The sequence below is a fragment of the Eleutherodactylus coqui genome, chromosome 5 (assembly GCF_035609145.1).
Source record: "Eleutherodactylus coqui strain aEleCoq1 chromosome 5, aEleCoq1.hap1, whole genome shotgun sequence".
Lineage (NCBI taxonomy): Eukaryota > Metazoa > Chordata > Amphibia > Anura > Eleutherodactylidae > Eleutherodactylus > Eleutherodactylus coqui.
Window position 1 is genome coordinate 72,772,728 of NC_089841.1, and position 72,089 is coordinate 72,844,816.

Here is a 72,089-nt window from a genome sequence, read left to right on the forward strand (position 1 = left end):
TTACAGGTACATTCATGACAGCAGTTACAGGCAGAAGCTCAGAGGTTGGGAGGAAAAATAAATACCTGTATTGTGAATGGGTACCTGGTTTGTATGAAGTGGGATGTTGGGGGTTGTGCGCTCTCTCTTTCTCTGGAATGGACTCACTCCTATTACATCCACTCTACATGCACTATGGGTAGTCGTTTCTTTTCCTCTATCTTCACCGACACAGAAGCTGATGGTGCTCCCATGCGGCTCTGTGTTAGCGCCGAGCAGTAGGTAAGATGGAACCCTGCTCCAATACAGAAGGAAGAAGACTGAACTGAACCGACTCCCTTCCCGCTCTCAGACACTCACTTTTATAACCTCACTTGTACCACATGACACAGTAGGATAGATACATTCAGCAGCAGAGCTGACAGGCAATGATTTTAAGGGAGTTAACCCCTCAGATGCCACAGCTGTGCAACATACATGCAGAAAATGACATGACAGCTTTGCACAGTGCATCCACATAAGACAATACATGTAGGACAATTATGGAGGGGACCAGGATGTTGTTCTGGGACACTACACAAGATTCCTAAGGGTTCAGTTATTGGCTGCTCAGTTCATTCTCTGAAAAGGTCTTGTAGGCATCACTTCTAGAGGAGAGACTTGTCAGTTAGAGGTCCTCCCCCATCAGTAGTGCTGCTAGCATGGTTCGCCAATATTGAATAGAGGTGTCTCCTCCAAAAGTGTTGAGTTGGTGGTTACAGCACCCCTGAACTCCACTTTGTATCTGTTCTTTTAACTACCCTCAGGTATCTTATAGATGTCCATATGTAATTGCCATGACAGAGACACTTTAGCAGCATATCGCAATAAGAACATAAGCAGACATAACACTATTTGGGAAATATTGCTGCATTTATTGAAAGCATAGTGATTCAACAATCAGTTACCCATTTGACAAAGTAATTACCCCTTTGTAAATAAAGAATAGAATATTAATTCTGGACAATTATGAAAAGACGATACAAGTCATGCTTCTGATGTTTCATGCTGATGGATGACCGACATTGACCCATTTAAGTGTAGCTTTTATTATCTAAAAATGTTACCATGCTATCTCAATCCAATTAATAGAGACTTTAAGGGCTCACGTATGTGTCCCACATATTATGTGCATATTTTTCACATGTGTAAAATGTACAGTACACAGCAAATATGCATGTATATACATATTTGGTTTGCATGTTAAATTCACATAATACACATCAAAATAGAATATGCTGCATTTTCTTTCATGTTTTTTCATTACTTGTGTGAAAAAAATTACAGGTGTGAGTGGCCCAAATAGAGCTACATATTACGCACTACATATTACGCGGGACACATATGCCCGTGTGAGCCCTTAAGCTGCAAATAAATAGTTGAGACAGTAGGCTACAGAGGTGCAGCTATAGATACAGTCATACCTGGGGCCCCGGTGTCTGAGCAAGCCCAAAGGCCTTTCTGCTATATAGCAAGACTCCAGTGATCTAAATGGCACATGGTAGACGGGGGCTGGTACAGAGGAGCCCTGGAGCTTCACGTTACATCTCTGGTTAGCTAAAACATTTTAAGGTCAGACCAATATTGGGTGAAATTTTGGCTGGAACAATCACAACTCGGTGGTCTACATGTCTGGAAAAGATGGATCAGACAGGTTGGATTTTTTGAAAGCTCCTTACTGGCCAAAAACAAGCAAGACAGTGAAAATAAACATGAAAATGTGTAAAAGGAGAAGAAAACTAATGGAAATATGAGGTAGTGATTGGGAAAAATATTCCTAATAAAGAGTCAAGCGACGTGTACGGAGAAGTCAGTCGGCTGTTGGTCATCCACAAAAGGGTAACTTGTGTGATAACTATTTAATGATATTTATGTCTCACTTTCTAGAGAAGGAGCAGTGATAGATATTATAGTTTTATGGTTATTATATACAGCAAAATATGGCAGAAAGAAGAGCCAGCAAAGCGCTATCACTAGTAATGGAAGAGTTAAAGGCATCTTCTGCTGTCAACAAATGAAGGATTATTTAATACTGCTGAGTATTAATATGTTGAAATGTGCTTTTTCTCTATGTAGAGGGATGAGGATATATAAATATATATATCTAATCTGCATATTTCATACTTCTAAATTGTTTTCACATAATCATATATCCGGCTGGCGGCTTTATGCTGCTACGACTGTGAATGAGTAAATATTAGAGAGGGATATCCTTTATTTTGTCACATTAAAGTAGAAAAGAAAAAAAAGTGTTTACACACGGAGACATTGCGCTAGTATTGACTGCCCGGCTATCATAGCGCAAACTATACTTACATCTAGGCTTTAAGGGGATTTTTATTCTAACGGACCATTATTTAGTACTGAGCATGCTCTGGCTGATGAATATTGGGAGTGCCTCTGCATTGTGGGGACTTTTATCCTATCAGCCCGTTTTGATCTACTGAGCATGACCGGCTGATGAGCTCAGGGAATACCTGAATGTTATGTGTTCTTCTACTGGCTGCCACAAAGTTTCTCATGTTGGTCTTTTTATTGATGCCTGTGTATTATCCCCAGAGCCACAATTGGTTAATCCCTCTGTCTCTCACACAGCTTATTGGTGTTGGGGATGATACTGATCCCGCCTCTTACTGATATATATGTCTGTAATAGCCGGGCGCTGCATCTACAGCTCCATGTACCTCTGAGGACGCCCGTTGTCTGGGGACCCGGGGGAGGTCTACTTCTATGTTTAAGTTTCATATCTATGCTGCAGGCATTTATTGCCTCACTACTGAATGTGGTGCTTTCAGTATATTAGTACCACTGATAGCAGTCAGTGACTAGTGTCATGTATGCACTAGTTTATATGATCATAGGGTTTCTATGGCTGTGTAAATAAGCCATCCTGTTGGAGTCGGTGGAGTGAGCGCTGGCTCCACTGTTCCTAATAAGGAGTATATATATACACCTAATGTATTTAGTGAGGCAGGTAGTTTATATGTTCAGACTCTTTGGGTCTGTATAATCATTTTTCTTGCTGCTACAGCACATCTGTTTTTTCTATATTTCTTTGGCCACCTGCAGGTGGCCAGGTCAGACCCCGCTGCGAGAACTCTTGCAGCGGGATGCGAGCCGTGCCCCTGCAGTGACCCCCGCGGCTCACCTTCCCTGGCGTGTCCTCCGCTCTGTGCCGGCTGTCGCACAGCCGCACATGCGCAGAAGAGAGCCGGCGCGTCACCAGTGACATTTCTGTGCGGGCCTCTGCAAGACTCACACAGAAATAGGACATGCTGCGATTTGTTTTCCGAGCGAGTTTTCACGCAGTCAAATCGCGGCTGTCTGCGTAGGATTGAATCATCTAATGCAATCTTATGGCAGCTGGCGGGGGTGGAAATTCTGTGGGAAATCCCGCCGTGGAATTTCCACCTGTGTGCATTTGGCCCCTGAGGTGAAATTTTATATGTAATCAATGAAAGTTTACTTTTAAGGGGATCCACTCAGGGTTGTTGCTTTTGGCAAATATATTGGTTTACGGATTGACTGCAGTGGGACCCTGTTGGACCCCGAGCCTTTCTTTTTCTTTGTCTATAACAAATGTAGGATTATTTTTTGCATCATTAAAAAGCTATAAAATTTTCCAATTTATTTCTATATCAATTCCTCACAGGTTTCAAAATCTCTGCTTGCTGTCCTTCAATAGAAGTGTAGAGGCCCAGAGTTTGGGGGGTCCCCTCCAGCACAGAAATAGAACATGCCGTGATTTGTTTTCCGCGTGTGATTTCACACGGACAAATCGTGGCCATCTGCCTAGGAATGCGTTTTTTTAATGCAATCCTATGGCAGCTTCCACGAGCGGATATTCTGCGGGAAATTCAGCTGCGGAATTTCCGCCCGTGTGCAGGGGGCCTTAGTTGGGTGCATCAGGTGTCAGGAGAAGTTTGTTGAGAATTGGAGGTTGAAGAGAGAGGAGGTCGAGTAATGGAGACGGAGGAGAGATTAGCTGTTGCTCCTGCTGGAGTTCGGCCGTGTCAAAATTTCTCCTTATGAGAAACTTGCTATTTCGGGGTTTTGGAACCCAGGACATGCAATGAACGTGTGGGTGTGAGAGCGAAAGAACCGCATGTTCCTATACAGAACTGCACTTTATGCGAGAGCAGTGAGTAACCACCTGATGATAACCACCAATGTGAACGTGTTTTGGAATCTGTCCAGTTGAGAGAGTTTCATCCAAGAGAGAGAAATCCAACAGATAACTGTGACCGAGGATACACATGCCTTGGGAAACCCGAACTGCACGAGAATAAGAAAAGAGGTGAGAGATGTTAGCCTACTAATAATCTACTACTGTTAAAGTTACTATGTACAAGTTGTTTCCTTGTTATATCGAAGAAGAGACGTTTAAGTAAAAGAACAAGACTGCACGTTCCCGGTTCTTGTTGAAAAATTACTTTCTGTACTTTATTCAAGCTGGGTAATCCGCCGCTAATTTAGGAACGTTGGTGTCATGGTGACAAAACAGGAATTTAAGGTAACTTAGGTTACTAAATGTGATCTCCCCCAGTTAGTAACGAGGTCGGGTTCTTAGCCAGCCATTTGGAGGGGACAGTAGAGCCTCCATGACAGGTTGCTATTTTGTTACCCCGCTGTCCCCTCGGCTGAGGGCCTGCTCATCGGACGCTGCAAAAGCTTCTTTCATTGTTACTCCTGAGGATACAATTCTATCTATGGTCATGTAATAGACACATAGGTGCGCAGCCGCTTATGAGGTTATCTCATGGGAGAAAACAATAAAACTTCTTATTTAATGATAGCAAGCAGAGATCTTGAAAACTGTGCACAACTGATACAGAAAGCATGTAGGAAAATGTATAAGTCTTCATTATAAAAGAATAGCATGTTTGCTGACACTGGCTTTTATAAGTGATATAAAAACACCTATTGATTCCTCGGATCACTCTTATTTGCATATATAGATATTTGCTTAATATAGCATGAAATGAAGATATAAGAAGCAGGAAGAGTATACATGCTTTGGGACTATGATCGTGTGGTTGTGTTTATCCATTGTACATATTCCTTAGTTAGACGAGTATACACAGTTACTCCATTAGCCTTATTACAAGGATCACTCCCATAAGAAACGATTCCTCTGAAGACGCCATCACATATCAGGGGGCCGCCTGAATCGCCCTGTTTAAAGAAAAATAATTTATTCATGACTTGTTAAATATCCAGCATCATTTCTGCCACAATAACTGTATATTAGTAATAACATTATTTCTATTTTCCCTTCTGTAGGCTCCATCTATAACTCTTGTTTCTTCTGGACTCATCTCCACAGAAAGAAAATATAAACACATTAGAGCAGATTTATGATTTCTCTATAATTTCAACTTTGCTGAGCCTAACACCAAAAAAGAGAAGGGACGGTGGGCAATGCCATCAGCACATTTGTAGCGGTTGCAGGAACTGACTGGGTTGGAGCCTCAGGAGTGGCAGCCGCAGAACTGGAGAGTAGTTAAGGGAGAGCCAGGAGTCAGCAATTGCTGTACTCATACTGACCCACAGAATACAGACAACCAAACTTTTTTTTACTGCCCCATGAAAGCTGCAAAAATATCCCACCGCCCTAAAACGAAGAAAAAAGTGCAATTTAGTTCTTTTTCACACTTTCACTTTGAAATTTTTAAAATTCTTCCAATACATTTTATCGTTCCAGTGAAAAATACAACTTATACTGAAAAAGACAAGCCCTTATGTGGACGTGTCACATGAAAAATAAGAAAGTTTTGATTTTTTGAACCCTTGATCATGGAAGGGTTAATCTGTCTAAAACCTTATGCCACTCAAACTCATTCTTCTTTTCCAGACACTCTTGAAAAGTGAGGCTCAACATCTGTTCTTTTTTGGTGCCAAGCAAAAGCAAATTACTCCAAACAGATTTGCCACAAAAGAAGGTGCAATTTACATCCACATTCTGGTGCAACACCAATAGTAATGGCAGGCTCACACAAGCGTAATTTCATTGTGTGTTTTTACAGGATGTACGTGTGGAAAATACACGGTGAACGTAGTTAATGAAAGTACATTGACTTTCATTGATCCATTCACATTTGCGTTTATACGCAACATCGCTAAGCGACAGCGGGAAATCTTTTAATAAAAGAAACAAGTCGACTGTGCCTGACAGCATGCGTGAAATACGCTGTCATGCGCAATGCAATATCGCTGCCATACGTGGCGACATGCCTGCTCACTGCCAGCTCACACAGTGGTAGAACCCTGCGTTATACATGCCGTGTTTTTCCAAACACTCGTGTGAACCTGGTCAAAATGTGCCCATTGTGTCTTATGATCTGCAGATTAAACAAATATTTGCTGTTCTCCAAAATATCCAAATAAACCATCTCTGGAGACTTACGACACAGGCGTTTTGTCCTTCAGATCCAATAGTGGTGCACATCTTGCGTTCGACTTTCTTCTTCATATCTATACGTTCTGAACATTGTGTCCTGTTTATTGTCTGGACTTTAGCTTCCATTAAAACGCCAGCAGGTTCGTTATTCCCAGTCCATCCCCATCCCGCTGTTTCACAGGTTGTGTTTGCCTTTACATCTCCATACTTCTTCGGTAAAGAAAGAAGGCCTACTTTTTCTCCTATTTGTGCGTCACGTGGCAGCTGCAATACAGATTAATAAAATGCTTTAAGGAACATTTCAACTTGCAAGCTTCTATCGGGGTCTTTCAAGCTGACTAAAGTGGTGGTGACTAAAGGAAAGGGAGATGTCATCTGGTGACCGAGGACCCAAACCAGTCTATAGTATTGTAAAGCCAATTGGACAATATTATGGAGTCTATTAGCCATAACCTCGGGGTTGCCTCTTGGCATGACCTGGTTACAGATTGATAACCTTTAGAAATTTAGGAGATTAATAAAAATAATCTTTATTTATATAGCACCAACATATTCCGCAGCGCTTACAGGACAGGGGAAATAAAAAACAAGACCACGGTTACATGAAGTAATCAATTGATGGTGAGGGTCCTGCTCCAACGAGCTTACATAATACAAATAGTGAGATGGTACAGAAGGTAAAGGAGCTGGAAATGTGCACGGTATGGCGAGATGGAGAGTAAGGGGCGCTATACACATAGACAGTAGTCAAATTGGGCCTTATAGTGGCTGAATCGGTATGACTGCAGGTGCCAGTTGATTGCAGCTAGCAGGGATTGCAATTAGTAGGACAGGGAGCATGTTATCAGGTGGAGTACAGAAGGCTTTGGTTTAGGAAATTTGGTATGCCTCCCTGAAGAGGTGCGTTTTTAGAGCACACCTGAACTTTTGGGTGTCAGTGATTGCCCGGATAGCTTTTGGTAGCGTGTTCCAGTGGACTGGTGCTGCTCTGAAAAAGTCTTGGAGGCGGGAATGAGAGGGCCACTTAGTCTGATTTCTTTAGCAGAGCATTGTACCCAGGCTGGGTAGTGGATTGAGATGAGGGCAGTAATGTAAGGCAGCACGGTGGTGTTTCAAGCTTTGTGGATGAGGGTGGTGAGTTTAAATTGTATTCTGTATTTGACGGGCAGCCAGTGCTGTGACCGGCACAAGTCAGAGACGTCCGAGTAGCGGCTGGACAGGAAGATGAGCCTGGCTGCCCCATTCAGGATGGATTGGAAGGGGGAGAGCAGCAAGTTGCAGTAATTGAGCCAAGAGTGGATAAGGGCAACTGTGAGCGTTTTTAGTGTGTCCACAGTGAAAAAAGGGCAGATTCTTGCAATGTTTTTAAGGTGCAGCTGACATGTTTGGGCGAGAAACTAGATATAGGGGGTAAAGGAGAGATCCGAATCGAATATGACCCCAAGGAAGCGGGCATGCTGTCTCATTATCGTTAGAGATGACCGAGCACGCTCGGTTAAGGCAGTTACTTGAGAGAGCATCGCTCTTCCCAAGCAACTGCATACTCATCCGAGCAGATTCTGGGGGTTGGCGGGGTGTAGCGGGGGGTGGGGTGGTGGGGAGAGAAAGAGATTGGTTCATCGAGCACTGCATGATTAGCTAGCTGAGCAACGGTCGAAGAACCAATCACAGCCATCGCGTTGTAGAGGCGGGATTTATCAATTGGCTAAGCCACAGCATTAATTGGCCAATTCATAAATCCTACCTCCACAACGTGATGGCTGTGATTGGTTCTTCGACCGCTGCTCAGCCAATCAATTCAGCCATCGCATTGGCAAGTGACTGAGGACTGAAAGAAGCGCATCGGAGCGCAGGAAAGCAACGGAAGGGACCTAGACCAAGCCTGCCAGGTAATATATGCCTTTTTTTTAATATAATGCAGCTACAGCTTATTTTTGTGGTAGGACTTATATATCAAGCCTCACTGAAAATCCTGGAAAATCAGGGTAAGGCTTCTCTTTAGGGTAGGTTTTATTTTTGGGTAAAAAGGGCATCTATCTATCTCTCCAATATCTCTCATTCAATGCAAAGATGAAATAATACAGCAGATCATTACCTTCATGAGTTGAATGTCGTTGTCCAAAGTTATATTGTTATATTCCGGATGCTTTATATACTGAGTAACATTAAATATCTGTCTTCCATTTTCGTTTTCATTTTCATTACTTGAATGAGCTCCAAGAATAACCTTTATCTTATATCCAGACGGGCTCCACCTAAAAATAGTACATGAAAAAAATTATCAAATTTTCTGGAGAAAATACTGTTATTCTGCCATGGATGTATATGAGAGATGGCTCTAATCTGGATGAGATAATATATATATATATATATAAGGGACAGCGCTCCAGCCTTTCCAACATAGAAGTATCCAATAAGAGAAACAGGACTTACCCGGTGTCAGTGGTGTGACCCAGGTGGTCTCCTCAGGGTTATCAGCTGTCACTAACAGCCGTCCTGCCTCTGATTGATTGCGGAGACAGGAGGCTTAAAGCGCCGCCGTAACGTTACATACAGCTAAACTTTAAGCCCGGGACCAGGCGCTGTAAATTTACAGTGCCTTGTCCTAAAGGGGTTAAAAAAGTGAAAGTTCATCTTTATCACTGATAACAACATCCAGATAGAAAGCCGGATGGAAGCATAGACTTTAATAAGTCAGACCACTATGGTCTTCGTTTGACCAGGTTTTCAGTAGTTTCCATCAGATTAGGAGGATAGAAAAGTGCAGTTGATTATGCTATTCTGGCCTCTAAAAATACTGCAAATAAACAGAAACCTGATCAAACAGACACCACAGTGGTCTGACTTATTAAAGTCTATGGTTCCATCAAAGGTTCAGTCTGGTGCTGTATTTATGTCCTGTTCTTAGTTCTCGTGCTGTAGTTATGTACTGAGCTTGGCTATAGTGTTGTATGTGTGTACTTAGCTTGGTTCTGGTGCTGTATTTATGTCCTGTTCTTAATTCTTTACTGTAGTTATGTACTGGGCTTGGCTATAGTGTTGTATGTGTATACTTAGCTTGGTTCTGGTGCTGTATTTATGCTCTGTTCTTAGTTCTTTACTGTAGTTATGTACTGAGCTAGGCTATGGGATTGTATGTATGTACTAAGCTTGGTTCTGGGGCTATATTTATATCCTCAGCTCAGTTCTGGTACTATGCTTATGTACTGCGCTTGGTTTTACTAGTTTAGTTGTAGTAGTCTGCTGTCCATTTTAGCAAAAATAAATAGGCCACAGTGTTATGTATGATTCTCTAGAATAGAGAATATCTCTATCCGAAAGTCAACAAGTACCACAGTTATATTTAGTGTATAGAGCTTATCATACTCCCTTAAATTGGTTTAACATGGGTATTAGTTTAAACTTAGACTGCCTGAAATGTAATGTGGATGATTTAATGCATTTGGTCATTCCCCCCAACAGCAGATAATAGAGGTTACATCTTTGGAAAGGTGAATATATGAAAAAAAAAAGACTGTTCGACCAAGTTTGAGGAAATTTGAAGAAGATGGTCTGATATATATATATATATATATATATATATATATATATATATATATACACTACCGTTCAAAAGTTTGGGGTCACATTGAAATGTCCTTATTTTTGAAGGAAAAGCACTGTACTTTTCAATGAAGATAACTTTAAACTAGTCCTAACTTTAAACAAATGCGCTCTATACATTGCTAATGTGGTAAATGACTATTCTAGCTGCAAATGCCTGGTTTTTTGTGCAAAATCTACAAAGGTGAATAGAGGCCCATTTCCAGCAACTATCACTCCAGTGTTCTAATGGTACAATGTGTTTGCTCATTGGCTCAGAAGGCTAATTGATGATTAGAAAACCCTTGTGCAATCATGTTCACACATCTGAAAACAGTCTAGCTCGTTACAGAAGCTACAAAACTGACCTTCCTGTGAGCAGATTGAGTTTCTGGAGCATCACATTTGTGGGGTCAATTAAACGCTCAAAATGGCCAGAAAAAGAGAACTTTCATCTGAAACTCGACAGTCTATTCTTGTTCTTAGAAATGAAGGCTATTCCATGCGAGAAATTGCTAAGAAATTGAAGATTTCCTACAACGGTGTGTACTACTCCCTTCAGAGGACAGCACAAACAGGCTCTAACCAGAGTAGAAAAAGAAGTGGGAGGCCGCGTTGCACAACTAAGCAAGAAGATAAGGACATTAGAGTCTCTAGTTTGAGAAACAGACGCCTCACAGGTACCCAACTGGCATCTTCATTAAATAGTACCCGCAAAACACCAGTGTCAACATCTACAGTGAAGAGGCGGCTGCGGGATTTTGGGCTTCAGGGCAGAGTGGCAAAGAAAAAGCCATATCTGAGACTGGCCAATAAAAGAAAAAGATTAAGATGGGCAAAAGAACACAGACATTGGACAGAGGAAGACTGGAAAAAAGTGTTGTGGACGGATGAATCCAAGTTTGAGGTGTTTGGATCACAAAGAAGAACGTTTGTGAGACGCAGAACAAATGAAAAGATGCTGGAAGAATGCCTGACGCCATCTGTTAAGCATGGTGGAGGTAATGTGATGGTCTGGGGTTGCTTTGGTGCTGGTAAGGTGGGAGATTTGTACAGGGTAAAAGGGATTCTGAATAAGGAAGGCTATCACTCCATTTTGCAACGCCATGCCATACCCAGTGGACAGCGCTTGATTGGAACCAATTTCATCCTACAACAGGACAATGACCCTAAACACACCTCCAAATTGTGCAAGAACTATTTACAGCAGAAGCAGGCAGCTGGTATTCTATCGGTAATGGAGTGGCCAGCGCAGTCACCAGATCTGAACCCCATTGAGCTGTTGTGGGAGCAGCTTGACCGTATGGTACGCCAGAAGTGCCCATCCAACCAATCCAACTTGTGGGAGATGCTTCTAGAAGCGTGGGGTGCAATTTCACAAGCTTACCTCAACAAATTAACAGCTAGAATGTCAAAGGTGTGCAATGCTGTAATTGCTGCAAAAGGAGGATTCTTTGACGAAAGCAAAGTTTGATGTAAAAACAATGTTATTTCAAATACAAATCATTATTTCTAACCTTGTCAATGTCTTGACTCTATTTTCTATTCATTTCACAACGCATGGTGGTGAATAAGTGTGACTTTTCATGGAAAACACAAAATTGTTTGGGTGACCCCAAACTTTTGAACGGTAGTGTATATATATATATATATAAAATGGGTAGTTCAGATCAAATGCAGGTTGTATTGAGGTATAGTAGAAGAGTTGATGGGATTTGGAGGAGTGAGGGAGAGAGGTGAGAAGGTGGAGAAGAGTAAGGTTTTTTTTTCTTTGAGGTGTCTACATTTTTTATTTTGTTGTGGATGGGGGAAATGCTGAAATATTTTAATATAGTTATCATTAATTGTATTGTTTGGGTGAGGTAATGATATGTACATTATGTTCATTGATTGGCTACAGCAGCCTGTGATGTCCTGTAAACAGGTTGCTGTAGCCTGCAAACATCACATCACAGGAAAGACCCAAAGCATCTGGTGCTGCAGATGTGGCGATCCGGAAGAGGGGAGTATAAAGTGGATTATTATGTTTTAGCATGGGGGACTTTTTTTTTTATAATGATCTCAGATGGCCCTTTAACAGCAAAAATATGTAAATGACTGTATGGAATATTGTGCAGCAGATGATACAGAATGGTGGTCCCTGTAGGTTTAAGACCATTTCCCCCCTTGTGTGATGTCATCTTCACATTCTCTTCTGCTTGAGTCAGGGACAGTAACATTTTCATATACTTACACTTCACAATGGGCTGCAGTTACCACCCAGTTTGATTTGATCAAACTTCCTCCACATATCATTTGATGTGTGCTATTTTTCACAATGATTAAAGCCATGTAGGGTCTGGAGTTCGCACGGGCTTCATGTCCATTTATGATCTTCATACTTGCCCCTGTGTGATGGTAGACATGTATTATGCAAGGATACATGGCCCTAAAAAAAAATGCTCCTCCTGCATTTCCATTTAAATAAAGTATTTATACTGTGTTTTGTCTCAATATACACTTGGGGACATGACTATGACATGACTATTGGGGTTTGCAGTTGTACCAGGACCCAGGGGCACAGGTACAACTGCACCATGTAAAGAGAGCTCTAAAAATGACACAAGGTAGTTGGGAAGCACAATCACAGATTTTGAATTGTAGCCGAGGGCTGAGCATTTAATCGATCTAACTTAAGTAATTCGCCATTTCAGTTAAAGGGGTTTTCCTGGGACTTTACTACCCTGTTTCCCTGAAAATAAGACATACCCTGAAAATAAGACATAGCATGATTTTCCAGAATTTTTGAGGATGCAAAATGATTTTTCAGGCTTTTTGAGGATGCTTGAAATACAAGCCCTACTCCAAAATTAAGCCCTGCCAACAATTAATTAAAAAAGTCAAGTTAAATATTGTCCAGGCAGCTATACATGTAAAAAAGTTAAACCTTTTTGAACAAAAATTATTATAAGACACTGTCTTATTTTCGGGGAAACATGGTATTAAAGGGGTTGTCCCGCGAAAGCAAGTGGGTCTATACACTTCTGTATGGCCATATTAATGCACTTTGTAAGGTACATTGTGCATTAATTATGAGCCATACAGAAGTTATTAGAAGTTATTCACTTACCTGTTCCATGGCTAGCGTCCTCGTCTCCATGGTGCTGTCTAATTTTCAGCGTCTAATCGCCAGATTAGACGCGCTTGCGCAGTCCGGGTCTTCTTTTCTGAATGGGGTCGCTTGTGCCGGAGAGCGGCTCCGTGTAGCTCCGCCCCTTCACGTGCCGATTCCAGCCAATCAGGAGGCTGGAATCGGCAATGGACCGCACAGAAGAGCTGCGGTCCACCGAGGGAGAAGATCCCGGCGGCCATCTTCAACCGGTAAGTAAGAAGTCACCGGAGCGCGGGGATTCAGGTAAGCGCTGTGCAGACTTTTTTTTAGGTCCCTGCATTGGGTTTGTCTCGCGCCGAACGGGGGGCTGTTGAAAAAAAAAAAAAAAACGTTTTGGCGCGGGACAACCCCTTTAATGACCTCTTCTCTGTCTGTAGTGCAGCTGCCCAGGTTGCTATTATAGGCACAGCTCCCATTGAATTCAATGCCTGCATTACCAAAATATGATGTTAAACCATCAGTCTCATGGAATGCTATTTAATGTCTCGATTTCTTGAAATGGCTGGAATTGTGACAATACACTTTTTAATCTTTTTTTAGTGTCATAAACATATTGCATACTGCAATACATTGACGGCCAGGATAGGACCTCACTGTGTGCTGCCTCTTCTAAGGAATTTTACAGTGTGACCAAAAAATGAAATGATGCCATCTTGGGGGGTGTCTTGATTTTAATGAGTGCACACTGCGACAAAAATTAGATAATTTTATTTTGCTGGTCAGTACAATTACGATAATACCACATTTATATAGTTTAGTGGTTTTTTTGCTGTACTACTTTTAAAATATTTTTGTCAAGAAAGAAAATTATTTTTTACCGCCAAAGTTTCTGACTACCATAACTTTTTTTTATTTTCAAATGAATGTAGTTGTGAGAGGGCTTAGTTTTTTGCGGACATCTTGTAGTTTCTATTGCAGTACATACAACTTTTTGATTGCTTTTTATTAATTTTTTTTCTTAGAGACAGTATGACCAAAAAGTCTAATTTTTGTGTTGTGTATTTTTTTTACAACGTTCACCATGCATGATAAATAATTACCGTATATACTCGAGTATTAGCCCACTTGAGTATAAGCCGAGTCGATAAGTTTTACCACAAAAAACTGGGAAAACTTATTGAATCGAGTATAAGCCGAGCTATACCCAAGCATATACTGGGTAAAAAAATACCTCCATACTCACCTCCGAGCCAGCGTCTGTGTCTATGCGGCAACCTGTGTGAATTCTCCCCGCTGTCACCCCCTCTGTCATCTCTGTCAGTGCTGTGTAAGTAAGCGCTGTGTTTGGATTAGGCGCCAGCCAATCACAGCTGGCACTTGATCCAATCACAGCGCTTACTTACACAGCGCTGACGGCGGGGGATTTGAAAGCCAAGCAGGGAGATGACAGCGGGGAAAATTCTAAAGCAGCTTGCAATTGGCTGTGAATGAGCGAGTGCTGGCTATGATTGGCTGGCGCTCGATCCAATCACAGCGTTGATGGTGGGGGATGACAGAGCCAAGCAGAGAGGACGGCGGAGGATGACAGTGGGGAGACTTCCAGCAGCTTGCTGCATTGCTGCTGGGAACACAAGAATTCAAGCAGCTTTCTGGATTCTTTACTCCCCGCGGAGATGAAGAAATCCTCTGCCACAGTTGTGACAGCTATGGCAGGGGATTCTTTACTCCCCGCAGGGAGTCCCCTTGGCACTGATCACTGTGACAGTGCTGTCACAGTGTTCAGTGACAAGGGGACTCCCTGTTGGGAATATTTACATGGTGGCGGCGGAGAGGTGAGTATATATATATATATATATATATATATATATATATATATAATTTGATTTTATTAGATTTTTTTACATAAACAAGGATGATTTTCAGGGAAGGGCTTATATTTAAAGCCCTTCCACGAAAATCACTGCAGGGGTTGCCGGCAGCCCATTGCTTTTAATGGGGCTGCCGGCAGCAGCCGCGGCCCCATTGAAGGCAATGGGCATGGTCCTGCATTCACTCGTGTTTGTGCACGTACGTGGGTGCGCGGTTTTGTGCGCACCTATGTATGGCACACTCATACGCTCGTGTGAATGCACCTTCAGTGCTTAATATGTGAATGTTAGAAATACGATATATTGCAATAATGAATTATTGCAGTATACTGTAGAAACAATCAAATAGTCGCAAGTTCAAGTCCCCTAAAGGGGCTGTGATACATGTACATTTTATATCAAATAGCATTTTTTAAAAATAAACCAAAAAGTAAAAAAAAAACAAAAAAAACATTTTCTCACAAAATAATATAAGAAATATTAAAGTATAATCATTAGAAGTGTTTCTGAATAAGCTCAAATTACCTAAGTATTGAATTATTAGTCTCACATAGTGAATGCTATTAAGAAATAAATATGTATATTATATGACTATATAATATTACTCAGTTAACAGGTCATTTTTTTTATCGCACTATGTATGCAACAAAAAAGATGCCCACCTCCCCCTGAAAAATGGCATTTTTCACCCCACTTAATTTTTTCTTTATTTTTCCAATACATTATATGGAAACTCGTCCATCAAAAAAACAAGCCCTTGTACAGCTATGTCAATAAAAACAATATAGCTCTTGGAACTCAGGGATTAAACAAAATCTAAAACGGCAGTATTATGGAGGTACCTCCCATCCCAGTTGCTATACAAGAAGCAATGCATAGAACATTTCATTATATTTCACAGATTCTGTATGAATCCAACAAATAAATCCTCTGACATAGGAGGCGTACTAAGGTACAGTGTGGCCCTGTAGATGTCCACAGGTGCAAATTAAGGCTTCATAGAACTTGGATCTTGTCCTTATGAAGCAAAGTTCCTAATTATAAAGGATGCGGCAACCTCTCTACATCATCAGTCATATGGCTCTTACCTTCAGAGGTCAGCAGACAAGCTGCGAAGAGAAACAGACTGTACAAAGGTTTCATGACTGGTAGATGCATAGGATGGTCTAAGTGCATGTATCAGGCTGCGGGTCTTCATATACTGTAATGTACAAGATTTATCTATACAATCTACCACAGAGCCGCTGATTTAACTAGAGATGAAAATACACTTTGCACTCGCGTGCATGCTGGTTTCAGGGATTAAGATTTTTAAATTTTGTTCTAAAAGTCTCCATGAAACTCACATATCTGAACGGCAAATAAAGACACCCGAAGAGTTGTAAAATAACCGAATAAGTTAATAACCCCACAGATAAACATATAAGGTCATTTAGACATACAATGTAGAGGGTCCTTCAAACTGTAAAGATCTACTCTGGGGAAGTTGTCACAATAAATCCAACAAAAGAGTTCAAAAGGATTCCTAGATGCCTTCCTTGGGTGTCATACCTATTAGAAGTTGTAGTTGCCAGATTACTAGAGATGGGTCGTTTATGCAGGGATTTATTCCAATTGCTGGAATTGAACTAATTGTGGAAAATTAACTTCTGTCTCATGAATTTATTTTACTTCTTCTGGATAAATGTTGCTACATAATAGACTGCAATAGATGTATGCCTTTTTTATCCTATATTACATTCAGCCAATATAATTTCACTCCTTATCATAAGAACTTGCTTGTAGGCACCAAAACCACCTGCAAAGTCCAAACCGAGACAAACTATTATATATAATTTGTAGATATTTACACTCAATGAGCCCCCCCAACCACTTCAAGAACAACTACAAGGATACTCTATCTGCAAAGCTATGACACAAAACAGTGTAGGACCAACATGCAACCATCAACTACAGTCAACAGCCAAGAAATGGGAACACTACTGGAATAGGGTTCCTTAGATCCACCAGAGCACACAATCCTGAGGACTAGCATTCTCCCTCCATCTACACATAGCATGTGCTTGTTTATTAAAATAGCTTCATAATCTTTATTGCTATCATTGTACACACAGGACATATTATCAGTAAGATCTAAGAAACAGTTCATCAGATTAGACCCTAGGGACAACAGATGAGCTCCAAAGTCATCTTCAAATGGGAATGTCGCCTGTTGTCACAAGTTGTCTTATTCTATGGGTTTACAGTGATACAAATTATTCCATCGATAGGGCTAGTCTTTAGCGGGGGTACCTGTAGTGAGTACTGGTACCATTTTGGGGAACATACGACGTTTTGCTAGCTTTTTATTCAGTTTTTTTCTTGGACATGGAGAGACTCAAAAAAACCACAATTCTGCCATTATGTATTTTTTTCTGACAGAGTTAACCATGCAGGATTAATAATGTGATATTTTGATGAATTGGACCTTTATGAATGTAGCAAAGCCAATTTTTAGATTTCTTGATTTTTTTTTATTCTCTAGATGCAACGACTGTGAAAAGATTTTTTTCAACTTTTAATATTTTTTATTTTTATACTTAAAACAATTTTTATTTTACCTTTTATTTTGCTGATTTTTACTCTTTTTTATTAGTTCCCATAAGGGACTTGAACTTACGATAGTTTGATCGCTTAAAAAAGCATAACACAATACTATCATAGAATCAGAGTTGGAAGGGGCCTCTATAGTCATCGGGTTCAACCCCCTGCTAAATCATCCCAGACAGATATCTGTCCAGCCTTTGTTTTGAAGACTTCCATTGAAGGAGAACTTACCACCTCCCGTGGTAACCTGTTCCACTCATTGATCACCCTCATTATCAAAATGTTTTTGTGTAAGCAATTACGCCCGTGTGAAGGAGTCCTAAGACTCTGACAACTGCTGTTCTAGAACATGTCACAAGTGCAGCGTGTTTTGCTTTAACCACAATCAGAGTTTGTAAGATCACGCTATGCAGCCGTTATCTCTGCCTGTATCTCCCAGTGATCTGATAGCATCAATTTCTACAAAATAACCAGTTTATTTATATATGCTCCTGCTTCTTAGGCCAGATTAAGGGTTTTTACAGGTGACATTTTAAATGTAGCGTATATGTTAAATGTACATGAAAAAGAGGTATAAAACTTAAAGTCCATAGGTCACCGTACATGGCAGACTCAGAGGCTATCTTCAAGCCTCTGGGTGCCATGGCAACCCATAGGAATCCCATGTTTGCATTGCGGTGATCTGATGAGTGACAGAGGGAGCCCCGTCCCTCTTTGAGCCTTTTACGTGCCATAGTTTCATTGATTGTGGAATGTAAAAGGTTAAACAGCGAGGATCAGAGGTTTCTCCAGTCCCCACTATTAGAGCAGGTGCCAAGCTGTTACTAGACAGCCCATTCCTACTGGCAAGGGTCTCACGGGTTATTTTTATGTAGTGCAGTACAGAGATGCTTCATCAGAATAAAGCCCATTAGTGAACGCCATCAAATGTCGTAGGCAACCACTAAGGGGTTAAATATACATGTACTTTTTTAGCATATTCATATGTTTTGCCGAATGTTTTCATAAGTTTGTGTCCATTTTTACATTGAAAATAACAATTTTTGAAACAGGGGTTTTATTGTTCAAAAGTGGAAACTTTGTTATAGTCGTAATCCTACTAACCCACAGGAAAAAAAATGTCATTTGTGCTGCATGATTAAGGCCTCATGTCCACGGGGAAAATCAGGCCCGCCGCGGATTCTCCATGCAGAATCCGTAGCGGGTCCCTCCTGCCCCGCGGACATGAAAATAAGAATAAACTCACCTGTCCTGCACGCTGCGGGTCTCCCATCCGTCGCGGCCGGATCCTCTTTCTTCGGCCCGGCGGATGTGCTCGGCACGCCGGCAGCGTGCCGCGTGCATGCGCCGGGCACATCTGCCGGGCCGAAGAAAGAAGATCCGGCCACGACGGAGGGGAGACCCGTAGCGTCCAGGACAGGTGAGTTTTAATTCCCGTAAGGGTGTTACGCGGATCCGGACCCCGCGGATCCCGCGGGAGACCCGCACCAAAATGGAGCATGTCGCGTTTTTTTTCCGCACGCGGATCCGCGGCTGAAGGGAAAAATGACCTCCGCAGGTATTTAACTAACTGCAGGTGTCCAATGCATCCCTATGGGGTGCGGATCCGCGTGTGGGAAAAACGCTGTGGATTTTAAAATGTTAATTATGCAGTAGACATGAGGCCTAAGGCCTCATGTCCACTTGAAAAATACAATCCGTGCAGAATCTGCCGCGGATTTCCGCGGTGGATTACGCGCGGATTTGCTGTAAATGGTATTTTTTTTTTTGCATGCACATATCCGCACACATTGCTATCAATGTGATAGCAATGTTGACGATCCGCTCGGAATCCGCTGCAGAATGGAGCATGCCGCGTTTTTTCTCCCGCGCATGAAAAACGCAATTCTTTTAAAATGCCATCCGCGGGTGCAAAAATCAATTTAATGGACCGCGGATGGCCAATGATTCCCTATGGGCAAAATCCGCTGCAGAATCCGCAATTCCATTTAGCTAGTGGACATGAGGCCTTACACTGTAAAAAAAAAAACACTAGCAGAGTTGATGTGTTTTTTTTCCCTGCCCTCCAAAAAAATGTAATAAAAGTTTTTCAAAATATTATTTGTATCCAAAATAGTACCAATAAGAACTACATGTTGCCACACAAAGAACAAGCCCTCATATGGCCATGTTCACAGAAAAATAAAATAGTTACAGCTTTTGTAAACTACAAATGAAAATTCCCCAAAAATCATTGCGTTCTTATGGTCAAAATAAGCCATGTCCTTAAGGCTGCCTGTCCATGGGCGATGATGCGTGGGTGATCACACTCTGTGAAGTTTTCCATAGGGTTGCTATGGAAAGCGCAGCAACAGCGTCCATGTGTGTAGAATCATGGCGATTCTCTGCTCGCGGGATTTAATTCGCGGCATGCTGTGATTGCCGCAATTCTCCGCAGTGAGCCTATCAGATAGGCTCACCTCGGAGACCTGCCAGCGCTCCCACCTCCTTTCCGACTCCAAGTCTGGCAGTCAGAATAATCCCTGGATCACCGACCCTTCTGTAGTAATCAGTGAATATAACATGTAATATTATTACACTCAAAGATATCCAGGCCCCTCCTGAACTTTTAGTGAGTTCACCATGACCACGTCTTCAGGCAGAGAGTCCCGTAGTCTCACTGCTCTAATAGTAGAGAATCCTCTTCTATGTTGGTGTAGACACCTTTTTTCCTCCAGTCGTAGAGGATGCCTCTTGTTACCCAGTCCTGGGTATAAATAGATGATGGGAGAAATCTCTGTATTGACTCCTGATATACATAGTTATTAGGTCACCCTTCAGCCATCTTTTTATAAACTAAATAACCACAATTTTGATAATCTCTCTGGGTATTGTAGTCCATCCATTCCATTTACTAATATACTTGCCCACCTTTGTACCCGCTCAAGCTCTGATATATCCTTCTTGAGTACCGCTGCCCAAAACTGTACACAATATTATATGTGTCGTCTGACCAGTGATTTGTAAAAACTTCTTTTGATGCACCTAATGATCCTATTTGCCTTAGTCCTTTTCCATGTCAGTTTCGTCCACATTTAATGTGTATTGGGAACATGTATTACCCCGCCCAGGTGTTAAACCTCACTTTTCTGCCCAAACCCCAATTTATACAGATCCATTTGCAGCCACAATGTGACCTTTCTTGTGTTAAAGGGGTGGTCTCGCGAAACCAAGTGGGGTTATACACTTCCGTATGGCCATATTAATGCACTTTGTAATATACATCGTGCATTAAATATGAGCCATACAGAAGTTATTCCACTTACCTGCTCCGTTGCTAGCATCCTCGTCTCCATGGTTCCGTCTAAATTCACTGGCAGCTTGCTTTTTTAGACGCGCTTGCGCAGTCCGGTCTTCTCCTTTCAGCACGAGCCGCTTCAGTGTGCTCCCCGCTACAGCTCTTCTGCGCATGCGCAGACGAGCTGTCACTGCTCGGGAGCGCGCTGGAGCGGCCATTCTGTACCTTCCTCTGTTAGAGGAAGGTGCAGAGCTGCCGAGCTGTCCGGAGAAGCCGCCCAGCTGTCCCGCCGTCCAGCTGTCCTGGTAAGTGATGGGCCGGGGGGGCTGCCGCTGCGCCGGGCTGCGCCGGGGGGGGGGGCTGCCGCTGCGATGGGGGGGGCTGTCGCTGCGCCGGGGGAACTAGCGCTGGGCCGGTGGGGGCTGTCGCTGCGCCGGGGGAACTAGCGCTGGGCCAGGGGGGGGGGCTGTCGCTGCGCCGGGGGAACTAGCGCTGGGCCGGGGGGGGCTGTCGCTGCGCCGGGGGAACTAGCGCTGGGCCGGGGGGGCTGCTGCTGTGATGGGGGGGGGCTGCGCCGGTTACCTTCTGCCTTGCGGTGGGTGACTGGTCGGCCGTGTTCACTCCAGGGGTCCGGTCGGCGGCTGCGGGGCGTCGTGTTGTCATGGAGACACAGCTGGCAGCGTCTCGGGAGCGCGCACGTCGGGCTGCAGCGAGCGAAGGGAAAAGAGCCGGCGGCCATCTTGGGGAAACTTTTATAAGTTGCTGAAACGCTGGAACGGTAAGTACAAACCAGCTAGAAATGTCATTTACAGGGGGGCTTAGTAATGTGTACTTAATGGGGGGGACTGGGCAAAAAAAAAAATTCACTGCTTCCTCGAGACATCTCCTTTAATTTCTTTACAAAATTTTGTATCATTTGCAAACATTTATATTTTAATCCTCCACAATGTCGTTAATAAATATATTAAAAAGAATAGGGCCCAATACTGACCCCCTGTGATACTCCACTAGTAATAGTGACCCAATCAGAGAATCTGCTATTAATACCCACCCTCTGCTTTCTATTACTAAGTCAGTTACATACCCACTTACACACAATCTCACCCAGACCAAGTATTCTCATTTTACATACCATCATTTTATGAGGCACAATATCAAACGCTTTATATAGATATGAGATCCAATGACTCTCCCCGGTCCAGTTTACAACTTACCTCCTTGTAGAAGCTTACCAGATTGGTTCAACTGGAATGTCCCTTCATAAGCTCATAGAGTTATACAGCTATTTTCATTGAGGTTCTCCATGATAGCATCTCTTAGAATCCCTTCAAACATTTTACCTACAATAGAGGTTATACTTACTGGCCTGTAGTTTCCAGGTTCGCTTTTTGAATATTGTCACCATTCCAGGTGAGCAGACTCCATCACTATAGAGACCTTAAATAAAAGAAATAACGGTCTGACTATCGCATTGCTTAATTCCCTTAGATTCCATGTGTGCATGCTATCAAGTCCCAGTGATTTGTGATTTGAATCTTTTTAAGGCAACATTGCACTTCTTCCTGTGTTAGGGCGAGCACCCACTGGCGTTTTTTTACCTGCGTTTTGCGTTTTGCGTTTTTCCTGCACAGGCATAGAGATAAAGTGTGCTCATGTCCACTGGCGTTTTTAAAATCGCCCCGTCCCGCAAAATCGCATCGCAGCTGTCCTTACACTCTGGCTCCTTTTTTTAATGTAACTTCTCCCATGGTTTTCAATGCTCCCGGAAAAAACGCAACGCAATTCGCACGCGCCGCGTGGCGTTTTTGCAGACAACATTACTGAAGACTGTGGAAGGACGGGCATTCTTCACAGGTGCTGTAGGGTGTGTTGGTATAGAAACGCTATGCAACGTTTTAGGATGAGACATTCTCCGCGTTTTGCGTAAAAAAAACGCAGCGAAAAACGCGCGAAAAACGCAAACGCGCAGATGCGAAATCGCTGCGTTTTTCACGCACTAACAACGCAAACGCCAGTGGGTGCTCGCCCTTAGACTGGTGACATTTAATGGAGAGTTTACTTTACCACTCTGCATTTCATCTGACATTTAATTTTCCTGAATGAATACACTGGTAAAAAAAAACTATTCAACAGATTTGCTTTCCGCTCATGACTCCCTACTATTTTTGACTCATTACTTTTTAAAGGGCCAACAGTTTCAGTTTTAGTCTTTTTGCACTTCTTTTAGCGTTACCTTCTTATTTTGTAGTTTAAATGCTTTCCTTTGGTTGTCTATTGCCTTTACATCTTTATTGAACCACATTGTTTTCTCATACTCCTAACCCTTTTATTCCTCTAAGGTATGAACTGCTCACAGTGAAAATTTGGGCTACTTTAAAAAATTTTCCATTTATTGTCTGTACTTTCCCTTTTGTGGAGGCTACAGCTAAGGGCATCTTTAAGCTGATCAAACTTTCCCTTTCTAAAGTTTAGTATTTTCTAGCCCCCTGACAAAACTCCTTATTGAAAGACAAATTGGTATTTATTATATTATGCTCACTATTTCTCAGATGCCCCCTGACCTGCACCCCTGTTATTCTGTCAGGTCTATTAAAGTCCAAAATGGCCGTTACTCCAGTTGGGTCCTATACAAGTTGGAAAAGGTAATTATCTATAGTAATTGACAAAAACTAATTTCCTTTATGGGATCCACAGGTTTCAGTTTGCAAGTCTTCCATAATAATGAGGTATCTGTGAGGAAAAACATATATGTTAAACTTATGGAAACATACAGCTTTATGTTTGCACAAATAACCAATCATCAAAATAAAATTAGAAACAATGCATCAGTCAGTTTGGTCAGGGGATTCCCCTTTCTAACTTCTATAAGGAGCAGGAAAATAGAATCCTCGAATGCAGATGTGAACATAGTTTAATACAGTTCTCTCACTGCATACTCGCTGAGTTCATCCGGACGTCGGCAGTGAAGATCACGTGCAGGTTCCAGAGATTTTTTCGTAGGTCCTCAACTGATTTGGGTTCAGCATCCAGGTGGGAAGCAGCTTCTTTAATTATGCTGGAACAATCATCATCTCTCTTCAGACTGCTGTCAGGATCAAGCATCACTGGAGTTCTCATCAGGATGGAGACTTTCCTCAGAGAGACTATTTTTAAGGGAGTGGAGTGGCTGAGACACTGCTTGTAAGAACCCCTTCATCAGAGTCTGCATCAGACGTTCAGGGGCCAGCGGAAGTTGATGATTAGGATTAGAGATGAGCGAGCACCAAAATGCTCGGGTGCTCGTTACTCGGGACGAAAATTTCGCGATGCTCGAGGGTTCGTTTCGAGTAACGAACCCCATTGAAGTCAATGGGCAACCCGAGCATTTTTGTATATCGCCGATGCTCGCTAAGGTTTCCATTTGTGAAAATCTGGGCAATTCAAGAAAGTGATGGGAACGGCACAGCAACGGATAGGGCAGGCGAGGGGCTACATGTTGGGCTGCATCTCAAGTTCCCAGGTCCCACTATTAAGCCACAATAGCGGCAAGAGTGGGCCCTCCCCCCTCCCAACAATTTTTACTTCTGAAAAGCCCTCATTAGCAATGCATACCTTAGCTAAGAACCACACTACCTCCAACAAAGCACAATCACTGCCTGCATGACACTCCGCTGCCACTTCTCCTGGGTTACATGCTGCCCAACCCCCCCCCCCCCCTCAGGACCCAGTGTCCACAGCGCACACCAAATTGTCCCTGCGCAGCCTTCAGCTGCCCTCATGCCACACCACCCTCATGTCTATTTATAAGTGCGTCTGCCATGAGGAGGAACCGCAGGCACACACTGCAGAGGGCTGGCACGGCTAGGCAGCGACCCTCTTTAAAAGGGGCGGGGTGATAGCCCACAATGCTGTACAGAAGCAATGAGAAATATAATCCTGTGCCACCGCCATCAGTAGCTGCACACGTGGGCATAGCAATGGGGAACCTATGTGCCACACACTATTCATTCTGTCAAGGTGTCTGCATGCCCCAGTCAGACCGCGGTTTTTTATAAATAGTCACAGGCAGGTACAATTGGGAATCCCCAACTCCGCAATGGGAATTCCGTGTGCACCCACAGCATGGGTGGCTCCCTGGAACCCACCGGCTGTACATAAATGTATCCCATTGCAGTGCCCTGGACAGCAGAGCTAACGTCAGATTAAATGCAGGTGGGCTTCGGCCCACACTGCATGCCCCAACCTTACCGAACTTTTTAATTCATAGACACAGGCAGGTACAACTCCCTATTGTGAAGTCCCTGTGGACCGACAGCATGGGTGGCTCCCTGGAACCCACCGGCGGTACATAAATTTATCCCATTGCATTGCCCCTCACAGCTGAGGTAATGTCATCTTTAATGCAGGTGGGCTTCGGCCCACACTGCATGCCCCAGTCAGACTGGGGTTCTTTAGAAGTGGACACATGTAGTTACAACTCCGTGTGGACCGACAGCATGGGTGGGTGCCAGGAAGCCACCGGCGGTACATAAATATATCCCATTGCAGTGCCCAGCACAGCTGATGTAATGTCAGCTGTAATGCAGGTGGGCAAAAAATTAATTGGATTACACTGTAGGCGAGGGCCCCAAAAAAATTGGTGTACCAACAGTACTAATGTACCTCAGAAAAATTGCCCATGCCCAACCAAGAGGGCAGGTGAAACCCATTAATCGCTTTGGTTAATGTGGCTTAAGTGGTAACTAGGCCTGGAGGCAGCCCAGTTAAAATAAAAATTGGTTCAGGTGCAAGTTTCAACGCTTTAATGAGCATTGAAACGTATAAAAATTGTTTAGAAAAATTATATGACTGAGCCTTGTGGGCCTAAGAAAAATTGCCCGTTCGGCGTGATTACGTGAGGTTTCAGGAGGAGGAGCAGGAGGAGGAGGATGAATAGAATACACAGATTGATGAAGCAAAAAGGTCCCCGGTTTTGATGGTGATAGAGAACGATGCTTCCATCCGCGGGTGCAGCCTACGTATTGCTTAGGTATCGCTGCTGTCCGCTGGTGGAGAAGAGAAGTCTGGGGAAATCCAGGCTTTGTTCATCTTGATGAGTGTAAGCCTGTCGGCACTGTTGGTTGACAGGCGGGTACGCTTATCCGTGATGATTCCCCCAGCCGCACTAAACACCCTCTCTGACCAGACGCTAGCCGCAGGACAAGCAAGCACCTCCAGGGCATACAGTGCGAGTTCAGGCCACGTGTCCAGCTTCGACACCCAGTAGTTGTAGGGGGCAGAGGCGTCACCGAGGACGGTCGTGCGATCGGCTACGTACTCCCTCACCATCCTTTTACAGTGCTCCCGCCAACTCAGCCTTGACTGGGGAGCGGTGACACAGTCTTGCTGGGGAGCCATAAAGCTGGCAAAGGCCTTGGAGAATGTTCCCCTGCCTGCGCTGTACATGCTGCCTGATCTCTGCGCCTCCCCTGCTACCTGGCCCTCGGAACTGCGCCTTCTGCCACTAGCGCTGTCGGATGGGAATGTTACCATCAGTTTGTCCGCCAGGGTCCTGTGGTATATCATCACTCTCGAACCCCTTTCCTCTTTGGGTATGAGAGTGGAAAGGTTCTCCTTATACCGTGGGTCGAGCAGTGTGTACACCCAGTAATCCGTAGTGGCCAGAATGCGTGTAACGCGAGGGTCTCGAGAAAGGCATCCTAACATGAAGTCAGCCATGTGTGCCAGGGTACCTGTACGCAACACATGGCTGTCCTCACTAGGAAGATCACTTTCAGATCCTCCTCCTCCTTCGGCCATACACGCTGAAAGGATGACAGCCCAGCAGCATGGGTACCCTCAGCAGTGGGCCAAGCTGTCTCTTCCCCCTCCTCCTCATGCTCCCCCCCTCCTCCTCCTCCTGAACGCGCTGAGATATAGACATGAGGGTGCTCTGACTATCCAGCGACATACTGTCTTCCCCCACCTCCGTTTCCGAGTGCAAAGCGTCTGCCTTTATGCTTTGCAGGGAACTTCTCAAGAGGCATAGCAGAGGAATGGTGATGCTAATGATTGCAGCATCCCCGCTCACCATCTGGGTAGACTCCTCAAAGTTTCCAAGGACCTGGCAGATGGCTGCCAACCAGGCCCACTCTTCTGTAAAGAATTGAGGAGGCTGACTCCCACTACGCCGCCCATGTTGGAGTTGGTATTCCACTATAGCTCTACGCTGCTCATAGAGTCTGGCCAACATGTGGAGCGTAGAGTTCCACCGTGTGGGCACGTCGCACAGCAGTCGGTGCAGTGGCAGATTAAACCGATGTTGCAGGGTCCGCAGGGTGGCAGCGTCCATCTTGGAGTTGCGGAAATGTGCGCTGACCCAGCGCACCTTTCCGAGCAGGTCTGACAAGTGTGGGTAGCTTTTCAGAAAGCGCTGAACCACCAAATTAAAGACATGGGCCAGGCATGGCACGTGCGTGAGGCTGCCGAGCTGCCGAGCCGCCACCAGGTTACGACCGTTGTCACACACGACCATGCCCGGTTGGAGGCTCAGCGGCGCAAGCCAGCGGTCGGTCTGCTCTGTCAGACCCTGCAGCAGTTCGTGGGCCATGTGCCTCCTATCTCCTAAGCTGAGTAGTTTCAGCACGGCCTGCTGACGCTTGCCCACCGCTGTGCTGCCACGCCGCGCGACAGCGACGTGCTGCTGCTGACACATCTTGATTGCGAGACAGAGGTTGCGTTGGAGGAGGAGGAGGAGGGCGATTTAGTGGAGGAAGCATACACCGCCACAGATACCAGCACCGAGCTGGGGCCCGCAATTCTGGGGGTGGGTAGGACGAGAGCGGTCCCAGGCTCTGACTCGGTCCCAGCCTCCACTAAATTCACCCAATGTGCCGTCAGGGAGATATAGTGGCCCTGCCCGCCTGTGCTTGTCCACGTGTCCGTTGTTAAGTGGACCTTGGCAGTAACCGCATTGGTGAGGGCGCGTACAATGTTGCGGGAGACGTGGCCGTGCAGGGCTGGGACGGCACATCGGGAAAAGTAGTGGCAACTGGGAACCGAGTAGCGCAGGGCCCCCGCCGCCATCATGCTTTTGAAAGCCTCCGTTTCCACAAGCCTATACGGCAGCATCTCCAGGCTGATCAATTTTGCAATGTGCACGTTTATCGCTTGAACGTGCGGGTGCGCGGCGGCGTACTTGCGCTTGCGCTCAAACAGTGGCGCCAGCGACGTCTGGACGCTGCGCTGAGAGACATTGCTGGATGGGGCCGAGGACAGCGGAGGTGAGGGTGTGGGTGCAGGCCAGGAGACGGTAGTGCCTGTGTCCTGAGAGGGGGGTTGGATCTCAGTGGCAGGTGTGGGCACAGGGGGAGAGGCAGTGGTGCAAACCGGAGGCGGTGAACGGCCTTCGTCCCACCTTGTGGGGTGCTTGGCCATCATATGCCTGCGCATGCTGGTGGTGGTGGTGGCTCCCCAGCTGATCTTGGCGCGACAAAGGTTGCACACCACTGTTCGTCGGTCGTCAGGCGTCTCTGTGAAAAACTGCCACACCGTAGAGCACCTTGGCCTCTGCAGGGTGGCATAGCACGAGGGGGCGCTTTGGGAAACAGTTGGTGGATTATTCGGTCTGGCCCTGCCTCTACCCCTGGCCACCGCACTGGCTCGGCCTGTGCCCACACCCTGACTTGGGCCTCCGCGTCCTCACCCGCGTCCACGTCCTCTAGGCCTACCCCTACCCCTCAGCATGCTGTATTACCAGTAGTGCAGAAACAGAACGCTGTAATTAAATGTGCCACTTATTGGCCTGTGGTTGGAGTCTGACTTCGCTTACGGAACGTACAGCAGAGCCAGGAAATAATTTTGCGCAAGCTTGCTGTAACACTTAGCTGGCTGCGTACGAATTAGGACAACTACCCCCAGCACAGACCCAGTACACTGAGGACGGTCACAGGCAACCCAAGTAGATGTTTTTTCCCAAATGTTTTTGGAAAGGCCCACTGCCTATATTTTATAAATATGTCTTCTGTCCCTGCCTCACCACTACTGGCCCTGGAGTATGTAAAATAACTGCAAACTGTTGCACTGTGGACTGCAATACAGCGGTGATGTAACTGCCAACACAGAGCCAGGAAATAATTTTGCGCAAGCCTGCTGTAACACTTAGCTGGCTGTGTATGAATTAGGAGGACAACTACCCCCAGCAGAGACCCAGTACACAGAGGACGGTCACAGGCAGCCCAAATAGATGTTTTTTCCCAAATGTTTTTGGAAAGGCCCACTGCCTATATTCTATAAATATGTCTTCTGTCCCTGCCTCACCACCACTACTGGCCCTGGTGTATGTATAATTACTGCAGGGCGAAATGCTCTGCACGGCCGATATACAAAAAAAAAAAAAGTGCAACACTGCAAAAAGCAGCCTCCACACTACTGCACACGGTTAGATGTGGCCCTAAGAAGGACCGTTGGGGTTCTTGAAGCCTAAAATACTCCTAACACTCTCCCTATAGCAGCTCCGGCACCAGCAGCACTGTCCCTGATCTCTGTCAGAATGCATCTGAGGCGAGCCGCGGGAGGGGCCGATTTATATACTCGGGTGACACCTGATCTCGCCAGCCACTCACTGCAGGGGGGTGGTATAGGGCTTGAACGTCGCAGGGGAAAGTTGTAATGCCTTCCCTGTCTTTCTATTGGCCAGAAAAGCACGCTAACGTCTCAGAGATGAAAGTGAAAGTAACTCGAACATCGCGTGGTGTTCGTTTCGAATAACGAGCATCTCGAACACGCTAATACTCGAACGAGCATCAAGCTCGGACGAGTACGTTCGCTCATCTCTAATGAGGATGCTTAGTTAGTGCTGTTGCAGGCTGTTTGAGAGGGTGGGCACTGCCTGGCCTCCAAGCAGATGAAGAAGGCAAGAAGATTATTTTCCTAAGGCTGGAAATCAGTGTTAAGGGCGTAATTGCCACGGAATTTCCGTTCGGAGTTTCCGCATGGAAACTACACCTGCAATCTTAAGCCCGAGACTGAGCAGCAAAGTGGACGAGATTTGCAAAAATTTTGTCCACACTCTGTGGACAGTGCGCTGCGGCCACGCCTCGCTGAAACTGACATGCTACACGAAATTCAAAGCGTGGCATGCCAATTGTATCACCTTTTCTGCTGCAGCTCTGTCCGTGGATGTTGCACCAGCTGTCAAGGCCAGATTTATACAAAGTGTGGCCTTGGGCAAAATTAAAACTGGAGCCCCAAATTCTGAAAAAAATCACTGCGCCTGAAAACTGCAGGTTACCAAGTATGCATGTCTATAGAGGATGACTTGAGCCTTGGAGCTGAGATTGTTCTCCTCTCCAGGCACCGTTGTGACCTGAAGTTGACAAGCATCAAGACATTATGTGCACCGCAGCTGCATCCTGAAGATGAACAATGGCTGTCAGTTCACAGACTGCAACTTTCTGGTACATGACTGGTGGGTCTCTTAAAGGGAATTTCCAGGAAAAAATCTTTTAGGCAGGAAATGGTGTAAAATAAAATAAAAAAAAGTAAGATTCATATATTAAATAGCCCTCAGCTCAGCGCAGCCGCCCCAGTCCCATTACGTTTGGTCCAAGAAGTTGCTGCAGATCTCGTTTATTATTCAGATGATCACTGCAGCCCATCACAGGCATCAGTGATTACGTGTTATTCATTTCATTATTACCTCTGGAACCAGTAATTGGCTGCAGTGGTCATGTGAACACTGAGGGTGCGGGCAGACGAGCGCATAAACGGCGCGTTTTTGCGACCAAACGTATATACGTGACCATCTGAGGCAATGGTTTCGAATGTATTCGTTCACATGGGCGATTTTACGGCGCGTAAAAACGGCAATTCGAAAAAAAACGGAACATATGCGACCGAAATACGCGCCAACGCATATTCGATCGCCGAAAAGACCGTTTGCAAAGTAGGAACAAACGAAAATACGCTTTCTAGCTCTGGTCGTGATCGGTGAAAAACGATCGCTCGGGCGATTATACGTTGCGCTCGTGCGAACGTAAATACGCCTACGCTCGTCTGCCCGCACCCTGAATTGCACATGACTGTGCAGAAGATTCCGGGACCAGAGTGGCTGTGCAAGAAGGAAGAAAGCCATTTAACCCTTTCCAATCCACTGTCTAACGTCTAAAGACATTCTGATTGAAGGCTGTACAGCTCCGTTTTCGGAAGACGTCCAACAGGGTATTCTTACTGTATATTACTGGGCACTCTGTTGTCGGGGGCCTCTCCAGCATTTACCATACCACAGTACTGGCTCTAGCCAGCAGATGGTGCTATTGTATAATGGCAGAAAGAGAAAAACACCTAGGAAATCCTGAATCCAAAATTGGACTGTAAAGAGTTAAGATGAGATTAATGCTTTTTATTTTCTTTCACACTATTCCCTGCTATAAGAATTTACTTTTTTTTAATAACATGGCGAGCTCAGATATAATGGTTCAGCTGTGGTATACCTTTAAATAATGCAGACACCATATAGTAGTCAGATACCAGAACTACATAGTGGTGGTGATTACTGAACAATTACCTCAAGTGATCACAGGTGATATCTTACCCTTGGTGTCATTCACTTTCCCTACGTTTCTATATATAGGCCCAGACCACCATGATGACTTCTAGCTAAAACATTTTTCTTTACACTTTTCCCATTATGCTATTACTTTCAATGCACCTTTCAGTACCTGACACAGTAAATGTGCCCCACAATGTAATAATAATTTCCCTATTGTGTTTCCTTTATGCCCTTCCATATCAACTGTTTTGTACCCAACATAGTGAGAATTCTCCTTGTTGCCCCCCCCTCCCCTCCAACTTGGTAATAATGCCCCTGAAAAATAATACAGCCTCTGTATCAGCACAAAATAATATTACCCTCTGTGCACTTACAATGTCATGGGGTTACACTGTGCCCTTACATATAATGTGGACTATGCCTCCAAATTAGTGACTTGTGAGGGTTATTGTCATCACTGACAATAATAGACCTTACAGTAATTGAGGAACATGTTAATGTTAGATAATGCCCTGCACTGCACAAAAACACAAAAAAAAATTATATATGTGTGTGCATATAAAATTTGCCTTGCTGCAAACCCGCAGAATAAGGATAAGATATCACTTATGCCTTGTGGTAAAAAAAGAATAAAAAACAATGCCAGAATTGCATTTTTTAAACGCGAGCCTCCTAAAAATGCACTAAAAAATTATCAAAAATGTTCTCTGCATGCCAAAATGGTACCAATGAAAACGTCCATTTACCTCGCAAAAAAGGCCTCACATACTGTTTTATATGGAAAAATGTAAAACCAATAGTTCTCTGAATGCGGCACTGAAAAATTGCCAAATAAAAAATTTGAATATTAAAAATCTACCCGAAAAATGAAATTTTCAAATTTATCTTCCACCTTGCTTTGGTTGCTGTGAAAAACATTAAGAGTTAACAGAATTTGTAAAGGCCGATTTGAAAACTTTAAGGGGTCGACCTTTTGAAATAGGGTGATTAATGGGAGTTTCTAAAACTTACTTAAGAAATGAATTGGTCTCTTAAAAAAAAGATTTTGGATATTTACAGCAAAATTAGAAAAATTGCACCTATATTATACTTTTTGACATCCAAAATAAATAAAAGGTTGTTTTCAAAATGGTACCAACATACAGTGCACATAAAGTAAATGTTATTTATTACCTAGTTTGCGTGGTGTGATTATCTGTCTTACAAGCAGAAAAATTTGAAGTTTGAAAGTCGCAAATTTTTAGAAAAGTTCTGTAAATTTGGGATTTTTAAAAATATATAAATGTAAAATGTATCGACCAAAATTAACCACTAGCATAAAGTACAATGTTTCACAAAAAGCAGTCTCAGAATCACTTGCATAAGTAAAGATATTTCAAAGTTATTACCACTTAAAGTGACACCTGTCAGATTTGAAAAATAGGGCTTGGTAGGAAGGAAGGCCAAAGCTGGCTGCAGGAAGAAGAGGTTAATAAATGGGTTTAGACATTTTGCACTTATTTGACTCTGTTGTAGAGAAATATCCTGGATTATCCACAGGTCCATATCCATGCAGTGCGGTTATATCCAGCGATCAAAGGTGTCATCTTCACTGATTGTGGGCATATGATTTTTGCCATCTTTTCCATCTTGCCATTCTTTAAGTAGCAACTTGTGTGCACACCCTGTTGCCCAGACATCTTTGGCTCCCTGCTCTTCCAGCATCCTTCCTACCTTCTCCCAATCTACACACACTTTTTATCCTGCTTTTGCACACAATTCTGTAACTATTCCCCATTTTTCCTTAAACTGTTCAGTATCTGATTTGTTGCACAGTAGCCCCAAATAATGGACTGAACTTCAAAAAAAATGTTGCCATACAGTAACTACCCCCCAAAATTAGTGCCACACAGTCGGCAAATACAGTGCCAGATAGTGCCCCCCAAAATAAGTCACAGGTGTGTTTGCCATACAGTAATAGTAATCTTCAATGTATCAGAAAACAGTAATAGTACCTCCTTCTGGCCCCCACAGTAAGAGTGCTCCTCTTAGTGCCCAACACAGTAATTGTGTCCCTTTATGCTTTCATACAATAATAATTCACTATTTTATATAATACCCTCTTTATAGTAATAATGCCCCCTTTCTGCTCCAACACAGTAATAGAAATAAATGTACCAATGTGCAGCGCGGCACATGATGCACCGTCGCTGGGCTGTGACGCGGATGGCCACCTCCCATTGACTGCAATGGAAGCCGTCCGTGCACAAAATGGAACATGTTGCCTTTCTATTTCACGGTAAAGATCCACAAATTGAAAATTACATGTTCGTGAATGTTATCCCTTTTACAACTTCATGTAATGAAGAAAAACCACAAATAGTTTTTTATCAGCAGAAGTGAGTCGAATAACCACAGATAAGTTGATCTGTCTATCTCTAGTTTTGTTACTGTAGAAAAAAAACACACACACGATATTGGCAACATAAAGTCTGCAATATAAGTAGAATTTAAACCTGTAGGGAGATGAAAACTGTATGGGCAAACTTTTAACTTTGTAACACTGTCCACATATCAATCACATATAACAATTTTTCATGTGGATGTGTTGGAAGCAGGAAAAATAGGCATCATAAGGATCTCAGAAATTTTAATAAAGATCAAATTGTGATCACCAGCTTAGCTGAAAATAAGACCTACCCTGAAAATAAGCGCTACCCAGATTTTTCAAGGAGGCTTGAAATATAAGGCCTACTCCCAAAATAAGGCCTAGCTGCATTACATAAAAAAGAATACTTACCTAGCAGGCACGGTCCAGGCCGTCCTGCTGCTATCCGGAGCTCCGCTGTGCATCCTGCAGTCCTCGTTCACCCACAGTTGATCACTTCCTTTGTTATGGAATTCATAAATCCCACCTCCAGGAAGAGATGGCTCTGATTGGTTCATCGAGCGCTGCATTGATTGGCTGAGCAGCGATCGAAGAACCAATCACAGTCACCACCCTGTGGAGGAGGGATTTATAAATTGGTCAATCAAAGCCACAGCTCAGCGTGTCGGAGCTCCAGAGAGCAGCGATAGGGACCTGGACCGAGCCTGCTAGTTAAGTATAATGAGACATCCCCTAAAAATAAGACCTAGTTCCCCTCTTAGGGAAAAAATAATATAAGACAGGGCCTTATTTTGGGAGAAACACGGTACCTAGATGACTAGGTCAGAGCGTTTACAGAACGGCAGGTGTTGTATGTTGTGCCTGATATGCAGTAGTAAGTAACCACTCTTCTATCATCATGTGGGGTTTCAAAGAATGCCATGGCTGCATAAGTCTTGTGAGCAGAGCTAGCTATGGGCCTGATGTTGCTTCTGTGACTAGTAGCAGGTGATGGTGACGGTACAGCCCCTTATGTTTGTCTTCCACACCCTACTTGCTATCTTAGCATAGTGTTGCCCTGCCATGCCAAATCTCTTGCACCTGCAATACGAATGTGGGAGATTTGGCATGGGATGAAGTAGAGAGGGAATGCTCATGGCCAACTAGTGTGTGTCTGCATCAAGAAGAAAAACGAGGTGGTGGTACTTGAGACATGCTGTGTCAGCCACTCAACAACCTGTTCTGTGTATTGTGGACATAACGCACAGGCAAAAGCACTTCTAAGGAATGGCAGTAGACTTGCCTCGCCTCCTACAGAAAGTGAAGTTGTTGCTTCAGTGAGAGCAGATTGAAGTTCCAACTTGGCCCGTCTACTATCATAGATATTAGTAACGTTTTCATTCTTCTGTGGGATCAGACCAGATGGGCTAGACTTTATTTTTTGTGTGCATTAATAAGCCAAGGGAACCCATGATTCTGTCACTGGTTTATTAGTTATCCTACCTTGAGCCACTTTTGGTGGGTACTTACCACTGCATATCAGGAACTCTGCACAACACCTGCCGTTCTGGAAACGATCTGATGAAGTCATCAAGCCATCTCGATTTGGTCCTTGTGAAAGTTGCTCAGATCCTTATGATCCGACAAGGTCAAGTGAAGGGTTATTATTATATGTGATTGGTGTGCGGACAGTGTTACAAAGCAGAAACATTTGCCATACATTTTTCATCTCCCTTCAGCATTGATAGCTAGTGGTGACATTGTGATTTGGGGGCAACATTGCTGTGACTGTTATGGGGGTGATATTATGTTTATTTCAGGTAAGCCCATTTATCATTGCATTGGATATTTTCCTATTTTTATGACTTAGTCACTAAATCTGCATTTCATGTCAATACTGTTAACTAGTGACTGGCAGTCCAGGACAACTGTATTGATATCTGTGCACCATGTAGCAGAAACGGTTTACTACAGTGTACTATGGGTTTAAATTCTACTTATATTGCAAGTTAACAATATCCTGTGTTGCTGTTTTCTTCTTCAGTGAGAAAACTGGAGATAGAGAGATCAACTTATCTGAGCTTATTTGATTCACTTCTGCTGATAAACTATTTGCGGTTTTTCTTCATTACATGAAGCTGCAAGTGGTATAACATTCGCTAACATATTTTCTATTTGTAGAGATTCTCCCTGAAACAACTTTTTTGTGCTTTTCGAATTAAGCTTACATTTAAAAAGTAACAAGCAAATTAAAGGTTCTATTACTACATATTAATATAATATACGGAGGTGTAACCTGAAACCCAGTGCAAAATCTATAATAGAGCTACCCATCCATATGTGCACATGCCCAGGACTTTTGGTGCTCCGGACCTCTGTTGAGCACCACTTTCAATTGTATCTACATCCTCAAAACCTGGATACAGTTCAAAAATATAGCATACTTGCTAACTCTCCTGAGGCATTTGGGATAAATGGGAGATCCTATGTACTTAGGAAATAGAGGGGCATAGAGGGGGCACTACTAGTTTATCTAAGCGTTGTGAAGGCACTATTAGTTTGTGGGAGCACAGATAGGCACTATTAATTTCTGTGGCACACAGGAGGCACTGTTTGTAAGGGCACTATAAGGCCCCCTGTCCACGGGCATTGCGAAGTCTCGCGGAAGATCTCCGCCGTGGGAGCCGCACACGAATCTTCAACGGTTAGCCTAATCTGATAGATAAGCTGCACATGGAGACATCGGGGCAATTCGCAGCATGCTGCGAATTTCCTGCTGCGAGTGGAGAATCGCAATGATTCTCCACTCGTGGACACGGGGCCAGTGCTTTTCATAGCCGGCGAAATCACATCTGTAGACAGGCACCCTAAATTTGTGGAGGCACAGAAAAGCAATATTAGTTTGTGAGAGCACTGAGGGGAATTTATTACTGTGTGGAGACACTATTACTTTGTGGGGCTTAAAAGAGGACTCTTGTACTGTGTTGGCTATAAAGGGGGACATTATTTCTATGGGGCACTGAAAAGAGAGTTGGAGGAAGTGCCAGGATGAGGGGAATGTGCAGAGACAACTTGTAGCTGGAATAAGTCGTCTTGGAGGTCTGGTCCTAGATAGAGAAGAAACATGAAAATATGAGCGACTCCAGTTAGAGAAGACATCACCAAAAACATAATAGAGTTGTGTATCTCTGTATGGCATCACAACATTTCGGGCAAAGCCCTTTATCCAGCTTATGAAGCATGGGATATATGGACCAAAGTCATCCGAAACATTGCACTGCCAACTATGTCCTCATCTGGAGTGCTCTGCCTGACAGTAGAAGCAGGCATCCAAAATATTTACAGACTGCTATATAAATTTGGCATTTATAAAAGAAGCTGCGGCCTGTGGAAAGGAACATGGCTTATGCCCGAAAACTTTGTGATGAACACTTAGCACACCACTCTATTATTTCTCCTTAAAGGCAATTTCTAAAAGTTGGCAAGTATGTGCTATGTTTGAGCATAGAGCTGTAGGTTCCCTGCCTTTTCATTGTCTGTCTTAAAGGTCACATTTCTAAAGAGGCAAATTTCTCTGTAGTCTTGGCACACTAGACAGCAGGACCAAGCACAGGACATCAGTATCCCTCTACAGGTGCCCGATAGTGTCACTGCATCACACTGCTTGTGTCTGGCCAATGACTTCATGGACCAGAATGTCACGTCTGACCAGGATGTACCGAAACTGGTTCCCCGAACAGGTGGGGTCATGTGGAATAATAAATGGAGAGGATAACCTTCCCTATATGACTCAGAATAGGATACCATACCTCCTTGCAGCGGACATCCCATCCTGATAAGTATGCACACGACTCAAGATTCTCGGCCACTCAGTGTCCCTACCTGGGACAGAAGTAAACAACTATGTAATAATAAAACTACCACCAGCAACCACAGCACTTAGCTTGAGATGCGCAGTAAAAAAAGAAACCAAGATCCAGCTCTGATTCCAACAATTATCAGATGAAGACTGAGAATAATCAGCACCGTTCCACAGCCAAACCAGGAACAAAAGACCTCCCTAATTGATAGACAGGTAGCAGAACATTCCCATAGACAGTCCCTCCAGTCCTAGAGAAAGCTGAGAGGAAAATCCCAAACAGTACTAGCATAAATCAGACCTCCGTGAACAAAAACCAAAGAGAAGATCACTACCCACTTGTGTTTTTTAATGCTGCGATATCGCAGCGTTTTCTTAACACAACTGTCAATGGGACTTTCTAATGTTAAAAACGCATGGCACAAAAATCGCAAAGCACAAACTTGCGATGCGTTTTTAACATTAGAAAGTTCCATTGACCATCACGTTAAAAAAACGCTGCGATATCGCAGCATTAAAAAAATTTAAGTGTGTGGAAACCCTTATTGGTGGTGAACACATTTGTGACTTATTTTGACGCATCGCCCCAAAATCGCAAAGCACAAACTTGCGATGTGCTTTTAAGATTACAAAGTCCTATTGACATTCGCATTAAAAAAACGCAGCGTTAAAAAAAATGCAAGTGTGTGGGAGCCCTAAAGCTGTATCTTGCAAGGGAGAAGTAAAGTTTCCAGTCACTGCCCATTCCCAGTGATTGAGTTTTCAACGCTAACAGTGTGTGGACTCTATTCTTTCTACGGTGGGAGAATCAATGGTGTGAAGGAACTGCGACATCATGAGTGACAACTTCTTCAGATCCTTATGATCCGACACAGTCACATGAAGGGTTATTATATGTGATTGGTGTGCGGACAGTGTTACAAAGCAGAAACATTTGCCATACATTTTTCATCTCCCTTCAGCATTGATAACAGGTGGCTAGTGGTGACATTGTGATTTGGGGGCAACATTGCTGTGACTGTTATAGGGGTGATATTATGTTTACTTCAGTGAAGCCCATTCATCATTGCATTGGATATTTTCCTATTTTTATGACTTAGTCACTAAATCTGCATTTCATGTCAATACCGTTAACTAGTGACTGGCAGTCCAGGACAACTGTAATGATAACTGTGCACCATGTAGCAGAAACGGTTTACTACAGTGTACTATGGGTTTAAATTCTACTTATATTGCAAGTTAACAATATCCTGTGTTGCTGTTTTCTTCTTCAGTGAGAAAACTGGAGATAGAGAGATCAGCTTATCTGAGCTTATTTGATTCACTTCTGCTGATAAACTATTTGCGGTTTTTCTTCATTACATGAAGCTGCAAGTGGTATAACATTCGCTAACATATTTTCCGTTTGTAGAGATTCTCCCTGAAACAGATTTTTTGTGCCTTTTTAAATTAAGCTTACATTCAAAATATAACAAGCAAATTAAAGGGGTCCTCTTACTAGATATGGATATAATATACGGAGGTGTAACCTGAAGCCCAATGCAAAATCTATAATAGAGCTACCCATCCATATGTGCACATGCCCAGGACTTTTGGTGATCCGGACCTCTGTTGAGCACCACTTTCAATTGCATCTACATCCTCAAAACCTGGATACATTTCAAACATATAGCATACTTGCTAACTCTCCTGAAGCATCTGGGATAAATGTGAAATCCTCTGTGCTTAGGAAATAGAGGTGCATAGAGGGGGCACTACTAGCTTATCGGAGCATAGTAAAGGCACTATTAGTTTGTGGGAGCATAGATAGACACTATTAGTTTGTGGGACACACAGGGGGCACTGTTTGTAAGGGCACTATAAATTTGTGGAGGCAGAGAAGAGCAATATTAGTTTGTGAGGGCACTGTGTGGAATTTATTACTGTGTGGAGACACTATTACTTTGTGGGACGTAAATGAGGACTCTTGTACTGTGTTGGATACAAAGGGGGACATTATTTATATGGGGCACTGAAAAGAGAGCTAGAGGAAGTGCCGGGATGAGGAGAGTGTGCAGAGACAAGTTGTGGCTGGAGGAAGTCGTCTTGGAAGTCTGGGCTAGATAGAGAAGAAACATAAAAAAATGAGCGACTATAGTCAGAGGAGACATCACCTAAAAACATAATAGAGTTGTGTTTCTCTAGATGAGGACACAGATGGCATCACAGCATTTCAGGCAAAGCCCTTTATCAAGCTTATGAATTATGGGACAGAGAGACCAAAGTCATTCAAAAAATTGCACTGCCAACTACGGTATGTCCTCATCTGGAGTGCTCTGTCCGACAGAAGAAGCAGGCGCCCAAAACATTTACAGACTGCTATAGAAATATGGCATGCATAAAAGGAGTTGTGGCCTGTGGAAAGGATCATGGCTTGTGCCCAAAAACTTTGTGATGGAAACCTAGCACGCCGCTCTATTCTTTCTCCTTAAAGGCAATTTCTAAAAGTTGGCAAGCATGTGCTATGTTTGGGCATAGAGCTATAGATTTCCTGTTTTTCCATTGTCTGTCTTAAAGACCACACTCCTGAAGAGGCAAATTTCTCTGTAGTCTTGGCACACAAGAGAGCAGGACCATGCTCAGGACATCAGTGTCCCTCTACAGGTGCCCGATAGTGTCACTGCATCACACTGCTTGTTCCTGGCCACTGACTTCATGGAACAGAATGTCACGTCTGACTAGGATGTACCGAAACTGGTCCCCTGAACAGTTCCCAGGCTATATTTACACAGTGGAACAAAGACCATAAACCACCACAGGTAACATGTGGAATAACAGATGGAGAGGGGAACTTTCCCTATGTGACTCAGAATAAGAGACGAAACCTGCCTATAGCGTATGTCCTATCCTGATAAGTATGCACCCGACCCATGATTCTCGGCCACTCACTGTCCCTACCTGGGACAGAATTAAACAACTATGTAAGAATACAACTTAGTGGCCCAGAACACCATTCTGATCCCCTCCATAAATGTCATACATGCTTGTCCTGTCATATCCAGTGTGTGTGTTGTACAGCTGTGGCGCTTGAGAGGTTAACAGTAGAGATGAGTGAACGTACGCGTCCGAGCTTGATGCTCGTTCGAGTATTAGGGTGTTCGAGATGCTCGTTACTCGAGACGAGCACCACGCAATGTTCGAGTTACTTTCACTTTCATCTCTGAGACATTTGCGCGCTTTTCTGGCCAATAGAAAGACAGGGAAGGCATTACAACTTCCTCCTGTGACGTTCCAGCCCTATCCCACCCCCATGCAGTGAGTGGCTGGGGAGATCAGGTGTCACCAGAGTATTAAAATCTGCCCCGCCCGCGGCTCGCCACACATGCATTCTGACATAGATCAGGGAAAGTGCTGCTGATGCTGCTGCTGCTATAGGGAGAGCGTTAGGTGTTATTTTAGACTTGAAGAACCCCAACAGTCCTTCTTAGGGCCACATCTGACCGTGTGCAGTACTGTTGAGGCTGCTTTTAGCAGTGTTGCACAATTTTTTTTTTTTGTATATTGGGCGTGCAGACCATTGCGTCCTTAGTCTGCAGTCATTTTACTCAGTATAGGGGCAGTACTGATGAGGCAGGGACAGTGGGAAAGGTGAAAGAGATATACTGTCTATATAGGCAGAGGGCTTTTTCAAAAAACTGGGGAAAAATACTATATTTGGGCTGCCTGTGACCGTCTTCAGTGTACTGCATGTCTGCTGGGGGTAGTAGTCCTAATTTATACGCAGCTAAGCGTTACAGCAGGCTTGCGCAAAATTGTTTCCTGGCTCTGCTGTCTCCGTTACATCACCGCCGTGATAGCGCCAGAGGGAAACAGTAAACATAATATACGCTGCATACAGTATCTGTCTGCTGTTTCAGCTCACCATTTAAAAAAAGGGAAGCCAAATACTTAAAGGGGTTGTCCGGCCAGAAACATCATAGCTCATTACTTCTGTTTGCCCATTTCCATGCACTTTGTAATATACATTGTGCATGGAAAATGAAGCAAACAGAAGTTTTGGACTTACCTTTAGGGGTGCCCCCCCCTGTGTTGACCCTCGGTCGTCCCAGGTTACGACAAGAAATCTTCTGCATTTCTTGTCGGGCCGGCAGCAGCTCTCGTCGGCGCTGGAACGCTCCTCTTCCCTTCCGCGCATGCGCAGTCCTTTTTTCTTCTGCCGGGACCGCGCTCTTTACCTCATCATCGCAGGGGACGCGCGCCGCCGGTCGGCGCATGCGCAGTACACTCACTTCCGGGTTTCATATACCAGAGCGGAGTGAGTGACTGCTTGCCGCTGTCGGGACCGTCGGGACTTTAAAAGTATGTGAAAGGGGAGAAGGGGAGTAGGGGAGAAGGGGAGAAATGTTGGAGAGATGGATGGATGGATGTGTGCACGGGGGGGGGGGGGGCAGTGATGTGTGTGTGTGTGTGCACGGACCGGCTGACAGAAGTCCCGGGGGAAGGGGGGGGGGGGTGGAGTGGGAGAGATGGATGGATGGATGGATGTGTGCAGGGGAAGGGGGGGGGGCAGTGATGTGTGTGTGGTGTGCACGGACCGGCTGACAGAAGTCCCGGGGGAAGGGGGGGGGTGTGGAGTGGGAGAGATCGATGGATGGATGGATGGATGGATGTGTGCAGGGGAAGGGGGGGGGGGGTGCAGTGATGTGTATGTGCATTGACCCGGCTGACAGAAGTGTGGGGGGGGGGGGTCATTGTGAGAGGGGCACTATGAGGGCATGTGTGTGTGGGGAAATGTTTTACTTTACTTTAGCAGGGGGCGGGGCCTGGGCGGGGAGAGACTGTAGAGCAGTTCAATAGAGGTGGGCGTGTCGTGGGCGGGGCTAGGACGTGAGCTGAGGGAAATCCTGCCTTTTCATGTCTTACTACCATCGGGAGCGCGCACACAGAAGAGGGGGGGGGGGCGCAGGGCATGTGAGAAGGCAGCACAGAGGCGCCATCTTTGAAAACTGCAGAGAAGATCAGTCTAAGGTAATAAACTGACATTGCAGCTGATCTGCCGGCCAGTTTGAGCCCTAGTATGCTGTCTGTTACTATCCTTACTGAAAGGGAAGCAGCAGCATTATAAAAATTTTTACCCTGTGTGGCCGGACAACTCCTTTAAGGCATACCACTGCCCTTTGGCGACTTGACTGCTTCTGCGCTGTGAATTCCACTAGCTCAGTCCTACGCACCTACGTCTCACTACAGGCGTGCGCAAAATTGTTTCCTGGCTCTGCTGTCTCCGTTACATCACCACTGTCATAGCGCCAGAGGGAAACAGTAAACATAATATACGCTGCATACAGTATCTGTCTGCTGTTTCAGCTCACCATTTAAAAAAAGGGAAGCCAAATACTTAAGGCGTACCACTGCCCTTTGGCCACTTGACTGCTTCTGCACTGTGAATTCCACTAGCTCAGTCTTACGCACCTACGTCTCACTACAGGCATGCGCAAAATTGTTTTCTGGCTCTGCTGTGCCCATTACATCACCGCCGTCATAGCGCCAGAGGGAGACAGTAAACATAATATACACTGCATACAGTATCTGTCTGCTGTTTCAGCTCACCATTTAAAAAAAGGGAAGCCAAATACTTAAGGCGTACCACTGCCCTTTGGTGACTTGACTGCTTCTGCGCTGTGAATTCCACTAGCTCAGTCCTACGCACCTACGTCTCACTACAGGCGTGCGCAAAATTGTTTCCTGGCCCTGCTGTGCATTCCGTAAGCGAAGTCAGCCTCCAACTACAGGCCAATAAGCGGCACATTTAATTACAGCGTTCTGTTTCTGCTCTACTCGTAATACACCATGCTGAGGGGTAGGGGTAGGCCTAGAGGACGTGGACGCGGGCGAGGACGCGGAGGCCCAAGTCAGGGTGTGGGCACAGGCCGAGCTCCTGATCCAGGTGTATCGCAGCCGACTGCTGCGGGATTAGGAGAGAGGCAAGTTTCAGGGGTCCCCAGATTCATCTGACAATTAATGGGTCCACGCGGTAGACCTTTATTAAAAAATAAGCAGTGTGAGCAGGTCCTGTCGTGGATGGCAGAAAGTGCATCCAGCAATCTATCGACCACCCAGAGTTCTGCGCCGTCCACTGCTGCAACTCTGAATCCTCTGGCTGCTGCTCCTCCTTCCTCCCAGCCTCCTCACTCTATTACAATGACACATTCTGAGGAGCAGGCAGACTCCCAGGAACTGTTCTCGGGCCCCTACAGGAGGAGTTTGTCGTGACCGATGCCCAACCTTTGGAAAGTTCCCGGGGTCCGGGGGATGAGGCTGGGGACTTCCGGCAACTGTCTCAAGAGCTTTCAGTGGGTGAGGAGGATGATGACGATGAGACACAGTTGTCTATCACTCAGGTAGTAGTAATTGCAGTAAGTCCGAGGGAGGAGCGCACCGAGGATTCAGAGGAAGAGCAGCTGGACGATGAGGTGACTGACCCCACCTGGTTTGCTAAGCCTACTAAGGACAGGTCTTCAGAGGGGGAGGCAAGTGCAGCAGCAGGGCAGGTTGGAAGAGGCATTGCGGTGTCCAGGGGTAGAGGCAGGGCCAGACCGAATAATCCACCAACTGTTTCCCAAAGCGCTCTCCTCGCACCATGCCAGCCTGCAGAGGCCGAGGTGCTCAAAGGTCTGGCAGTTTTTCTCTGAGAGTGCAGACGACCAAAGAACTGTGGTGTGCAAGGTTTGTCGCGCCAAGATCAGCCGGGGAGCCACCACCACCAGCCTCACCACCACCAGCATGCACAGGCATATGAGGGCCAAGCACCCCACAAGGTGGGACGAAGGCCGTTCACCGCCTCCGGTTTGCAACACTGCCTCTCCCCCTGTGCCCCAACCTGCCACTGAGATGCAACCCCCCTCTCAGGACACAGGCACGACCGTCTCCCGGCCTGCTCCCACACCCTCACCTCCGCTGTCCTCGGCCCCATCCAGCAATGTCTCTCAGCGCAGCGTCCAGCCGTCGCTAGCGCAAGTGTTTGAGCACAAGCGCAAGTACGCCGCCACGCGCCCGCACGCTCAAGCGTTAAACGTGCATATAGCCAAATTGATCAGCCTGGAGATGCTGCCGTATAGGTTTGTGGAAACGGAGGCTTTCAAAAACATGATGGCGGCGGCGGCCCCACGCTACTCGGTTCCCAGTCGCCACTACTTTTCCCGATGTGCCGTCCCAGCCCTGCACGACCACGTCTCCCTCAATATTGTACGCGCCCTCACCAACGCGGTTACTGCCAAGGTCCACTTAACAACGGACACGTGGACAAGCACAGGCGGGCAGGGCCCCTATATCTCCCTGACGGCACATTGGGTGAATTTAGTGGAGGCTGGGACCGAGTCAGAGCCTGGGACCGCTCACATCCTACCCACCCCCAGAATTGCGGGCCCCTGCTCGGTGCTGGTATCTGCGGCGGTGTATGCTTCCTCCACTAAACCATCCTCCTCCTCCTCCTCCTACGCAACTTCTGTCTCGCAATCAAGATGTGTCAGCAGCAGCACATCGCCACCAGTCGGCGTCGCGTGGGGTGGCAGCACAGCGGTGGGCAAGCACCAGCAGGCCGTGCTGAAACTACTCAGCTTAGGAGAGAAGAGGCACACGGCCCACGAACTGCTGCAGGGTCTTTCAGAGCAGACCGACCACTGGCTTTCGCCGCTGAGCCTCCAACCGGGCATGGTCGTGTCTGACAATGGCTGTAACCTGGTGGCGGCTCGGCAGCTCGGCAGCCTCACGCACGTGCCATGCCTGGCCCACATCTTTAATTTGGTGGTTCAGCGGTTTCTGAAAAGCTACCCACACTTGTCAGACCTGCTCGGAAAGGTGCACTGGCTCAGAGCACATTTCCGCAAGTCCAAGACGGACGCTGCCACCCTGCGGACCCTGCAACATCGGTTTAATCTGCCAGTGCACCGACTGCTGTGCGACGTGCCCACACGGTGGAACTCTATGCTCCACATGTTGGCCAGGCTCTATGAGCAGCGTAGAGCTATAATGGAATACCAACTCCAACATGGGCGGCGTAGTGGGAGTCAGCCTCCTCAATTCTTTACAGAAGAGTGGGCCTGGTTGGCAGCCATCTGCCAGGTCCTTGGAAACTTTGAGGAGTCTACCCAGATGGTGAGCGGCGATGCTGCAATCATTAGCGTCACCATTCCTCTGCTATGCCTCTTGAGAAGTTCCCTGCAAAGCATAAAGGCAGACGCTTTGCGCTCGGAAACGGAGGCGGGGGAAGACAGTATGTCGCTGGATAGTCAGAGCACTCTCCTGTCTATATCTCAGCGCATTGAGGAGGAGGGGGAGGAGCATGAGGAGGAGGGGGAAGAGACAGCTTGGCCCACTGCTGAGGGTACCCATGCTGCTTGCCTGTCATCCTTTCAGCGTGTATGGCCTGAGGAGGAGGAGGATCCTGAAAGTGATCTTCCTAGTGAGGACAGCCATGCGTTGCGTACAGGTACCCTGGCACACATGGCGGACTTCATGTTAGGATGCCTTTCTCGTGACCCTCGCGTTACACGCATTCTGGCCACTACGGATTACTGGGTGTACACACTGCTCGACCCATGGTATAAGGAGAACCTTTCCACTCTCATACCTGAAGAGGAAAGGGGTTCGAGAGTGATGCTATACCACAGGACCCTGGCGGACAAACTGATGGTAAAATTCCCATCCGACAGCGCTAGTGGCAGAAGGCGCAGTTCCGAGGGCCAGGTAGCAGGGGAGGCGCGGAGATCCCCCTATAATGCTGCTAGTGATATGTTACTGGGGCCTGTCCCTAATGCTACCCCTGAAATGTTACTAACTCTGGGCTCTACCTATACCGCTGCTAATGCTATGTCACTGGGGTGGAGAAACGGAGGCTTCCCAAAGACATGATGGTAGTGAGGCCATTTCCCACCAACGCGGTTACTGTTAAGGTGCATATAACCTCGGACACGTGCAGAGGACACGTAGTGCCTCAAAAACATCCCCCTCCTCCTCCAACAATGAAAACATTCTTGGCAAATACCTTTGCATTGGTCCGTCTGGTGGCAGTCCAAGAATTTCACCTTTACTGACACAACAAGAGAGCCCCCCCACCATCCCCCCGCCACGGCCCACTTAATCCTGGCCACATTCCGAAAACCAACTAAATAAAACTAAAAAAAACACGCTACTAGGTCTGCAGTCGCCACCACATTCCCACCAACGCGGTTACTGTTAAGGTACATATTACCAGTCTGACTGGGGCATGCACTGTGGGCCGAAGCACACCTATATTGTATGTGACGTTAGCTCTGCTGAGCAGGGCACTGCAATGGGATACATTTATGTACCGCCGATGGGTTCCAGGGAGCCACCCATGCTGTGGGTCCACAGGGACTTCACATTAGGGATTTGTACCTGCCAGTGTCTATGTATTAAAAACCCCGGTCAGACTGGGGCATGCAGTGTGGGCCGAAGACCACCTGCATTTAATCGGACGTTACCTCAGCTGTGATGGGCAATGCAATGGGATATATTTATGTACCGCCGGTGGCTTCCTGGGACCCACCCATGCTGTCGGTCCACACAGAGTTGTAACTGCATGTGTCCACTTCTAAAGAACCCCAGTCTGACTGGGGCATGCAGTGTGGGCCGAAGCCCACCTGCATTAAACCTGACGTTACCTCAGCTGTGATGGGCAATGCAATGGGATATATTTATGTACCGCCGGTGGGTTCCAGGGAGCCACCCATGCTGTGGGTCCACAGGGACTTCACATTAGGGATTTGTACCTGCCAGTGTCTATGTATTAAAAACCCCGGTCAGACTGGGGCATGCAGTGTGGGCCGAAGACCACCTGCATTTAATCGGACGTTACCTCAGCTGTGATGGGCAATGCAATGGGATATATTTATGTACCGCCGGTGGCTTCCTGGGACCCACCCATGCTGTCGGTCCACACAGAGTTGTAACTGCATGTGTCCACTTCTAAAGAACCCCAGTCTGACTGGGGCATGCAGTGTGGGCCGAAGCCCACCTGCATTAAACCTGACGTTACCTCAGCTGTGCTGGGCACTGCAATGGGATTTATTTATGTACCGCTGGTGGGTTCCAGGGAGCCACCCATGCTGTGGGTCCACAGGGCCTTCACAATAGGGAGTTGTACCTGCCTGTGTCTACTTATAAAAAATCCCAGTCTGACTGGGGCATGCAGTGTGGGCCGAAGCCCACCTGCATTTAGTCTGACGTTAGCTCTGCTGTCCAGGGCACTGCAATGGGATACATTTAGGTACAGCCGGCGGGTTCCAGGGAGCCACCCATGCTGTGGGTGCACACGGAATTCCCATTGCGGAGTTGTACCTGCCTGTGACTATTTATAAAAAACCCCGGTCTGACTGGGGCATGCAGACACCTTGACAGAATGAATAGTGTGTGGCACATGGATTCCCCATTGCTATGCCCACGTGTGCAGCTCCTGACGGAGGTGGCACAGGATTGTAGTTCTCATTGCTTCTGTACAGCATTGTGGGCTATCGCCCCGCCCCTTTTAAAGAGGGTCGCTGCCTGGCCGTGCCAACCCTCTGCAATGTGTGCCTGCGGTTCCTCCTCATGGCAGACGCACTTATAAATAGACATGAGGGTGGTGTGGCTATGAGGCCAGCGTGTGGCATGAGTGCAGCTGAAGGCTGCGCAGGGACACTTTGGTATGCGCTGTGGACACTGGGTCGTGTGTGTGTGTGTGTGTGTGGGGGGGGGGGGTTGGGCAGCATGTTACCCAGGAGAAGTGGCAGCGGAGTGTCATGCAGGCAGTGATTGTGCTTTGTTGGAGGTAGTGTGGTGTTTAGCTAAGGTATGCCTTGCTAATGTGGGTTTTTCAGAAGTAAAAATTGTTGGGAGTGGGGGCACTCTTGCCGCTATTGTGGCTTAATGGTGGGACCTGGGAACTTGAGATGCAGCCCAACATGTAGCTCTTCGCCTGCCCTATCCGTTTCTGTGTCGTTCCCATCACTTTCTTGAATTGCCCAGATTTTCACAAATGAAAACTTTAGCGAGCATCGGCGATATACAAAAATGCTCGGGTCGCCCATTGACTTCAGTGGGGTTCGTTACTCGAAACGAACCCTCGAGCATCGCGAAAAGTTCGTCTCGAGTAACGAGCACCCGAGCATTTTGGTGCTCACTCATCTCTAGTTAACAGTAATAAAATCACTGCCAGCATGTTAATGTATTAGTTTGTTTTCTCATGTGGTACAAGTGAGGTTATAAATGTGAGTGTTTGAGAGCGGGATGAGGTCTTCCATTTTTTCTACCTGAGAGAGTGCTAACACAGAGCCACATGAAAGCACCTTCGACTTCCTTGCGGGTGAAGATGGAGGAAGAGGAGCGACATCCTGTAGCGTTTGGAGAGTGGATGGGAAAGAGGGAGTCCCACCATCATTAGAGAGAGAGCCCTACAAAAAATGCTTAACAGGTACCAGTTCACACTACAGGCTTTTCCTCTGCAGCTGCCCATTGTTATTTGTCCTGCTGGGATCAGTAGTTCTAAGCTTCCTAGCAGCACAGCCCTCATGGGGTTAATTGATTGAGCTGGCTGGGTGTGGTACTTCCTGTGCTCACATATAAACCCTGCTCTTGTCAGTCTCTGGCTGGGTTCCAGAGTGAGCAGTCATGAATCCTTGTCTGCTTCCCTCAAGATGGTTTGGACACCTGTAGTCCTAGTCTGCAGCACATGCAGCGCTCCCTTCCCCTTTACAGGTGCTGCCTCCAAACGTCTTATGTCTTGCTCTGTGTGTCAGTTGGGGGAACTTGACACAGTTCCCTATGTCACCTTGTGTGGCTGACCTGCAGCGTGCGTGTCTTCCTTGCGTCGCGGCCGGATCTTCTTTCTTCAGCCCGGCGGATGTGCTCGGCACGTCGGCTGCGTGCCGTGCGCATGCGCCGGGCACATCTGCCAGGCAGAAGAAAGAAGTTTACAACTGCGAAGGAAGGAAGATCTGCATCGCCCAGAGCAGGTGAGTTTAATTCAGGCGCGGGTCTCCTGCGGATGTGGACGGCTTCCATAGGCTTCAATAGAAGCCTGCGGGAGCCGTCCCCACGGGAGACCTGAATGGAGCATGTCCGGATTTTTTCCTGCACGCGGGACCCACGCCTGCAGGGAAAAATGACATCCGCAGGTATTTAACTACCTGCGGGTGTCTAATGCATCCCTATGGGGTGCAGATCCGCGTGCAGGAAAAACGCTGCGGATTTAAAATCCGAATTTGCTCATGAACATAAGGCCTTAGACACTTATTGGGTGTGTCCGACAAAGGGGAGGCCCTTCACAGAAAAGTGAGTGTGGGCTAAATGTGACACCATGTGCAGTATAGTGTGAAAGGGAGGAAAATCACAGGTTAGCAGAAGAAGCTGCAGTCCTAGTTATCTATAGGGGTCTGGTCCCAATACAAACTCCTTTACACTCGCCAGCTCTCTATACCAGTCAGCATTCACATTTGCAGGTACTCCATGCTGCAGGGCGGATCCACGCTCTCTCTCTCTCCTTTAATGGTTCTGGGCACCATGGGCATCTCCTGGCTAAAGCAGGCCCAGGGAAGGCTGAGGTTACCTTTCAGCCTCTTCCATCCCTAGCCATACAGAACTGATGGTGTCTGTGTGGCTCACTAGTAGCTCACAACAGAAGCTCCACTCTGGCTCAAACGAATGGAATGGAACTGACTTGCAGATGCCTTGCAAAACATATATATGAAGCACAATCACATGACTAACAACAAGATACATTTCTCAAACATCTCACATTCCAGACAATTAACCCATTCAGTGCTGCAGTTATGCAATACACATCATATTCATAAATGCATTAATACATTATGGAGGGGCCCTGTTAACTCTGAGCCAATACAATTCTCCCTACTTGAAACAAGCTGACCCCTCCGCCTCTTTAAAACAGAGTACTTGTCTGGAGTGGGTCAGTCTCAGTGCCTTACCCAAAAATCATTTGGAGAATTCACTGTTCAGTCATGGAGGGTGCAAGGCATAACCTTAACACTTACTTCCCCCTCGGGTTACTACTCAGAGCTTACCAATCTGGTTTACATATACTACCTAAGATGTCACTTTCTTTGCAGAGCATTAATTTATGACAGTGTGTATGAAAACTGGTATGGCCACAACCACTGGAGTTTATTGCTAGGTTGGACAGAATCCAAGATGCACTAGCATTGGTATGGGGCACTTACATAACTCTTCTCCCCAACGACTAAAGAAGACTGAAAATTGAATACATCACTGGAGCTTTACAAAAAATAGAAGTGGATGACTGACAGGTTTAAAGAACACAGGACACGTGGAATGACCATCACTTTCTCAGAAAAAACTATGTGAAAGGCAGTAGCTAAAAGGCAATACCCCCAACCGAGTTGAGAAAAAATGATAGTGAGGATCTCTCACCCTTACCTCAAAGTCCTCTTCGTGAACGTCCAGAGTCTGTTGAAACGGCTGAGAGCAGCTCAAGTCTGGATCAAGGCTACTGTGAGGGGCAGTTTGGGACCCAGGGGAAAGCTGGACCGAGGGTCCCAAAGTGGGCTTGTCCCACCTAAATCAGGACGTCTGGTCATCTTAGCGTCATGTACTGAAGAGGCTAGTATGACCTTGTACCAAGGAGAAGTGAATTAGATTAAATGTTTGCAGTGTTGTCTTTTCAACTTTGACCTTCTGCTAGCTGATGCAGGCAGCATTACAAAAACACCCCCAAAAACTTTAGAGGGAGAGTGAACAAATGTGAATAAACAGGGACATAAGAGAATCCTCCGATAACAGAAATTCTAGTTGTGAAGAGATCCTAGGTTAGAACATAACGGAAGACCACAGCCTAATCGACAAGATAAGTCCTTAAAATTATAATTTGTTAAGATGTGCAGAGGAGAATAGGAGTGTGTGTGCACAGAGTGGACGGAAAAGAGTAACACTGCTTGTATACAAGGACTTCAGCAGTCCACAGCGCAGGAACGGGGCACCCGGTGAGTATAAAACACTGCTCCCCCTATTCCCTGACCTGTGAGCCCTATAATGTAGTTCATGGGGTTCAAAGATCATGACAGGTTACCTTTAAGTGCGTATGAGTGCTGAAGCATGTGCTTTTTACTGTGTTTGTTGCAGCCATTGTGCACCTTCACACTTAACTTATTTGTTGGATGTGCAGACCTTTGGGTTTTTTTTGTTGCATGACTGTAATACACGTAAAGATAAGTCACACATGCCGTTTTTTGCAACCATTTTGGCTCAGGTTTTGTTTTTCATAACACAGCATGTGTGGATAAAGCACTAAAGACAAAATATTTAGGGTTTATGGTTATACGGTGCAGAACAGAGGAACTATCCATGATTTAGGCCGCCTGCAGACGAGCGGGTCGGATCCGGCAGCGAGAATTCTCGCCGCGGGACCCGACCCGAGAGCCTGCAGGGACGAGCGCTTACTCACCCGCGCCTGGCGGCCCCGGCTCTTTCATGTGCCGTCTGCCGCGCAGCCGGCGCATGCGCAGACCGGAGCCGGCGGCCGGGTGAGTGCGTGCCCCGCACAAAAATAGGACATGCCGCGGTTTGTTTGCCGCGCGAGATTTCGCGTGGCCAAACCGCGGCCGTCTGCATAGGAGTGCGTATTGTAATGCACTCCTATGCAAACTTTCAGTGGCGGAAATCCCGCGGCGGGATTTCCGCCCGTGTGCTGGCGGCCTTAGGCATGAAGTTGATGTTTGGTCATTGCATTAGATGAAGGATGGCAACTAAAGTTATCAAGCATCAGGGTTCATTAGAAGAGTAAAGAAATGCCGAAGCTGAGCACAGAGGGCAATAAGCATAGGCAGCATGACAGGGTTAACGAGGAGTGAAGGGGTTAACTAATCCAGGGGAATGCTGGGAGCTAAGGGGGTGGAGTTTTTACAGGAAAGTGTGAGAGGAAGAGAGGAGGAGCCAGACCAGTGGCTAAAGAACCAGAAGAAAGAAGAACAGAGCCATGGAAGAAGAGAGAAGATTGTGAGAAAACTGCAGAAAGAAGATTGAAGTCAGTGGGTCCAGCAGCAGCAGCAGAAGTCCCAAGACTGAGGAGAAGTTCCTGAGGCCCGGTGGATGATGGAGGAAGAAAGAAAAAGTAAGAGCCTGAAGAGGCCGGCTGCTACTTACCCAAGATGGAGGCGGTGCTGGTGATAATCTAGGCGGCGGCGGAGAAACATGGCCAGAACTGGCTACAGCGGCTTACCTGAGAAGCGCTGCAGGATGAGCTGGCTACAGTAGTGGTGAGAAGGAGGAGGCCGCAAAGGGCGCATGCGCTGGCGTGGCTGAGCCCCAGGCATGCGCCTTTCGGCAGGCGCCGCGTCAGGGCTCCATCCCAGGGCCCCCTGGTTAGGCCCACTCTCGCAAGTCCACCAAGCGGGAAAGGCAGGCCTGGGAGAAATTCCACGCGCTGCGTCCAGTACTGGGCCCCGTGCTGACGGGGGGACGGGGACTAGCGCCGGACAGTTGTCGGAGAGAAGAGATGAGTTGGGGGAAGTTCCAGGGGTCAAGAGCCCCCCCCCCCTGCTGCGTGGCTGATCTACCAGGAGCTGGCGGCCACTTACAGAGGGAGACAGCGATGGAGGCAGGCTTGGAGAAAAGGTCAACGGGCGGTAGACAGCAGCGACAGCGGTGGCCCGGTGCAGTTCGCCACCCAGAAGGTCAGCGGCAGCTGCGACTACAGTGGAATGGTCGCAGCCAGGGAGAAGCAGGTGAGTGCAGAGGGACAACAACGATGAGGACCTGATGGATCGGCTGGAAGATGGATCAGCGGCTGTTGGGTTCACAGCCCCTACGCAGCCAGGTAAGATACCATCTATGCTTGGTATGTGTAATGTGCTTAGTCAGTTGGCGCCTGCGAGAGGTACTTGGGGGGAATTTGCAGGGGAGAAGAAGCGCTTGCGGGTGTGCCAGACATTGGTGAGCAGATGAGGGCCTTAGTGGGGTGTATGTGGGAGTTTTTACGGTGCCAGAAGTTAGGGCGAACATCGTCGCCTGTGGTGCCGTGAAGCACGCTGGGGAGCGCGTCATCCAGCAGGGAAAGTTTTTCTGTAAGAAGCTTGGCTGGAGGGACTGGGGTAGAGCAGGTGGTGGGTGTGATGGATACTTGGCCCACCCCAGGGCTGGTTACGGCATTAAACCTGCCGGATTGTGGGTCGTCTAGCGGGAAGAGAGTCCCGGGCGGAAGCTCTGCCAGAGGGGTGGGAGTCGCAGTAGTGGTCCAGATGGAGAATGGCGGGGACGGGATCCTCCTGTATGATAGGGCAAAGGGCGAGGTATATGTTTGCTTCGAGTGGCCTTTGGCAGCTCATTTGAAGGAGGTACGGGAAAAAAAAAATTTGGAGCAATGAATACGTTGAGATATTCTCCCTCTTGCCCTTAAAAAAATTTAGTTGGGCAAGGGAAAACGGACAGAGTACAAAGAGGAGGAAAAGGAAAACGGCAGGTGGACATTCACAAACTGCTTACAGGCTTTTGCCATTTTGGCTAGCTTCATAGATGAAAAGGCAGCGGAAAATTGTTCCAGCCTTTTTCTGCTACTTGGCGTTGATCGGGGAAGCTTATTGGGTTTATGGGGGTCAGACCTGGCTGCGCTGTGATGAGCAGTTCAGGCAGAGGAAAGCGGTCCGTCCATTAATTCGATGGGATCAAGAGAATATTGGGTTTGGGCTGAGAGTAATGGCCCCAGTGCGTTTTGGGCTGCCTTTGCAGGGGAGGCGGGTCTTCTGGCTCAGCATCTACATCTGTGGCAAGGCGTCAAGGGGGACAGGTTGGGGGAAACAAATTTGGCTTTTGTTGGCAGTTCAAGGAAGGCCAGTGTAGGTTTGGTACAGCATGCAAGTTTAAGCATGCCTGCTTCCATTGTAGTGCAGGGTCGCACGGAGCATCAAAATGCTTCAAACAAAGAAAAAAAGGGGGAGGGAGGGGGGCACGGTTTTTGAAAAAAGAGAGGACTCTGGTGAAATTGACAGATATTGTGCCATTTCTAAATACATATCCAGACAGGGAGAAAAAGGCGTTATTGTTTAAGGGTTTTTAGCGAGGGGTTCGTTATTCCGCCCCCCTCATATAAAGTCCCGTTTTTCCACAGAAAATCTGTGCTCGGCACTTGAGTACCCGAGTGTGGTGTTAGAGAAACTGGGTAAGGAGGTTAGCTTAGGCTGTATGTTGGGTCCGTTTAGGAACCCCCCCCTTAACAGGATTTGGTGGTGTCCCCGCTGGGTGTAGACATAAAGGAAGGAACAAGCTACGGTTAAATTCATCACTGGTCCTACCCCAAAAGGGCCTCCGTAAAAGATGGCAGAGACCCTGACATTTGTTCGGTGGTTTATGCGCCCTTTGACGCCACATTGCGTTGGGTGCGGGCATATGGACACAGGGCTTTACTGGAAAAGGTAGATATCGCATTAGCCTTTCGCTTGCTACCGGTGGTGCCGGAGAGCACTAGAATATTGGAATATTTTGGGAAGGAAGTTATTTGGCTGATCGTTGTTTGCCCATGGGATGTTTCATCTTATGTGCATATTTTTTGTAGCGTTTAGCTCATTTTTAGCGTGGCGATGCGAGACCCAGTTGGGTATCCATCACCTGGGTGATTTTGTGCTTGGGGTGAATGGGTCGCCGGTGTGCGTCTTTGGTGACTACGTTTTAATGGACTGCTCAGTGTTTTGGGGTGCCATTGGCCTGGATAAGAGGGAGGGGCCCACAGCATGCTTAAGTTTTTTGGCATAACCATTGTCACCGAGGCAATGGGTTTGCCGATTGCCCAAGGAGAGTTGTAGGATTTAAAGAAGAAGGGGGTGGCGAGGGCCCAAGGGAAAAGAAAATTTCCTTGGGAGGGCTGCAGTTGCGGCTGGGAAAACTACTTTGCGTGCAGGATATTATTGCCCATGGGCCATGTCTTATGTAGGAGATTGGCAGCAGCCACGGCTGGTGTGAAGGCCCTGCATCATTTCATTAGATTGGGAAAAGGTCACAAAGTTGACCTGGCTGTGTGGGCCTCCTTCCTGGAAAGGTATAATGGCAGATCAGTAAGAATGGAGGGAATAAGTGAGAATGCTGATCAGGGGTTATATATAGACGCAGCAGGCAGTGCTGAGTTCGGTGCATATTTCCAAGGACAGAGGAGTGGCCCGAGGCTTCGAAACAGGCTGGCTTGGTATGGAAGCTAGTGTTATTGGATCTTTTTTCCAATAGTGCGGGCCGTAGTGCTTTGGGGTGCTCACTTCCGGAGCAGGAAGGGGAGGTTTCATGGTGATAACCTGGAAGTGGTTCAGTTAGTTAACACGCTTATGGCCTCATCTTCCCCAGTGGTGACTTACTGTGCCATCGGGTGCTAGAAGCATTATCATTAAACCTGCGGATAGTGGCAGTGCACGTCCTGGGGGTGGAAAACTCTCTTGCAGATGCTCTCTCTAGTTTCCAGTGGGAGCGGTTCAGGATGGCGGCTCTGGAAGCCGACGTGGAGGGAAAGACCTGCACGGTTCGGCTCTGAAACGTTGTAAGCGAGCAGTTGGACACCTGATGAGGGTCACTTGCTCGGGGTATGAGGGTGGCATACGATGCGGCGTGGCAGGAGTGGGAGGCCTGGATATTACAGTGTGGGGCTGCAGACTCTGAAGATGACAGGGTGGGGGGGCCTTGTTGAGATGGCTTGAGTTTGTTTTGGAGGAGGAATGATCAGTAGTATCGGTTTATGGCCAGGGTGGCGTTTTATTTTTTTTTTTTGGGGGGGGGGGGTTAGTTGAGAGGCTTGAGGAATGTTGCAAAGAATTTTTTAGTTAAGCAGGCAGTGAGAGGATTTAGGAGGAAGAAGGTGCGGCGTGAGTCGAGGAGACAAGTATCTTTTAGCCAGTTGGAAAGTATGGGGTCAATCTTGGATACCATATGCGTGGATCCTTTTGAGAGAACGTTATTTCAGGCAGCATTACCAGTGACGTTCTTTGGGGCACTAAGGATAGGGGAGTTAGTTTAGCCTAGAAAAAGGTGTGTGTGCGTGTGTGTGTGTGTGTGTGTGTGTGTGTGGGGGGGGGGGAGGCTAGAATGTTTTCATTCAGCGGTCAAAGATGGATCAAAGGGCTCGTGGACAGAGGGTGTGCATTGGAGTGGTTAAAGCGGGCGTGGATGTGCCCCATACAGGTGTGGGAAGATTACTGGAGTAGTGGTGGGTGTGGCTAGCCAGGGTATGGCTAGTCGGCCTCGGTGTCGGGAGGTCGGCGACTAGAGGCGAGTTGGTGAGCCTCCCGAGTCGGTTGGTTTGCGGCGGGAGGAGTGTGTTGGGAAATAGGGTCGCCCAAGTCAGTTATTATGCGACAGGCGGCAGTTACAACTATTTCCCGGGTGGTGAAGTGACAGAGTGGTACAGGGCTCCAAGGATCTCTCCCCAGTTTTTCCAGAGGGTTATAAAATGTTGTTTTATATTAATGTTGTTTGTCAATAAATATGGCTGCTGTGTCCAAAATAATCCAAAAATAAAACTGTGTCAGTTCTTACTTTAGGTAAGTTGTGTGAGGGAGGTTTTTGAAGGGGAAATGGCTACAGCAGAGATAACTCTGTTACACCCAGGCCATGAAAATATGTAACATGGGAAGAAGGGTTTTGTACTATTGGCAGAAACACAATGTCATGTACAATGCCAAGTTATGTGGGTATATGACCCTTTTCAACACTAGAAGTAATGCCCTTAGAAGAGAAGACCTACAAACATGCAGAGCATGTCACATATAAAATCGGAGGCAAAGGTACACTTGACGCATCATGCACCTCTATTAAGGCTCCTTACAAAAAGGAAGACTCAGTAGAAAACTATCCCATATAATGGTAACCGTATAAGAAGAATCACACCTGAGCAGGTCAGTGTCAAGATTTGTTGAGCTGCATAACAGCCCCATAAACTGCATCACTAGTGCCCTTTGTGAGCTCCTCTTTAATCACTGTGCGTCATACATTATAGAGGTTCTACAAACATTTTGAACTTGAAGTTATTTGAAAACGGAGAATATACACTGAACAAAGCAAATCTAGTTATGTTTGCTTCTCTTCCTCCAAATACTTTTAGGCTCATCAGAAAAAAAGGAAGCCAACATATTCTAACCCCCAACATTAAAAGAAAAAAGTTTCCATTAATACTGATGGTGGACAGATATGTGTTTTTAGCATTGGTACATCATAAGGAAGAAAGATGAGAAATTATTTGATAAGTGCATAGATGTAGCAGACACCAGATTGTTATATGACTGATGATATCTTTACTGGAAATGTGCCAGAATTTAGAGTTATAAATTCTATTCTGAGAGTTTTACTTCCTGAGCGTGCATCGTAACATAAGTGCAGCAAAACAGAAGTGCCTAGTTTCAAAAACTGCACTAGTCTCAAAACAGCTTGAATTTGTATTACAGAGTACACAGTTTTTACTGATAGGGATGCCTAAGCTGGTACAGTGCAATACTTGTTTTTCTGCTGTTTTCTGTAGTACCCTTTGGAATTTGGGATGTTGACCAGTATGTATGCAGTCGTTTGGTTTATATGGTAATTTTTCTAGGCTGCAGACTTTAGTCTGTTCTCTTCAGTCTGAAATTATAAGGCTACCCCAGACAATGAGTAATGTCAAGCAGCCTTGTAATCAGCCACTTCAAACTCGATAAACATGCTTAGTTTGGACTACCCATATACAATTTCTATGGTATTCTTCTGCACTTGATGGTGATGTAGGTACTGCTACAAATGGGGCTCCTTATGTACAATAACATAGTATCGTAGTATACATATGAAAGTTATTATACTTAAAGGAGATGTCCCGAGGCAGCAAGTGGGTCTATACACTTCTGCATGGCCATAATAATGCACTTTGTAATGTACATTGTGCATTAATTATGAGCCATACAGAAGTTATAAAAAGTTTTATACTTACCTGCTCCGTTGCTGGCGTCCTCGTCTCCATGGTGCCGACTAATTTTCGCCCTCCGATGGCCAAATTAGCCGCGCTTGCGCAGTCCGGGTCTTCTCCTCTTCTCTATGGGGCTCCGTGTAGCTCCGTGTAGCTCCGCCCCGTCACGTGCCGATTCCAGCCAATCAGGAGGCTGGAATCGGCAATGGACCGCACAGAAGCCCTGCGGTCCATGAAGACAGAGGATCCCGGCGGCCATCTTCAGCAGGTGAGTATGAAGACGCCGGACCGCCGGGATTCAGGTAAGCGCTGTGCGGGTGGTTTTTTTAACCCCTGCATCGGGGTTGTCTCGCGCCGAACGGGGGGGGGGGGGGTTTAAAAAAAAAAAAAAAACCCGTTTCGGCGCGGGACATCTCCTTTAAAGGCAATTTCAAGTCCCAACGTCACAGAAGAATTTTGGAATACAAGTTTATAACCATCTTTGATACTATCGAAAATGGAATGAATCTTGGAGGTGTTTTTTGCATCCGTGGAGATTATGAGATATTAGAAACCTAGAGCAGAGGTATCACGTTGACCTGGTTATGACCACCTAACATCAATTTAGAGACCATAAAACTTTCACATTCCTTGTCAATGGACTAATTAAGTATTTACTGTTCTGCTCACATCTTTCTGCTATTTATCTAAGTGCTATTAATCACATCATGCCTTCTCATACTGTCCTGGAATTTGTTTTAAGTGCAAATTAATAATACCATGTTTGTGCCCTCCCATGTGATCATGTGTATATGTATTTATATTTATATAAATGCATCTTTTTGGATCTGTACTATTATGCCTGAGGAAGAACCCTAAGTAGGCCGGCGCGGTGCTGGTGGCGTGCGGCGCTGGGCGCGTGCACACCTGTGATCGCAGCTGCCGTGCACGAGCTCCCTTTTGTTATGTTCTGTTGGGAGTTGGCTGTCTTCCTCTCTTCGCCCCAGGGCGGAGGCTTTTGTTTAAAGGTCCGGCAGAGACTTGCAATCACTGCCAGTTATTGGTTTTCCTCAGTGTGCTAGCTAGTCTGCCTCTGTTGGTCTCCTGCTTCTGTCAGCTTGTCTGCTATGCCTTGCTATCATCCACCAGGTTTTTCCATCTGCCTCAGTTCTGCTTTTTATTGTTCATGTTGGTTATTTACATCTGACTTTTCTGTCGATATTCTACCCTTTCCATCCAGGTACGCCAGTGTCCCTTTTTCGATCCCCAGTTGCCCGCCTGGGGTTAGCCAGGAGTGGAGGCAAGCAGGCAGGGACAGGGGTTGTGGGTGAGATCTAGGGCACCCGGGCTGGCGTATCACGGGTAGTATACCGTAGCAGAAATGTAACCGAGATAGCAATCAGACCCTGTTCTATTAGTCATTAAAGCAGAAATGCAAGTAATTCCATGAGTTAATTTACCTTTTCTTGCAACTGTAGGTATATTTGTTCTGTGTTCTGGTCAAGGCATGCAGAGTATGTACAGTATTTCTTCAAGCAAAGGGCCCTAGAGTTGCAGGAATAGTTTTGATCAATGTGACCAAAATGTATTAGCAATCCCTTCAATCAAGGTACATTTTTCAGAAGCCTTTACCGTAAAATAATGCAGCTTAGTGGTTGAACCTCCACAGTTATAAGTTAGGGGCGCTTTAGATACAGGCATTTACAAGATTCCTAAAGGGTTCAGTTATTGGCTGCCCAGTCCATCCTTTGAAAAGGTTTTGTAGGCGTCACTTCTAGAGGAGAGACTTGTCAGTTAGAGGTCCTCCTCCCATCAGTCGTGCTGCTAGCATGGTTGGCCAATATTGATTAGAGGTCTCTCCTCCAGAAGTTGGTGGTAACAGCAGCCCTGAACTGCACTTTGTATCTACTGTTCTAACTAAACTCAGGCATCTTATAGACGTCAATATAAAAAAGTGCCTTGACAGTGACACTTGAGCAGTATATCATAATATGTAATAGGAACATGAGTAGACCATCTGTGAATTCTTGCTGTATTTATTTGAAGCACAGTTATCCAACAATCAGTTACCCATGCGAAAAAGTAATTGCCCTTTTATAAGTAAAGAATAGAATACAAATTCTGAACAATTCTGAAAAGACGATGATTTTGATGTTTCCTACTTATGAATGACCGACCCTAGCCCATTTTAGTAAAATTTTCATAAACTAAAAATGTTGCCATTTTCTTTGCTACCACAATCCAATTAAAAGAGACATATAAGTTCCAAATAGATATTAGAGATAGTTGGCTACAGAGGTGCAGCTATAGGTGCAGTTACACCCAGGGTGCGATGTCTGAGCGAGCTCACAGGCCCCTCTGCTATATAGGAAGACTCCAGTAATATAAATGGCACATGGTGTATTATTGTACCTTGACATCACTGGAAGCTAGGGGTTTGACAGGAGGAACGCCCCTCTCACACCCCTAGCACCTGATGGCAGTATTAGTAAAGGTGCCTGAAGGTCCTACCACGCTAGTGAATGTAGCCTGGCATGTAAAGCAAAACTTACTCCAGGGCAGCTTAAAAGCAGTACCGACACTGTCCTCCCACATTAAGTAGGGCACAGAATCTTGGGTGGGTGAGGTTGAGCAGCGGAGGAGCCGAGCACTTCGGGGGGGGGGGGGGGTGCTGATAATGACGCTTCTATGACAGCAGAAGTGGTGGAAGTGATCCACGCTAGCGTGGGGGGAAGGAGAGTGTGAGCTTTGGATGTGACCATGGGCGTAGGACTGGAGGAGCCCAGCTACAGATTGCCGATTGCAGGGGGGTTTACTGTCAGTAGCGGAGGGCATCGGCCAGAAGATATGCAGGCTCCTATGACCAGAGGAGCGCTGCAATACATTGGGGACTGCATGAAGGGGATGAGTGTGAGCTGCAGTCTCAAGATTACCATGCTGCTGGGACCGGAGGAGGGGGGTTGCGGAGGGGATTGGGAGGGAGAGAGATCTCTCTCACTCTCCTCCCCGCGCCGCCCCCCGTGGCCCGCCTGAATCTTCACGGACGAGCCAGCAGTTACTCGTAAAGAGTGATGCTCTCTCGAGTAAATGTTCTTACTGAGTATGCTCGCTCATCTCTAATGGAAATGTATTAAAAGAAGAGGAAGTAAATTGAAGTATGAAGTAACAATGGGGGAAAATATTCCTAATAAATTCATGCACCATGTATAAAGAAGTCGGTCATTCACAAAAGTGTAACTGTTTTATAATATTTCAATTGTTAGAGAAGGAACAATGATGAATATAGTTTCATAGATATTACAACATACTGCAAAATATGGCAGAAAGAAGAGCCAGCAGAGCGATCTTATTAGTAATGGAAGAGTTAAATGCATAATCATCAGTTAATGGGTTTTCATCTTCACTGCTGGCGATATATTCCTGTTCATGGTCATGTGCTGTAGTTTCATATATCCAGTCTACATATTCCTCAGTTAGACGAGTATACACAGCTACTCCATCAGGCATTCCACAAGATTCAATCCCATAAGAACTGATTCCTCTGAAGACGCCACCACATATCAGGGGGTCGCCTAGATCGCCCTGTTTAAATAAAAATTATTTATTAATGGCTTTTTCAATATTGAGCATCGTTTGACATTAAAATGAAAGTATCATCATGGTGTCAGATACATTTTCAGAATAAGCCGTTATGTTTCTATATGAGTAATAACGACATTTCTGTTTTCTTCTCTGAAGGCTCCATCTCTAATTGTCAGTTTTCCCTGAACTCCACTCCAGAGGGGGTATAGACTAGCAGTTATGTCTCCCGTACACAGAGAGGAGAAGATCCTGCTCCTTTATCTCTCTCTCAAATACACAAAGGAGCAGCAATATGGAGAAGTAATAAACAATGCTTCTGTGAATCCAGCACTGGAGTCAGCTTAAATAATATTTGAAAGCTGCAGCCTGTATGTATGTCTCTGCCTCTTGGCAGCTGCTCCCTCCTCCTGCTTTGCTTTTCATAGACTTTTATGAGCAGCAGCTGTAACCTGATCCCTCAGTGAAGCCCATCTGACTCCTGTGCATGAATTTTATTCACAAAATAATTGGTGTAGAAGACAAGAGGAGTCTGATAAGGGGAAATAGAAGCATTTTCCTGCATTAAAATATATAAACCCCTTAGTGACCAAGCTCTTTTTAGAAAAAAAAAATAGAAAATAGAAAAAACATGAAATTCTGCTATTTTTCGTTGTGTTTGGTTTTTTACGAAGCACATACTGCAACAAAAATGACATGATAACTTTGTTCTATGGGTCAGTACGATTACTACGATACCAAACTTTTATATGTTTTTTTTTTTTTGCTGTACTACTTGTATTTTTTTTCAAAGATATAAAATTTTTAAAAATTCTTTTCTGCCGCCATCTTCTGCCCGCAATAGCTTTTTTATTTTATGGACGACATAGTTGTGGGAGGGCTCATTTTTTGTGGGACATCCTGTAGTTTGTGTTGGTACCATTTTGGAATACATATGACCTTTAGATTGCTTATGGTGGGCTTATTAGCGGTGTAGCAGTTCAGGGGAAAACACACCAGGCCATGACCAAATTCTGGACGTCTTGTCTTTTATTCATGCTTGCAGAACATAACATAAAGTACTGGTAGTCTCCAGATAACACAAGATATAAGGAAAGTCCTTTTAAATCAGCAGTCCAGCAATAATAAACACAAAAGTCCCTTGGTTTCAATTAGGCATAGCCACAGCAAACCTTCCCTGCAGCATGGTGCGGTGTCTCCAGCTCAGGGCTCTCACTCTCAGCTCTGCTGCTCACACAGGTCATCTCTCCCTGAACTGGTCAGCTGCACCAATTTGTACCCACCACCTGTCCTGCTCAGGTGGAACTCCGTACCGGAGTGAGGAACGGACCGGATCTATATCACAGATGCTAGTAACCTCCGCAATAAATACCTTCCATCCCTCACTTCATTTCTCACCCTGCTACTTATCCCCCCCTCTGCCCCAAGCCAGGGGGCTGGGCACCAACCTCTACAAAACAACTGACCCTTGACAGGGCATCCGCATTGCCATTTGCCTTTTTTGGCCTGTGTTTAACCTCAAGTCGAACTCTTGTAAGGCCAGGAACCACCTTGTTACCCAGGCATTGTTCCCTTTCCTTTTGTACATCCATTTCAGAGGGGCATGATCCGAAACCAGCTTGAACTTTCTTCCCAGGAGGTAATAGTGGAGTGAGTCCAGGGCCCATTTTATAGCCAACCCTTCCTTCTCAATTATTGCGTAGTTTTTTTCACAGGCAATAAGTTTTCGGCTCAAGAACATTGCAGGATGTTCCTCGCCGTTAAGCTCCTGTGACATTACAGCTCCTAGCCCTACATCTGATGCATCCGTATGGACTACAAACATTTTTGTAAAGTCAGGCGCCACCATTACAGGTTGTTGACACAATGCGTGTTTTAGATCCATGAACGCTTCTTCTGCGTCTGGTGACCAGTGGGCCATTTCCGTTTTCCTCCCTTTTGTTAGCTCCATTAACAGGGCTACCATTGTAGCAATATTAGGGACAAAACATCGGTAATAGCCCACTAACCCCAAGAAGGCTCTCACCTGTTTCTTTGTCAGGGGCCGGGGCCAATTCTATATGGCCTCTAATTTATTGAGTTGGGCCTTTACCAAACCCTTTCCCACGATAAGGCCCAGATACTTGACCTCTTCCATCCCTAAGGCACATTTTTGGGGGTTTATCGTGAACCCAACTGCTCTGATTGAGTCCAGTACAGCCTGGACTTTACTTAGATGGCTCTCCCAATCACGACTAAAGATAACAATGTCATCCAGGTAAGCCACTGTGTATCTTTTGTGGGGACTTAACAACCTATCCATTGCCCTTTGTAATGTAGCTGGGGCACCTTTCAACCCAAAGGGCATTCTCACATATTGAAAACAGCCTTCTGGGATAGAAAAAGCCGTCTTCTCCCTAGCTTCTTCTGAGAGAGGAATTTGCCAATACCCTTTTGTTAAGTCCAGTGTGGTTATGTATCTGGCAGACCCTAACCTTTCTATCAACTCATCCACCCTAGGCATGGGGTAGGCATCCAACTTTGAGACCTTATTGAGTTTCCTGTAGTCATTACAAAACCGCCATTCCCCAGAGGGTTTTGGCATCAGCACTATTGGGCTTGACCACCCACTTTTAGATGGCTCAATTACCCCTAGTTCCAACATTCGTTTGACTTCTACCGACACTATTTCCCTACAGGCTTCCGGGATTCGGTATGGTTTCTGGCAGACTTTTACCTGAGGGTCCATAAGGATCTTGTGTTCAATGATCTTGGTGCAACCAGGCAGATCAGTGAACAAATCCTTATTGCGCTGCAGAAACTCTCTACCTTATTGCGCCTGGGATCTTGATAGTGTTTCGGCTATCATCAGGTCTTGGATGCCACATCCTGACGCCATAGCCAAACAAGGTTGGACCAGAGAGCCTCGCTCCTTTCAGGCTTTTAACAAGTTTACATGATAGATCTGTATAGGCTTTCTTCTACCTGGTTGGTGTATTTTGAAATTAACGTCCCCCACCTTTTCTATGATTATATACGGCCCTTGCCACTTGGCCAGGAATTTGCTCTCTACTGTGGGTACTAGGACCAGTACCTGATCCCCCAGACTGAATTCCCTGACCTTTGCGGACCTATTATATATCCTGGCTTGACTCTCCTGTGCCCTAAGAAGTTGCTCCCTGACCAGGGGCATAACTTTTGCAATGCTATCCTGCATTTGGGTCACCTGCTCAATTACACTTTTATGCAAGGTAACCTCACTCTCCCATGTCTCTTACTATATCAAGCAACCCACAGGGTTGTCGCGCATATAACAACTAAAACGGCGAAAAACCCGTGGACGCTTGTGGAATCTCTCTTATGGAAAATAAGAGGAAGGTAAGCAGACAGTCCCAGTCTCGTCCATCTGTCTCTACCACTTTTTTCAACATATTTTTTAGGATTTTTTAGGAGTAGATGAGAATGACAAGTGTCTTTAGCGTGTCCATGGTGAGGAAGGGACAGATTTTGGCAACGGCGAAAAACCCGTGGATGCTTGTGGAACCTCTCTTATGGAAAATAAGAGGAAGGGAAGCACACAGTCCCAGTCTCGTCCATCTGTCTCTACCACTTTTTTCAACAAATTTTTTAAGATTTTATTAAACCTTTCTACCAGCCCATCAGTCTGGGGGTGGTAGACAGAAGTTCGCAACTGCTTAATTTTCAGCAGTTTGCAGAGTTCCTTCATCACCATGGACATAAACGGCGTCCCCTGGTCTGTCAATATTTCCCTAGGTAGACCCACTCTGGAAAATATGTGTACCAAGTCTTTCTCAATACATTTGGACAAGGTATTTCTCAGCGGAACTGTTTCTGGATACCTGGTTGCATAATCTACCATTACCAGAATGTACTGATGACCCCTGGCCAACTTTACCTGCGGCACTACGAGGTCCATGGCAATGCGCTCAAACTGCACCTCAAATATGGGTAATGGAACCAAGGGACTCTTAAAATGGGGAGCCGGGGCAGTCACCTGGCAAGAGATGTTACCAGCAAGAGATGTTCTGTCGGCGCTGAGAACTACAAGCAAGCCTGCCGTAATGCTGGAGAGCAGCGGAAGGAACCCAGATGGCGCCTGCTAGGTAATTATTGCTTTCTTCTTGTCATGTAGTGTAACTGGGGCTTATTTTTGGGGTAGAGCTGATATTTCACGCCCTCCCAAAAATCAGGGTAGGGCTTATTATCGCAGTAGGTCTTAATTTCGGGAAAACACAGTATAAGTACAGTAAGGCCTCCCTCACGCAATTTACAGCAATTAGTATGGCGCTTTCAGCACTGCACTAATCGCAGTATAATGTTCCCATTGTTTTCAATGGGAGCCGCTCAGACAGCAGCTTGATTGCAGCAGTTTCAGTGCTGTGATTTTCGAGCCGTTTCTGCTCTATTTTTGGGCGTTTAGCGCTCCTCATCATCCTCCCTGACTGCAACGCCTGTGTGAGGGAGGCCTAAATGTAATAAAATTAATAAAACGTTGAATAATATTGATGAATTTGCTGCGTCTGTAACCCCTTCCTGCCCCATGACATACATGCATGTCCTGACTGGGAAAGATGGTTCAAGACTTTTGTAGGGACATAAAAAATAGTTTAAAAAATAGTAAAGAAAAATATATGTTGAAAAAATAAACATTTTTTGCATACTTTTCCTCTTTTATTAAAAAATGAATAAAACTGAACACACATTTTATTCCACATGGCAAATACTATGAAAATAGAGCAAAAAAAGGAGACAAAATATTTTTTTGCTTTTTTTGCCTCCCAAGAAATGCAATAAAAGTGTTTTAAAAAGTCATGCCCCCCAAAGTGGTAACAAAAAAATTATGGCTCATAATGCAAAGAACAAGCCCTTACACAATTCTGTCCATGGAATAATAATAATAATCTTTATTTTTATAGCACCAACTTATTCCGCAGCGCTTTCATGCATGGGAAAACACAGACAATACAACAATTACATGTGATATACAATCAGTTTGAAACAAACGGGGTAGTGGTGATACAGGAGGTACAAGGAGGGGGGAAGATGAGGCATGGGGGAACACAGGCAGTATGGGAATTACATGTGGAAATCAGTTGTTAGGAGGCAAACGGGGTTGGTAAGGAGTTGCATGGGTAGAGGTCATGCGCGATAGGCAGGGTGGAAGGTATGGGGAGCTATAGGAAGGGGCAGGGAGACTAGGTCAGGAGATTTGGTATGCCTCCCTGAAGACGTGCGTTTTTTAAGGTGCATCTGAAATTTCGTTCATTGGGGATTGTCAGGATGCCTTGGGGTAGAGAGTTCCAGAGGATGGGTGCTGCTCTGGTGAAGTCTTGGAGGCGAGCATGTGAGGTTTGTATTAGAGGGGTATTTAGTCTGAGTGTGTTAACAGATCAGAGTGTGCAGGCTGGGTGGTGTATGGACAGAAGGGAGACGATGTATGGTGGCACGGCGACATGGAAAACTTTGTGAGTGAGGAATTTAAATTTAGGTCTGGAATTGATAGGCAATGGATGCAATGACTGGCATAGTGCCGAGGCGTCTGAGAAATGGCTGGATAGAAAAATGAGCCTATTGCCGCATTTAATATGGATTGGAGAGGGGAGAGTCTGGTGCGGAGAGTTGCAGTAGTCGAGTCGGGAGTAGATGAGAATGACAACAAGTGTCTTTAGTGTGTCCATGGTGTTGAACAGACAGATTTTGGCAATATTTCTAAGGTGCAGGTGGCATGTTCAGGCCAGGGATTGGATGTGGGGGGTAAAGGAGAGGTCAGAGTCCAGTGTGACCCCAAGACAGCGGGCATGCCGTTTTGGGGTTATTATTAGATGTTGGGGGGAGGTCGGTTGGGAGGTGGAAAGACAAGAAAGTCAGTTTTATAGAGATTAAGTTTGAGAAAACGGGAGGAAATAGTATTAGAGACAGCGGACAGACAGTCGGTGATGTTTTGGAGGAATGGTTCAGAGATGTCATGGGAAGAGGTGTACAACTGGGTGTCGAAATTTGGAGATGAAGGAGAGGTTTGAGATTGGTTGGTAGTTAGCAACGTTGGTTTGGTCAATGGTTGTTTTTTAGCAGAGGGAATATGATGGACGGTTTGAATATGGAGGGGAAGGTGTCAGAGGTCAGGGAGAGGTTGAAGATGGGGGTCAGATGGGTAATGACAGCGGGGGAAAAAGGACCAGAGGAGGTGAGAGGAAAGAAGATTGCTAGTGCAGGTGGTGGGGTAAGCAGCGGAAAAAGCAGTCTGGAGACTTCGTCTTCTGTCGTTGGTTCTAACATAGAAAGTGAGTAAGTGATGGATGCAGTGCTGAGGAGACCAGGATCAGGGCTAGTCGTGCAGTTTTCAGAAATTTCTCTTCTGATGTCGATTTTTATTTATTTATTTATTTTTTGAAAAAGGCAGCTAGTTCTCCAGCACTGAGATCTGTCACCATGGCCTGTACTTTGGGGCTGAGAAGGGAGAGGAAGATGTCGAAATGTCGTTTGGGGTTGTGGGATAGTGAGGAGACAAGGGAGGTTAAAATAAACTTATTTGGCGTGGTGTTTTGATTTTCTCCACAGCCGTTCGGCGCACCTAGAGCACCACCGGATGAAGCGCATTTGGGACATGAGCCAAGGTTGCCATGGTGTGCGGTGGACGGCTCTGGTCAGGTGGTGTCGCTTCATTCAGGGCACATCTGAGGGTGGTGTTGTAGTGTTCGTCAGCGAAGTTAGGGCAGGGGAGGAGAAAGATAGGGGACAGGGAGGACTGGATGCTCTTGGCGAAATGATGCGTGTGGATGGTCTGGTGGTTCCTAGAGGTGCGATAGATAGGATGGTCACGGGAGATGCTAGGGTGCCTGATGGAGAAAGAAAGGAGGTTGTAATCCAAGAGTGGAAGGGGGGTGTTAGTAAAGGGGAGGCAGAGCAGAGAAGGAAGAAGATTAAATCGAGAGTGCTGCTGTCTCTGTGAGTGGGGGAGTCTGAGAGTTGTGATATGTTGAGGGAGGAGGTGAGCGTTAAGAGCTCGGAGGCAGATGAGAAGCTGGGGTCATTAGTAGGGATATTGAAATCGCCAAGAATGAGGGTTTAGATTTCACAGGATAGGAAGTGGGGGAGCCAGGCGGCAAAGTAGTCTAGGAACAGGCTGGTGGAACCTAGGGGTCAGTAGATAACGGCAATGCACAGGGAGAGTGGGCGGAAAAGTCATAGAGTGTGGACTTTGAATGACTGGAAGGTGAGGGAGGGAGCTGAGGGAATGACCTGGAAGGTACAATTCAGCGAGATAGGAGGAGGTTCTAGTCCTCCGCCGTGCCTGTCGTCTGATCTAGGGGTATGGGAGAACTGCAAGCCCTCATAGGACAATGCAGCGGGGGAGGTGGAATCGGACTGCTGTATCCACGTTTTGGTGAGGGTGAGCAGGTTGAAGTGTTTAGTGATGAAGAGGTCGTGGATAGTTGGACGTTTGTTGCATGCAGATTGAGAGTTCCATAGGGCATGGGGCATGGGGGGTGCATGGGCTAATGGGGTGGTTTGGTATGATTTGGGGGGGATTTTGGTAGAGAGCAGTACAGGGTTGGAGGATATGTCCCCTGCGGCTAGGAGTAGCAGGGTAGCAAGGGTGAGCAGGTGGTTGGGGGATTTGTGAGGGTGGCTAAGGTGTTTCTTGGTGGTGTGAGGGGGCGGAGGCATCTGAGAAAGGTGAAAAGTGCATGGGAGCTGTGCATAAGCGAGAAGAGGAGGAAAGGGCTGATGTGGATGAAGTGTGTTGGGGATGGGTGTAGGAAGAGAGTGTTAACCCCTTAACGACCAATGACGTACCTGGTACGTCATGGAGCGTCGGGGTATGTATGAAGAGAGGTTGCGTGGCAACCTCTCTTCATACAGTGCGGGCATCAGCTGTTTATAACAGCTGACACCCGCGGGCAATAGCCGCGAGCGGCCGCGCGGCCGATCGCGGCTATTAACCATTTAAACGCCGCTGTCAATTCTGACAGCGGCATTTAAATCCCCCGAACGATGTTCGGGGGTCCCGCGCGGCCCCCCCGCGGTGAGATCGGGGGAGCCTTGCACGTATCATGGCAGCCGGGGGCCTAATGAAAGGCCCCAGGGCTGCCTTAGCAGACTGCCTATCAAGCCGTCCCCGTGGGGTGGCTTCATAGGCTGCCTGTCAAAAAGCAGTATGACGTAATGCTATAGCATTACGTCATACTGCAGGAGCGATCAAAGCATCGCATCTTAAAGTCCCCCAGGGGGACTTCAAAGTAAAGTAAAAAAAAAATCAATAAAGTTTTTTTTTAATTGAAAAAAAAAAAAAGTTGTAAAAGTTTAAATCACCCCCCTTTTGCCATATCTATTATTAAAAAATCTAAATAATAAATTAAAAATATGTATTTGATATCGCCGCGTCCGTAAAAGTCCGATCTATCAAAGTAGCACATAATTTTTCCCGCACGGTGAACGTCGTCCGAAACAAAAAATGAAGAACGCCAGAAATGCACTTTTTTAGTTACCCTGTCTCCAATAAAAAACGCAATAAAAAGCGATCAAAAAGTCATATGTATTCCAAAATGGTACTATCAGAAACTACAGGACATCCCGCAAAAAATGAGACCTTGCTCAACTACGTCGACGGAAAAATAAAAAAGTTATCGCGCGCACAAAATGACGACAGAAAATAATTGAAAAAAATTTTATGTCTTTAAAAAAAAAAAAGAGGAGTATAGTAAAAAAAAACCTAAACAAGTTTGGCATCGTAGTAATCGTACCGACCCATAGAATAAAGTTATCATGTCGTTTTTGTTGCCATTTGTGCGCCGTAGAAGCAAGACGTACTAAAAGATGGCAAAATGTCGTTTTTTTTCCATTTTACTCCACTTAGAATTTTTTAAAAGTTTTTCAGTACATTATATGGTACTTTAAATAGCACCATTGAAAAATACAACTCATCCCGCAAAAAACAAGCCCTCATACAGTGACGTGGATGGATAAATAAAGGAGTTATGATTTTTTTAAAGGGGGGGAGGAAAAAACGAAAATGGAAAACGAAAAATGGCCGCGTCATTAAGGGGTTAAAGGGGTTGTCCCGCGCCGAAACGGGTTTTTTTTTTTTTCAACCCCCCCCCCGGTCGGCGCGAGACAACCCAGATGCAGGGAGGTAAAGAAAGCTTACCGGAGCGCTTACCTTAATCCCCGCGCTCCGGTGACTTCAATACTTACCGCTGAAGATGGCCGCCGGGATCCTCTGTCTCCGTGGACCGCAGCTCTTCTGTGCGGTCCATTGCCGATTCCAGCCTCCTGATTGGCTGGAATCGGCACGTGACGGGGCGGAGCTACACGGAGCCTGCATTCTGCACGAGCGGCTCCATAGAAGACTGCAGAAGACCCGGACTGCGCAAGCGCGGCTAATTTGGCCATCGGAGGGCGAAAATTAGTCGGCACCATGGAGACGAGGACGCCAGCAACGGAGCAGGTAAGTAAAAAACTTTTTATAACTTCTGTATGGCTCATAATTAATGCACAATGTATATTACAAAGTGCATTATTATGGCCATACAGAAGTGTATAGACCCACTTGCTGCCGCGGGACAACCCCTTTAAGGCTTGAAATGAGAATAGTGCAAGTAGAGGTTAGTGCAAAAAGGAGGATATTAATGTCTAGAGTTTGGGTTAATGTGGAGTTCACCTCTCTCCTGCTCTGTCGAACTGTACTGTTTAACTGCATCATTTGACTGCATAATGTGATTGTTCTCAGCAAGAGAAACGACGTAATCTTGTAGATATGATACCTTTTAATGGCTAACAAAAATACATGATGTAATAATAGTGAGCTGCATAAGACGCTTGTTCCTGTACACTTAGTACTGAACACCCATGCACACCAGCCACATAAGTGGCAATGAGGCCAATACTAGATTTATAGTTCAAGCTACAATACTACAGCTGGGAGTGGCTAGTTAGATTATAATAGTCAACTAGCTAGGCCCCATACTCGAATGGCTAATGAACAGGATGGGGGGGGTGAGTGAAGAGGTTTATTGCCCTTTTTGGATAAACAAAAAGTGCCTAGCAACACTAAGATGAGACTGAGGTGGGGAAATTGCTGTTGGGGG

At 45.9% G+C, this 72,089-nt stretch overlaps 1 protein-coding gene across 1 annotated transcript; it reads right to left on the reverse strand.

The window, feature by feature from the left end:
- Positions 1–883: 883 nt before the first annotated feature.
- On the reverse strand, positions 884–16,120 carry LOC136628777 (duodenase-1-like). Its single transcript, XM_066604876.1, has 5 exons — positions 16,048–16,120; positions 12,234–12,387; positions 8,514–8,673; positions 6,425–6,682; positions 884–5,193 (listed from the first exon to the last, which is right to left on the reverse strand). The coding sequence occupies exons 1-5, from the start codon at positions 16,115–16,117 to the stop codon at positions 5,041–5,043; spliced, it is 795 nt and encodes a 264-aa protein (XP_066460973.1). The 5' UTR covers positions 16,118–16,120; the 3' UTR covers positions 884–5,040.
- Positions 16,121–72,089: the final 55,969 nt, after the last annotated feature.

What these genes read in the sequence shown, in the direction of transcription:
- LOC136628777 (XM_066604876.1), bottom strand. Translation starts at nt 16,117, where the DNA reads ATGCATCTACCAGTCATGAAACCTTTGTACAGTCTGTTTCTCTTCGCA. An exon ending in ACTGCAGCCCATTGTGAAGT is followed by an intron (nt 8,674 to 12,233) that starts GTAAGTATATGA and finishes TACTATTTTTAG; the next exon opens with GTGGAGCCCGTCTGGATATA. An exon ending in AAGGACAAAACGCCTGTGTC is followed by an intron (nt 5,194 to 6,424) that starts GTAAGTCTCCAG and finishes TTCTTTAAACAG; the next exon opens with GGCGATTCAGGCGGCCCCCT.